The 72,089-nt window shown below is 42.7% G+C and overlaps 1 long non-coding RNA gene across 3 annotated transcripts; it reads left to right on the forward strand.

The window, feature by feature from the left end:
• Window positions 1–12,572: 12,572 nt before the first annotated feature.
• LOC309856514 lies at window positions 12,573–38,294 on the forward strand. 3 transcript variants are annotated; one of them, XR_014307244.1, is made up of 6 exons: window positions 12,573–12,677; window positions 24,882–24,901; window positions 31,783–31,841; window positions 32,608–32,849; window positions 33,320–33,591; window positions 36,142–38,294. It is a non-coding gene; the product is annotated as an uncharacterized lncRNA (long non-coding RNA). The 3 variants fall into 3 exon arrangements; XR_014307245.1 differs by lacking the exon at window positions 31,783–31,841; XR_014307246.1 differs by lacking the exons at window positions 31,783–31,841; window positions 33,320–33,591.
• The last annotated feature ends 33,795 nt before the right edge of the window (window positions 38,295–72,089 follow it).

Genomic DNA, 72,089 nt, shown 5'->3' on the forward strand with positions numbered 1-72,089 from the left:
TCTTCACTGAGCACTTACTCTGGACCAGGAATTGCAAAAAACCTACTTAATCCTTCTCAATAAACATGAAGTCATTTCTATTGTTATCTCCACTTTAAAGATGAAAGAGAATTTGAGGAGTTTAAGTGATTGTGTCACAAATTAACACCGCTAAATGGTAGTGGCAGGATTCTCAAATCCCAGAGCCTGAAGGTTTAACCATCATATAACAAATGCGGTCCAGTTGACCCTGGAAAAGATTCCCCCTGAGTTTTCAATGGAAAAAAAAATAACTGAAGAAGAAAGAAAACCATTGCCTAATGAGTTTGCTCACACAAACAATGAACTAACATTCCACAGGTTAAAGCATTTTAAAAGTTTGATCTAATACAGAAAACTGATTTCACTTGCCACAGAAATGGCACTGGTAATGAAGGGATTCTTAAAATGTTATCTTTATTTCTTAACTGCTTTTACGAAAGTAGCATTTAAGTAACATAAAATTCACTATTTTTTAGTGTACAATTCAACAGTTTTTGGTAAATTCAAGAAGCTAGGCAGCCATCACCACTATCTAATTCCAAAATATTCCATTATCCCAAAAGAAACCCCAGACCAATTAGCAGTCACTCCCAATTCCCCATCCCATCCCAACCCTAGCCCCTGGCAACAACTAATCTGCTTTTTGTCTCTATATGGGTTTGCTTATTCTGGATGCTTCACATAAAGAGAATCATACAATATGTGATCTCCTATATCTCGCTTCTTTTGTTTAGCATACAGTTTTTGAAATTGTCAAGAGGGAGCATGTGTTGGTACTTCATCCCTTTTTATTGTCCCATAGTATTCTATTGAATGGATATACCACAGTTGGTATATAAATTCACCAGATGGTGGACATTTGGATTGTTTATCTGATGGCTAATCATTTTGAGCAGTTTTTCATATGCTCATTGTCTACTTGTATCACTTCTTTGGAAAAATGCCTACTCATATCCATTGCTTGTTTTTAAATGGCAGGGTTTTTTAAAGGTTTTATTTATTTATTTTAGAGAGAGAGAGAGAGAGAATGAATGAGCAGTGGGGAGGGGCAGAGGGAGGGAAAGAGAGAGAGAAGCAGACTTCCTGCTGAACAGGAAGCCTGATGCAGAGCTCGATCTCAAAACCCTGAAATCATGACCCAAGCTGAAGGTGGCTGCTTAACCGACTGAGCCACCCAGGTGTCCCTAGATAGGGTTTTTTAAATTACATTGCATTTTGTATTATTGAGTTGCAAGAGTACTTAATACATTCTAGATAAAATTTCTGTATTAGATCTATGATTTGAAAATATTTTCCCAGTCTACCCCTTGTCTTTTCATTTTCTTAATCATGTCTTTTTTAAAGATTTTGTTTATTTATTTATTTGAGAGAGAGAGAGAGAGAGAGAGAGAAATAGAGGGTGTGCACATGCGCAAGCAAGAGAAGGGGAAGAACAGGGAGGGAGAATCTCAAGCAGACCCTGCACTGAGCCTGGAGCTGGCACAGGGCTCAATCCCATGCCCTTGAGATCATGACCTGAGCTGAAACCAAGTGTCAGATGCTTAACCGACTGAGCCACCCAGGCACCTCAGTGATGTCTTTTGCAGTATAAAATTTTTTTATTTTTAAGAAGTCTAATCCTAAGGTCATAAAGATTTACTCCTGTTTTCCTTTAAGACTTTTATACTTTGGGGCACCTGGGTGGCTCAGTGGGTTAAAGCCTCTGCCTTCGGCTCAGGTCATGGTCCCGGAATCCTGGGATCGAGCCCCACATCGGGCTCTCTGTTCAGTGGGGAGCCTGCTTACCCTTCTCTCTCTCCCTGTCTCTCTGCCTACTTGTGATCTCTGTCAAATAAATGTCAAATAAATGAATAAAATCTTTTTAAAAAAGAGTTTTATAGCTTTTCCTCTAACATTTAGGTTCATGATCTATTTTGAGTTCACTTTTGTGTATGGTGCGAGGTAAGGGTCTAAATTCATTCTTTCGCATGTGGCTATCCAATTGTCCCTATACCATTCCCTTGAGCCATAGGTCTGTTCTTGTGCCAGGACCACCCTCTCTTGATTAGCTTTGCACTAAGTTTTGACATCATGAAGTATGAATTCTCCAACTTTGGTCTTTCTCAAGACAATTTTGGTTATTCTGAGTCCCTTGCATTTCCATATAAATTTTAGGATCAACTTATCAGTTTCTCAAAAAAAAAAAAAAAAACAACCAACAAGCTGGAATTTGGGGAGGGATTGCCTTGAATTTATAGGTCAGTTTGAGAAGAATTGCCATGTTAATAGTATTGAGTCTTCTAATCCACAAACATGCAATATCTCTTCATTTATTAAGATACTTTTTCATTTCTATCAGCAATGTTTTGCAGTTTTCTGTGTAGAATTCCTGTTCTTTCATTAAATTTGTTACTAAGTATTTTCTTCTGTGTTTTTAAGCTACTGTAAATGGGATTGTTTTCTTAATTTTGTTTTTTGGAACATTCATTGCTTATAACTAGAAATACAGTTAATTTTTATGTATTGATAATGTGTCCTATGATTTTGCTAAAGCTGTTAGTTATAGCTATAACTTTTGTACATATCTCATCATTTTCTATACATCAAATCATGCCATCTGCTCATTAGGACAGTTTTACTTCTGTCTTTTCAACCTCGATGCCTTTTATTTCTTTTTCTTGCCTTATTGCATTAAGACTTCAAGTACATGTTGAATAGGAATAGTAAAAGAAGAAATACTTGCCTGGTTCTCAGTCTTTAGGGGAAAGCGTTCAGTCTTGCACCATTAAGTATGATATTAGCTTTAGGGTGTTCATTTGCCCTCTTTAATCTGGCTAAGGAAGTTTCTTTCTATTTCCAAGTTGTTGAGAATTTTTAATATCAAGTGGTGTTGGATTTTGTCAAATGCTTTTTCTGCATCTACGGAGATAATCATGTGGTTAGAAACTTATGTCTTTTTCCTTTTGAGTGGAAATAGGCTGTTGTGCATGAACACCTACCACAATATTTGTAAGGGGAATTTATGCTATTAAATTTGCAAATAAGGTTCACTGTGTACAAGATATAGGAACTTATCAAAAATTGTTAATTTATTCATATCAACCTCCTTATTGAAAAGCTATTTGACAGATAAGTGAAAATATGATACTCAGCAAATCTCTTCAACAAATACATATAATCCAGCCATCTAAACTAATTTAATAGATTAAGTCTTTTTCTTATCAAAATGTTCTACAGGGGTGATAGAGAGACTGATTTGGCTGTTTAATCAAGGAAGTACAAGTTTTCACATTCAAACTGAGTGAACAAATTGACATTAAGACTGCATTTATTTTGTATGGATGTCATTGAGTTCAGTGTAGTTTGGCAGACTAAAAATTGTAGACATATTAGGTAGAAATAAAAATGCAATTTCAGAAGAGATTCATACACTTTTATGCACTGAATTATACTTTAAATTTCTACAGTTTTCTTTGAAAGACAAACCTAACAATGTATCTGAATTATTAAGCATCTGTTCCATAAGAGTAGCTTAATTTCAAGAAGCATTTATACTGAACACGAACTATACCCCCTAAGAAGACACACAGTCCCCAGAATTTGAAGGTGTATATGATTTCCAGGATTAAACTAAAATTTCTGACCATGTGACCATACTTTTGCTCCCCATAATTTTTAAAAATGAACTATATTTCATAAAAGTATAACAACAAAGATGAGGCTTACCACTCATGCATTCATTCAACAAAAATTTACTGCTCACCTACTATGAACCAAGCACTGTAATAAGCACTAAAAATTCAATGGTAGACAAAACAGAAACAACCTTTGTCTTAAGAAGCTTACATATTAATTAAGGAGGCAGATAATTGCATAAGTCATTATAGTTACAATCATAGATGGTAAATGCCATGAAGGAAACATACAGAGTATTGTGAGAGAGAATAATTAGAGGGACCTAACCTAGTGTGGAAAGGTGACAGACATACTCATTTCAGCTGAAATCAAAAGTATAAGTTGGGATTTGTCTGGCATGTTCTTCCCCTTCCTTCCATTTGCCTTAGCTCTTCCATTCTCTTCTCCTGGCTAAGGCATATATAAGGGCAAAGGTTGTGAAAGAGTTATCTCAAAGAACTGAGAGAAGGCCAGTATGGCTGAAACTTTTAAGGCTGAGTTTTGAGGACCTCCAAGATATAAAGATGAGAAAGAAAAGAAGAAAAGGAAAAGTGACCAAGAAAGAGCAGCCAAAGAGAATCTTGTGTTCCCTTGTGTTCCAAGGGAATAGACTATTTCAAGAAGGAAGATGATAGATTATACTGCATGCTACTGAAGAGTCCATTAAAATAGGACTGAAAATGGGGCACCTGGGTGGCTCAGTGGGTTAAGCCTCTGCCTTTGGCTCAGGTCATGATCCCAGGGTCCTGGGATCGAGCCCCGCATCGGGCTTTCTGCTCAGCGGGAAGCCTGCTTCCTCCTCTCTCTCTCTCTCTGCCTGCCTCTCTGCCTACTGCCTACTTGTGATCTCTCTCTCTGTCAAATAAATAAATAAAATCTTTTAAAAAAATAAGACTGAAAAGAATTTACTGGGTTCAGCAATATGGAAGACACTGGCAATCTGAGCAAACACAGTTTTGGTAGATGGTCATCAAGCAAAATGCCAAAGGGGAACGGATTAAAGAGTGAATTATTTACTATAAGGTAAATATTGCTGTTGTAAAAATAAACTCCAAAATTTCACTGTTTAAACACATAAGACCTTATTTCTTGCTTGTGGAATATGTACTGTGCAGATCAGCAGGGATCCCTGTTATATCACTTGATTTACATAAAGTGACAGAGGTTCCATCATCCTAAAGCTGGACCATCTATAATATGCACCTGTCTCAGTAGTTGTTGCAGAGGAAGAAAGCATGGAGACTCATGTACTCACTCTTAAATTTTGAAAGTCCATTGGCTGGACTACTTACATGGTCTCATACTGCAAAGAAGCCAGAAAATGAAACTTTCTATGTGCCAAGAACAAAGAGAACCAGATACTAGTGATCCCTAGTAATATCTACAACAACAAATAAGAAATAATGAAACAGAGACAGTAAGTGTAGGTCACCATTTTAGGAAGCTTAGTTTAAAAAAAAAGAAAAGAAAGAAAAGAAAAGAAATAGAATGAGAGCCAGACAGGGAAAGGATGCGTGGGGGTGGGGCTGGGTATGTCTTTATGTGTGTCTGTCTGTGCCTAGAGAAGCACGGCCTAATTCAAGTTCCATGTTTAGGAAGAATCCAGTAGTGAAAATGATAGACTAAAGACAAGAGAGAGTAAAGAAAAATAATGAAATGAGGTTCCCCCAGAAAGCAGGAATGATGGAATCCAGAGGACAGTGGAGTGTTTGACCTTTGATACAAGGGGGAGGGGCACTGTGCACCTTGTGGAAGGAAGAAAAATGAGCCATGAGTTAAGATGCAAGTAGATTTTGAAATTCAATGGCCATAGGTTAAGGGAGTTCCCTTCCAATGATGTTCATATGTTCTACATGAAGTGTGAAGTAGTTTTCTACTAAGAATGGGAAAAGAGTGGGGGTGAAAGAGAAGGTCAGAAGTTGAGGAAGATAGAAAAGGTAGCAAATGGTGATTTCTGATGGTGGAAGATGAGTCTTGCTCGGCAGTGTGGAAGGCTGGTTGGGACTGGTGATCATAAATTTATCATGATTATTTAAGTAGTTGTAGATGTCCTCCAGCAATGGTGGATTTCTCAACTGACCCTTATAGAAGTGATGAACGATGGGGTTCATCCAGGAAATAGTTTTGCCAGGTCATACTGGATCCAAAAAGGGGGAAATAGTGGTTAAGAATATTTACAAGGGAATTATTTTAATGATGAGATTCACCTAAATCAGTACTGGATAAAGAGAGAAGTGAGATCTGGAGGAAGATGGTCTATGGGGCAAGTGAGGGACTTTAGGAATGTTAAAGTGTGTATATTTGAGCAATAAGTTGGAAAGGGAAGGAGTTGTGAACAGAGTGAGACAGATGTTCAAGAGTACACATAGAGATGGTGTGGTTTTCACTGATGATGGTGTCCACTCTGACTGTGGAATCAAGCAGCTGATAGAGGGTGAGAGAGAAAGCCATTGAACATGAAGAGGCCTAAGAACTGAGCAGCCAGGGGGTTGGGAAGGGTGCTCCATGGGACATTTAATTCAGTTCCAGAATAATAAGGATGAAAACTGTGACATAGGGACAAAGATTTTTTTAATAAATGAGGAAGAAGTTACACAGGAGGTTAACAGATGATTCCAAGGGAAAAAAAGAAGAGGATAACACAACCTCAAAAGAGATGGGGAAGGAGCAATGATCTCAATGTGACAAATGAATCTAAGAGTACTTTAATTAAGCTCTTCTGAGGAAGTGTAGACCCCATTCAATCTGTAAAATGTCAAGATTCACATCAACTTTCTCAGAAATTGATTAATGACCAGCACTTGACCTAGAAATATATAAATTTGTATGAATAAAGTTGATTAAACTACTTTTGGACTGCTTTGGTATTTATATCAAAATCCACATTTTTCTATAGCTAAGAATCCAGGCTTCACTGTTGTTACTTAATTTTAAAAATGAGCATGGCCGTACTCATACAGAGTTCTGATCATGCGAGCATGGCATTCATTCCTCGCCTGAACTTGCTGCTCCCCCCCGTCCTGTCTCTCACTCAGGAAGGGTATCAGAATACAAGGAATGCCCTTAAGCTTTTAAAATTTATAAGGAAATAATTCTCAAAACACACTTGAAATATAAGTAACCTGTTACTTGCTTCTAACCTAACAATTAAATATAGGGCCCCAGTGTGTAGAGACTCTTAGCACAATTTATCTACAACCCTTGGGTTATTCTTATAAAATCTTCCCTCCCCTCTCTGTTGTTTCTCTTGCCCAGTATGAAGATGGAGTCGGAGGAGGGTAAAAGATAGTACATAATTTAAGTTTCCACATGGTTCTCTTGGTTCTCCAGAGCTGGTCTAAGCATGCCTGTAGTTAATTATTTATAATTATCATTTCCTTTACCTACAATAGCTCCTACATCAATAAGCTCTCCATTAAACGCTCTTCCAGTTAAAACCTCCTGGGAGTGCCACTTGTCCCCTGCTGCGACCCGGATTCTGCCCTTACTAAAGCATTCCAATTTTGTTCAGTGATCTCCAGACTACTGGCCCAGACAGTTGAGGAATTTGAGAACTAGTAATGACAGGTCAAAATGTTCTCCATAGAGCACTAGTTCGGGGGCACACTCTAGCTGAGCCTGCTGTGCTGAGAGCGACATAAACCTGGTAAGGACCTAAGCAGGTGCATGCACAGACTGGTCTTCCTTACATGGTTGTGATGCCATCACACATGCGCAATGCCTGCTCATCACTATACACACAGTGCACAAAGGAGCAAGATGGCGTCAGTGGTGTTGAATTATAGCCAGATGACAGATGACAGTGACATGGTTGGCTAAAGACAATTTTTGCCACCATACATATGAGGTGGTGTTTTAGAGTGATCTATCTTGGGAGCATGAGGGTCTTAGTTCTATATAAGCTGACCAAATCTCTGTCCAAAAAGAAATAAATAATCCATTACCATGAGCCACATCAAATCTCCTACAGGAAACCAGGGAAACTCAAAACAGCTGCTCACTGACCATCCCTCCCCAGCCCAGTTCCCCTAGTAGGCTCTGCTAGGGATGTATCCTTTGTGCTTATCACAGGAAACCATGGCCTTTACAAGATTCATGAGTCAGAGGGCTCATTTTCAGAGCCTTCACACCAGTCCTTTGCAAAATGTTGCAAGCTCTTTGGGAAGTTTGTTAAAGGTTATTAGGGAAAAATAGGCAGTAGGGTCAAGCCTATCTGGAAAGCACCATGTTAAACAAAATGAACCCGTTTTCTACAGAAACACTCAGAAGGTTTGCTCTGCTGCTATGAATTAGGAATGAGGTGTGCAGGGTTTATCCTCCTGCATAGGATAGGGAAGATTTTTGTCAAAAACACACCCAGGGCAGCACTCTTCTTTGGTTGGAAACATTGTGGGTGTTGGGGTGGGGTAGGGGGGTTTGCTACTGAAAAGGGCAAGACAAGTAAGCAGGTTTTCGAAAGAAGGGGTTCAGTCACTCTCAATCCCCTGGATCTCACTGAACCAGAAACAGGAGTCACTATAGAGACGACTGAATTGTCCCACTGATTGAATTTACTCAGAACACTTCATTTGTAATTTGGCAACATCCCTGATTGTCAGAGGTTTTTAATCGGATACAAAAGGTTACAGAGGAATACTGCTGCCCAAATCTGGCAGCCCATGGAAGGCTTTTTAATTAACTTTAAAAGGTCTGTGTGAGTCCTACACATGGCAGGATATATAAAACACCCACACTCATCGCTGGAGTAAGAGAAGCAACTGGAACTACTCCAAACTCATTTCACTCGCATTTTTAGAAAGAGCGAATTTCTTGTTTTGAAATTCAAGTTTGCAAATGATTCCATGTAAAAAATAAAATAAAATCAAGTCTTCCCAACAACATGAGTTACAGGGTCAGTGAGGCCTCTCTATTCCAGCTCTTGGTACCTATTGACTTAATTCCTTTTGTCCCTGAAGAGGAGGAGGAGGGGCCCTCCATATACGGGCGACAGAGCTAGAGGAGACCCTCATGGGAGAGCTTGTCAATGATGACACTGGAACGGAGTGACCTTGAGACTTAAATAAATCCACACAGTGAAAAGAAGACAGCAGGAAGTCCTGAGCAAAGCTCGGGATCTCTTTCTAGCCATGCAGTGGGAGCCGGCATGATGACGCCAGACAGAAAATCTCGCACAGTGACGGCAGATGGGTCGTGCTCTCTCCCTACCACCACAGATGGAAAAAAGTCCACTTTCAAAGATCTTTTTCCTACCTGATCCCTCCACCTCCAGAATGCCAGTGTAGACATTCACCAACTGTGTCATTGAAGGTATACCTGGAGGGCTGTGAGGTGCAAAAGAATTCCCTCTGGAAAGACATCTAATCCAAAATTCCCAAAGCTGGGCAATGGGCACCGTGTGTTGGGGGCAGGGGAGGGGGTGGGGAGTCAGGTGCAAACCATGAATTCATCTGAGGACTGGTTAAGAAAAAAACACTTCTCTCACGCATATATGGACAATTGCCTTTTTTTCCAAATCTTTTATAGATGCCATTGTGATGAGTAAAATTCACAGCCTAAATAAGTAAACTAAGTAATGTTTTTTAACACTCAAAAACATTTGTTGTATATTTTCTCAGTCAATGGGTCATAGGAGAATAAACAGAGCAGTAGTTTCCCTAAATATTTAGATTTTTTAAAATTTTTTATTTATTTATTTTAGAGAGCAAGAGCACAAGCTGGGGGAGGAGCAGAGGGAGAGGGACAAGCAGACATCTGGCTGAGCAAGGAGCCTCACGCCAGCCTCGATCCCATGTCTCTGTGATCTTGACCTAAGCCAGACGCTTGACCGACTGAGCTGCCCAGGAACCCTAAATATTTAGATTTTAAAAAAAGACTTCTCATATCCAAGAAGGCCGAGAATGGCTGGGTGAATCCTCCCTTTGTGTTTAGCCAGACCTGCTCTGAAACCTCCCCACATAGGGTTTTCTTGAACCTCCGGCCAGTCCAAGGCACTGTCTGGAATTGTGGGATAAGCCTGCCCGGGACATCAAGCCCCGAGACTGCCTTCCAAAGACTTCCCGGACTGGTGAGGAAAGTGGCCCCTCTGTTGAATGCAGTAAATAAATCATCGTCTTTGGCAAATTGGTTATGAAAGTGTGTGCTGAGGACTGCTACTTCTAAGCAAAGGTGGTTTTTGTTTAAACTACATCAAGGCATTTAGTGCTGACACGGGAAAGTCTAACGCTGCATATCAGCAGACTCATTTCATAAACACTTGAAGCTCTCCTGTCCTTATTACCAGCCCAGCTCTCCAGCCCTGACTGCTATTTGCCTTGAAGGAAGGACCTTCCAGATTTATTAGTTCACCTGACATTGATCCACCCTGAAATCCTTACTAATTGTCTTACAGATCCGAAAAGAAAGCGTTGCCATGAAGACACCATGTGATAAAAAACATACAGAGACCAGTCTAGATAAACTTAGATATATATAGATATATATATACATTATCAACAAAACGGGCCCCATAATAGGCAACACAGACACAAATGCACACACACACACACACGCACACACTGGAAGTCAAGCTCCGTGAGGACAAGAGTTGTTGTCTGTTTCACTCCCTGCTATATGCTTAGCATCTGGAAGAGTGCTGGGCACATTGCGGAGGATCCAACAGTGTTGGGTGGAGAGGCGAGATGTGGGCAGCAGCAGACGGCAGAATATAAAAGATGAAAACTTGCCTTTTAGATGGTTTGAAAACTCTTTAAAATTTGGCCTCCAATTCTAGCTACCTGACTTACCTGGCTGGAGCAAATCTTGGGAATTTGATCTGTGGTCTGGTTGTTGAAATCACATGTATGAGCGAATAATCTTGAATTAGATAGTTCTGAGACTCTCGCTCACATCAGAATCCCTGGGACACCTCGCTAGAGCAGAGGGCTGCCCCCACCGACCCCAGCCGGAGATCCTGAGCCAGTAGGTGTTTGGCAGGGTCACAGAATTTTGTTTCTAGCCAGTCCCCCATGCAGGTGATGCTGAGCTGGCTGGTCTGGGGACCAGCTTTGAGATCCACCAGCCTAGATGTTTCAGGATGAACACAGAGGAGCCGCTGATGTTTTCTTGTTGGTTTTCCCCTGTGTATTCTTTCTGTTTGTTTGTTTTTCCAGGAACCAGTCTTATTTCCTCTCTTTTCAGTTCCTGAAGGTAAACACATCTTACAGTTGGGATGTTCTAGGACTTCATCGCAGTACCTTGAGCTCGACACAGAGGGAAAGGAGGCCAATAAAATGGCCGCTCAGCCAGCTCAGCAGGCAAGTAAATAAGAGACCTTTTCACTGATCTCCTTTCGACTCTTCTACCTCCTTTATTTCCCCTGCCAGTTCTGTGCTACACACAGACACACACACACACAGTCACTCAGTGTGTGGAAAACCCCCCTAATAGGAGCTCCTCTGACTTTGGTCAGAGTAAGAGGCTGGAACTTTCCCCCCATTAAGCAGACACTTTGAGTGCCCCCCGCCACAGACCCTTACTCACTTCTGATTTTGGTTCAACTATAGTAGATAATGTCCTTGCCAGCTGCCAAGCATCCCACTTCAAATATCTGTTGGGCCTCTTTGACTTTCTGTAGTAAAGTGCTCACAGAAACCCTGAGAAATGGCTCAGTGTGTGCACAGGCTAGCCAGAAGTCTGGGGGATGAGTGTCCCTAGGGAACAATCTTTTAACTGCAGGCCAACATATGTGGATGAACGCCCCAGCCTTTGCTGAGACGAACCTGAGTCAGACCCTACATGTTCCTCAGGCATCTCCAGAGGGATTGATTCCACAGGGGCCTGCAGCCGTGACCTGCTTGACGACATACCTCTTACTGGCTTGTTTTCCTTTCCTGTTTCTCCCTCTTGCTCCCTCACTCCTGATACCCACGGTCACCTCCCTAGTAAACTACGTGAACCCAAGTTCTCCTCAGACTTGCTTTCTGGGAACCCAGTCAAAGACCCTGTCTTTGGGTTCCCTGGAAGGTGACTCTGAGGAGATACAACTCCAAGGGAATGAGGAAAGCTGAAGCAGCTGGCAAGGTGGTTGCAGCTGAAACCTCAGCCAGTCCTGATGTGACTCTCAGGAGCTGGGAGGGCCCCTCAGAGCTGTCGCAGATGGAGGCTGGGGGCTCGGCCAGTCATAGATCCCAGGTCATCCCTGGGAGGTGACCTTGCCTTGGGTGAGGAAGTCCCCTGAAGCCCCCTGAAGGATTCCAGGGAGGGGCACATCTACAGTCCGTACTCCCAGCAGCTGGGGTAGGAGTGTTTGTCTTCAGGAGGGGTCTGGACCAGGCACAAGGGACCCCCCAAAACATTGCTTTGTCACTCCTTCTTGGCAGTGCTCCACAGCCCTGCAAGTTCAATCATCTCTGTCTCCCGCAGCCAGCCTTGACTTAGAGGGGGAACTTCCCTGCAGATTCAGTGTTTAGAAAAAGTTAAGTTAAATATAAGTAAATATATTACAGAAACCTAAAATCACAACTATAAAAATTGGCTACAAGGTGCTAAACTTACCTGCTCGTATATAATTAAATTCCATCAACGATGTGATGTTATATTCAAAACATCCTCTCTCAGAAGGGGTGTTTCTTCTAAGCTGTAGTGTTTTAGTTTGTGGACTTTTTTTTTTTTTTTCACACATCGAGTGAAGACAAAAGTGTCTGTCAAGGCACTTGTTATAAAAGGGCAATTAAAACATCCTGGATCCGGTATAACGAACGGATAAGAGCCCTAGTGCTCCTGAAAATACTTCACTAATTACAGTCTCATTTACTGGCAGCCCCTCCCCCACCTCAAAGCAGGTTACCTCATTTTTTAAATTTGAAAAAAGAGTGTTAGGAGCTTTAAGGACTCTCCTCAGGAGCAAGAAACCGTGGCAGCCCAGCATCTCACATTCTGACAAGGAGACCTCCGCAGTCACTGTGCTCTCTGGAAATGAAGAGCAACCCCGACTCCCTCAAACATCTGTCCTTCCAGGGATCCAGGTATGTGTTCACTCACCATCTACTGCCTTGTTTTTGAAAAGCCCTCCCTTGTTAATTGCACTTTTGATTGAGATCATTGTTAGATGCAAGTGCAAGTTTAGGAAGTAATACAGAGAGATGTGTAGCCTCTACCAGTGTCCCCCAGGGGGTAACTATAGCAAAGCTATAGCTTGATGCCACAACCAGAGCAGTGACATTGATAGAATCCAGCCATCGTCTTCTGAGTTCCCCATATTTGCCTGCGCTCACTTGTGTGTGAGTGTGTTTTGTTTTAATATCAGTTTACCCCATGCACAGGTCCTTGTGACCTCCACCGGAGTGGAGATACAGAACATTCCATCACCACAAGGATCCCTCTTGCTGCCCTTTCATGATCCCACCCACCTCCTTCTGGCCCCCTCCACCATATTCTCTCCTGCCGCACCCCAGGTCCTTAATTTCTGGCACCTGGAAGCCACTCATCTGTTCTCCTTTCTAAAAACTGTGTCATTTCAAAACGGTTAAGCACATAGAATCACAGAGTATATAACCTTCTGGAATGGGCTTTTTTCACTCAATATCATTTTCTGGAGAGTCATCCAAGTTGTATCCATAGTTCATTCCTTTTTCCTGCTGACTGCTGAGAAGTATGCCATGGTATGGATGTGTTATAAATTATTTAAGTCTTCACCAGCCAAAAGACATCTGGGTTTCTAGTATGGGAATATTATGAATTAAGTTTCTATTCATGTACAGGTTTTTGGGTGAACCTAAATTGTCATGTCTCTGGGATAATTGCCCAAGAGTACAAACCCTGGGTCATATGGTAGTTGCACATTTAGTTCTTTAAGAAACTGCCAAACTGGGGCACCTGGGTGGCTCTGTTGGTTAAACTTCTGCCTTCAGCTCAAGTCATGATCCCAGGGTCTTGGGACTGAGCCCCACTTCGGGCTCCCTGCTCAGCGGGGAGCTTGCTTCTCTCTTTCTCCCCCTGCCATTCCCTCTGCTTGTCCTCTCTTTCCCCCTGTCAAATAAATAAATAAAATCTTTTAAAAAAAATGAAAGAAACTGCCAAATGGTTTTCCCGAATCATTGTACCATGTTGCATTCCCAACGGCAGTGCATGAGACATCTAGATTCCCTACATCCTTGCCATTATTTGGTATCATCACTATTTTTTACTTTAGCCATTCTGATAAGTGTGTAGTGATATCTTAATGTGTGGGCTTATTCTGCATTTCCCTGAAGGCTAATGATATGAACAGCTTTTCGTGTGTTTATTCACCATCTGTATATCCTCTCTTTTGAAAACGTTTATTTTTCTATGGAGATTTTCCAGTTTTGTTTTGTTTTATTTACGGGCTGCTGGGTGGGGAGGGGTTTCCCTAGGCCAGGCAGGCAGGTGTCTCTAGGTGGGGGGAGGGGAGTCGTAAGCCCATGCGGACAAAGAGACTACCTGGCCTGCTGGGCCATTTGGGTTGGGATCTCTCTAGCTAGAGCTGCCTGCTTAGGCATCTCTCAGTATCTCTTAGGAGAAGAGAGGAATCTCAGGCTGGGCGAGGAAGGATAGCCTTATCCTTGCCACTTACTGCTCCCCAATGAACTCCTTTACCAGTCGTTCTGGGCTTGCCTGGTGTTGTCAGAAGGACTTCCATCTGACCTAGGAGAGAAACAAGCCCAGCTGGGTGTCTTCTGTTGCTAGGGTATGGGTTAGGAAACCCCAGGCCTGGTCATTTTCTTCTGTTGAGTGGGGGTGACTGACATTACAATGCCCTGAAGCTGTGTTGTGGTTTTAATTTGGGAGTCCCAAACCAGTTTCTTTCTCCTACCACCTTTAAGATTTCTCCTTTGGTTGCCTTCTGAATTAGAGTTGCAGGGATTGTAATCACATTTAGCAAGGAAGAGCAGGGAGAAATATGCATATACCATCTCGTCTGAACTGGAAGTCTGCAATGTTCTTTTGAGTTTGTATTTCAGCTCAGTTACAGTTTAGTTTCACCTTCTGCCATAGAGAGAGAGAGAAAAGAGAGGTAATTTTCACCCAAGCTGGCTCTTCTGTGATCTTAGATATTGTTCCCAGAACATTACTCATGGAAGTTTGGAAGAAGTCAAATTCTCTCATCAACTCCAAAAATTTTAGAGTCAAAGGAATCTGAGAGATTATGTAGGCCAATGATTTTTAAACATTCTGAATCATGAAACACTTCCCTCTTCAAATAAACTCCAATGGGGAAGGTCAACATTTCGACATTTAGTCAGGCTATGTGGGCCGTGTAAGGGGGAGACTCAACCCTTCACTGTTTACTCCCCTCCCCACCCAACCAACAGATTCAGAATGTAGAGGCTTTAAGGAGAACAGCTCACAGGGATCCATATAGTCCAACCCCTTCTTTTTATAAATGAGTCCTCTGAAGCACAGAGAAGATATATAATTTGCTTAAAGCAACAACAAATTAGTGGCACAGCTGGTATTAAAATCTAAGTCTTCTGAGCTAGTAAGTCTAATTCTAGCTACTTACCCAAAAGAAATAAAAATATATGTTCATCCAATGACTCGTACAAGAATGCTCATTGGTGGCCTTACTCAAAATAGCCAGAAGCCAGAGGCAATCCACAGGCACATGAACAGGTGAATGGATGTGCTACTGGGTCTATACAGCAGAATACTACCCAGCAATGAAGAGAAACATGCCATCAATGCACACTACAATGTGGGTGAATCTCAGAAGCTTCATTTGTAGTTAGAGAAGCCAGATGCAAAAACAACCCATATGGTATGACTCCATTTATATAACCATCTCAAATTGACCTTAACAATCACATTTTTCCTCTTCAGGACTTGGCCATGACACTTCTATCCTAAAATATGTAGGTTATAATACTCCTGGTCTCCATGTCCATAAAGTGGAGTAGCTGATCTATACGGCTTCTACGGCCCTGTTCTGTACTAAAACAATGAGATTGTAATGCAAGGGACAGGACAGTGGGAGTTGCTGCATAGCCAAGAACTTGACTGGAAATACATTACAGGGAGAAGATGGGAACTGGTGCCCACCCAGGACACCCAGAAGGGCTGTGAGAATGCATAGGTCCTTCAGACACCTATAGAGAACAGCAGCCCAACCATGATTCTCCACCCCAACTTACCATCATCTTAGCAGTGTGCTCTGTGTCTGTGTCCCTGTTCTGTCCACAGCAAATTGGATCAGGGTCTGAGAAGAGCTGAGGGCAAAAATCTATGGGCTGTGCAAGAAATGCAGGGCACTCTCAGTGGGGGGACCCTCCTGGACAAACAACCCACTCAAATCCTCTGTCTATCCAGTTCCTACTCTGGAACTTCAACGAGAATGATGTGTGTTTCTCTGTTCATGGCCATGAACCAAGCCAGTGAGGACTATTCTCGTTGACCAAGGAAGTCCACAGATCCTACCTCAGTCCAGAGAACTCAGCCCTCACAGAACTAGGTTGCTGTATGGGCAAATTCTTCTTCCACCACAAATTCCTCTGTACCCTCAGTCACAGATTCCTTTTGGTCATGGGTATTTATTATAGCCTTTCCCTGGGAGGCTTAAAAATTTGACCATCTAGCCTGGGAAGCCTAGAATCAGAGGAGAAATTTGCCTCCCAGCAGGCAGGGGCAAATAGAAGAGTTGACACCACTCTCTAGAAACCCCCTGCTGACTTCAAAAGACAAGCAGTGCCTCCATCTTTCTTCCATACTTCATTCCTTTTGGAAGGATATATCCAAATTAAGGCCTTTATTTCATTCTACACACAAGGGTGAGTACTGATCTGCTTGGGTGAATTGCAAGACTCTCAGTGGATCATCATTTCTAGCTGATGGAATCATTGTGTATTAAGGTTTTCAGGTACCCCACTCAGAAGATGGGACACATCAAGACCACCTGTGCTGGGAGGGTGGCAGGAGAGAGAGAGAGCAGGCCACCAAGTTCTCTCTCCAACCTACAGCAGGGCATTGAAATAAGTGGGCTCTCACCTTTGTCTCATTTTCTATGACTTCTCTGCCCTTTCTCTAGGCTGAACACACCCCAACACTCACCCGGGCTGTACAAGGCTCTCATAGTGGGTTATGGGAGAGGAGGGAAGGGGGCAAAAGAGGAAGCAAGTGATTTTTTTAAAATACATTGCCTCGTGTCCGGCCCATGCTAACCTCTAAAGGTCAACATTGCTGGCTTCCTAATCTACTTTGATTACTAATAATTGAGGATTTTACCGTTTGGTCTCTTTAGTTGCGAGTCACAGCAATCAAACCTAACTTCAACCAGAATTAAAGGAAAAGCTGAACAAGCAGGACTTGGAAAGGACAGGAGATTCATGGGCTCTAGGAATCTCAGAAACTTACAGAAAACCTCTTCACACAAATGCTCAGAACAATGGCCCTGAATGTTCTCCATCCTTGATCACTCTATTTAACATTCAAATCCTCAAGACATGCACTCTGATTGGCCTACCTTGTGTGACGTCCCTGCCCAACGCCCACTGGGACCATACAGAATGAGGCAAGAGTCTGGGTCTGGGTCTGGTTATCAAAAGGCGGGGAATAACTCTCATATTTACCATAGTCTCAAAGGCCCTACTCCATATCATTTGATATGCCACTTGCCCCATATCTGCTGTTAAGACCCAGTGCCTGCAACTCATCAAACCCTTTCTTGATGCCAGACCTTCACACTTACTACTCTCTTGGCTTGGGACACACCCTGACCTTCACCTGCCTGGCTCCTGCTCACCTCCAAGATCTCAGAGTGGCCATCCCATCCTATCCTTGTTCTTCAGAGCACATGTTATAAATGATTCTCATCATTGCATGCTATGCTGTTTAATGTCTGTCTCTCCACTAGGCTATAAACTGCACGGCAATAGGCATGGAGTTTGGTCTTCGACATTTTCTGCACTGCCCAGCAGGTCAATAGCACTGAGCATATATTTGTAAAGGAACATGAAGGAAAGAGAATTTTCCTTCCTTCTTCTGGAACTTCAGGAAGGAGTCAGAATGCCCTTCACTCCTTGAGGAGTAAGACTATAGTTTGGGGGAAGGCACTTTTAGGCTCCTAGCTAGCTCCTCAAAGCCTGGTAGAAATCACTGGAGTTCAGAGTGAAGGTTTGGAGACAAAGCCACAGCTCATGAGAAAATACTGCTTTGCCATTTCTTGGCTTTTTCCCAGGAGGATGATTTCTCCAGGCATCTCAGGAGTACGAGCAAGAGATTGTGGTAGGATCGAAGTATCAAATTCCTAATGCCATCTCAAACCATTCCACATCACCATAATTTCAATCAACTGCCACTGAAAATTTTTATATTAAACATAAAAATAAATAAGCCCTGAGGATGAAAGAGCCAGCGCAGGGAATATAGCCAATGGTATTGTACTAGCATCGTGTGGTGACAGATGGTAGCGACACTTGGCGGGGAGCACGGCATAATGTATGGACTTGATGAATCGCTATGTTGTACACCTGAAACCAATGTAATATTGTGGGTCAACTATATTCAAATTTAAAAAATTAAAACAAATGATAAGTTCTCAACATTCAGGAAAAGTACCCATAAAAATGAAATAAGGGGGAAAACTCCAAGCCGCTTGTGGTACTAGTTCTAAACAGGGGACAAATAATGTGCATATAGTTTCTCAACAGTGACTACTGGGAAGTGAGGTCTTACCTAAGGATGGCATCATCAAAAGAGAGAGTTATCATTTTAAAGGTGGAGCTAGGGCCATGGTTGAGTTGTTGGCCTCTGTACCCTATAGCCCTGGATTCAAGTTCTAATTCAACTATCCAGTTGTGTGACCTGAACACTTTACTTAGCTCTCTGTACCCCAGCTTTTTCACTATGAAATGAGATGCTGGGGTTGTTGCAATGCCCACATTGTAGAGTACACATATGGGACTTAACATGTGGGCCTGGCCAGTGCAGAACAGGAATACGTGTTAGTCGGCCATTATCGTGTGCCTAAGGCAGTGTGTAGCAGGTGCCTTAACAAGTTTAAAGACCCGTTTTGTTAATCTGGAAAGTAGTCTGGGATAGGTAAGAGGAACTGAACTCTTCTGCTTTAGAAATTAGAAGAAATGTGGGTGTTCCAAGGCTGGATACCACAGAAGAGAGATGAGATCATCCAAGGTAAGCAGCAGTCACTGGGAATTTCCCACTGCCTAAGAGTACTAAGAATGTGGATTTATAAGAGTTCATTTCAAGTCATTTACTGGAGTAGCTGACACTATTAAAATGTTGCTATATAGAATTTCCTTGGGTGGATGATGCTTCTGGGAAATTGGGGAAAGAGAGACCTTTTCCTTTGGGGATCCTCATTGAAGGGTCAGAAAGGGCAATAGCAAGAGAACTCAGAATGATAGTCAGGAACCCAGGGCTGCCAAGAAATGGGAGCAGTGTCTTAGACTCAGGAAAAGGTAAGCTTCTCCCTGACAAGTGGGCTGTTGGGCTTCTGGCCATGTGCAGGGTGATCAGTATACTTTGATCAAGCATAATTTATGAAATAATGAAAGTTCAACTTTACTGTTAGATTGTCCTCACACTTCCCTCTTAATGGTAATTCAGTGGGAGTGACTTTCCCTGCCCCTGAATGAAAATGGTCTGCAGGCCCATGAATTTTCTGCTCCCTTTTAGGTAAAAGACAGTCCTATACTTATTTTGCACCACAAAAGAATCTCAATTGCAAAATTAGAATGTCCAGTCCAAGACAGGAGGCAAAACCATGCACTTGATTTAGCCTTGTAACTTTTTGCTTTCCCAGCTAGGGCTTCAGATTGGAATCTTACAAAGGGAAGGTATGCAAGGTGACTTCTGGTCTACTTCCTCAACTTGCACATTACCTCTCTTTCCCCGCACCTACCCTTCTGACCTGGATTCACCTGGGCCGTTCTGATTTTGCTGAGGCTGGTACATTCAAAATAGAACTTTAGCTGGGATGGTGGCAATAGCAGGGACATCTCACTCCATGTGACCTCTCCACATGGTGAGCTTGGGCTTTCTCAAAACACCCTGGCTTTCAGATACGCAGACTTCTTACCTGGCTTCTGAGTTTTAAAATTAAGTCCAATCCACTAGTCCTCTTAAAGGCTAAGAGTCAATTCTGCCAAATTCTATTGGTCAAAGCAAGTCACAATCCCAGCCCAGATTCAAAGGAAGAAAAGACAGACTCTACCTCTCAGTGAGCAGAGCCAGAAGTGTGTACAGAGATGGGAGGAATGATTGGCAGCCATATTTGAACACTATACACCACAGTGATGGTGGTGGTAGGTAGAGGTAGGAAAATCTGACTTAAACAACTTACTCTCTACCCTTTGGTCCTGGCAGATGTTTGAAAATGACTCTTTCTTACACATCAATTACCAGGCAACCTTCCCTACAGTTCTTTTCTTTAAAAAAAAAAAAAAACTATTTATTTTAGAGAAAGAGTGTGAGAGGGAGAAGGAGAGAGAGAATCCTAAGCAGGCTCCATGCTCAGTGCAGAGCCCAATGCAGGGCTCAATCTCACCATCCTGAGATCATGACCTGAGCTGAAATCAAGAATCAGATAATTAACTGACTGAGTACCCAGGTGTCCCCCCTCCATGCCCCTCACAGTTCTTTTCTTTCAGGTAGCTCTATCTCTGAACTCTGGGGCCACTTGTGATTACTTCCTTAGTCACTAAGAAATGCAAGTAAAAGAAAACTTCCTTCAAACCTAATCTGGGACAGAATTTTTTTTAATAGAATATAATTCACAATCCCTTTTCTGAAGAATGTTTAAACAATTTTCCAAAAAAAAAAAAAAACCTCAATGGGATTAAGTCTTGGCTCTAAGAAATGAATTACCTACCAAGGTGACTGATAGCTGACTATAAGTCAAGAGTCTAGTGATCTTAAACCAGTCTGTCATATTTTGTACCAAAAATTATTATTTAGCCATTCTATTTCCCTATAAAATGTCCCTCTCAAGGGTAGATCTTTGAATTGGCCCATATGGTTCTTCCTTCACACGCATGTTTGTAAGAAAAGTTTAAAATGAATGCTTCTATCTAGAGTGAAATTTCCTTTAAAATAAGCATATACATCCTGTCCCATCCCTTGCCCCACCAAACCCTTGATAGGATAGCATAGCTACCCTGATCTTGACACCGCAAACAGCTCCAGGTTTCTCGGATGAAGATCAAGCCCCAGGTACTATATCCCCAACTGAATGAAACACATGTCAGACACTCTGAGTCATCCCACAGAAGAGCCATTCATTAGGATTGACTAAGGGAGAAAGCCCCCATTTCAGTACTCTCCCATTCACTACCAAGGAGGGTGGACCTTCTAAGAATCCATTCTTACCCAAACTTAACAGTATCATTTTCAAATTGCATTTTGGTCTTATATTTTAGTTTGGAAACTTGATATCCATACATGTATGGCTCGTTCAAAGTTAAATTTTATCATGCTGTTACTTGTTTCATAAAAGCTTGGACTTTTTTTTCTCTATTAAAGGGAAGAACAGTCCCATACAGCCAAAAGTATTGACAAGAACCAAGGCAGCCATACCTGGCTTAGGTATATAAGTTCATTAAACTTCAACCAGCTTACCCAAATTATGGAGTTCATACCTAAATATGTCTAATGAAGATGTTACTCTTCCCCTTCTCCCAGCCTGAAAATAATTATAGATCATAATTTTCCATCAATATACACTGAGATCTGCCAAGTTGGTAGCTACTTCATGCTTCCTTCCAACCTTGAAAACAGGCTCCAAATTTTATATTACTATCATTTTCTTGGAAATTCAAAGTATGGGTGATATTATTTCATTACTTAGAACTGAGAAATATTTATTTTCTCCCTTTCATGTCCCAGGGTCACAGACTCCTGTAAAGAACTGTAGAAGCCAAAGAAATCTCTTTAGAGTTTATAGTTTCCATCTGACTATTTCAACCACAGTCATAGATTTTTTTTCTTCTAACATGCCATTATGGGCACAGGGAGCCTCTGACTTATGACTTACAAAGACCTTGCTTACAGATTTCTGTTTAAGCATTTTCTTCCCTCTGTATTCTGAAGGGTCTGTAGCAATGAGAATGGAAGGGAAGAAAGAATGCAGAGATATTCTAAAAGCACATATTATTATGTGCTTTTATGTATATTACACATATTATTTCTTGGTGAGCAAAACTTGGTCCTTCATTTGGAACATAGATGAATAGTTCACCAGACTGTTGTGTAACCAAACATTCATCATTATTATCATTCAAGAATGTTTTGTGTTTCTCTTAAAAAATTTAAATTCGTAGGAGTCTTCCATATAAAAGTGGAGGTGAAGAGTGGGGAAGGGCTCAAATCCTGCCACTGGATTCTCAAAAGAAAGAAAGAAACTAGAAATGTAAGCAAGATAAAGTACCGTCCATTGTATTATCCCAAATCACCATGTTTATGACAATTAAGCCATCCTAATATCTTGACCATTACCTTTATTTTGAGCTCCTCATTAAAAATTTAACAGTAAAAGAACCCAAGATGGAAAATAAAGATACTCTACAAACAGAAAACTCATCTCTGAGTAAATTTTAGTGATCATATTTGACTAAAAATCCCAGCATCCAGTTTCCCTTCCCCTTCACCCACTAGTGAAGTCATAATACTTGAAGGGACTTGACAGGTCCCCATGATGGGTGGCTCTGATCAGTGGTCATCCAGGCTCTCTAGGACTATCTTCAGGGACAGCTAGCTCACTACCTTGCAAAATAACCCATTCCATTGTTGGCACCTACTTATTGTCAGCTCTTATATCCAGCTAAGAACATGCTTCCATGTGACCTCCTCCCTGGAGCAGGTTCTAGTTCTGCTCTTTAGAGCAACATAAAAAAAGTCTAGTCCTGCTTCCCAATGGGAGCACTTCAAAGGTAAACAGTAAAAATTCCATGTTCCCACATTTGTTACATGTCAATTATCTATGACTGTATACCCCAAAATTTGGTGGCTAAAAATAACCACCATTTTTATTACTCTTTATTCTGTGGGTTAGAAATTTGGACAGGTCAACAGGACAGCTCTTCACTGTTCCATGTGACTCCACTGGGCCTGGAGGATAGAAGATGGGCCCACTCAACCATCTATTTTTGAAGTCCCACTCCATAATAAATGACTGGTGCTGTCTCTTGGGTGGGCACTTGGATTCTCTTCCATGTGGATTCTCTCTCTCCACTTGGTCACTCATTCAGTCACCCAACCTGAGTTTCATTTTGTGGCAACTCTCTCATAAAAGGGCAAAATCAGAAGCTGTTAAACCTTTGAAGTCTTAGGCCGGGAAGTCACATCGTCACTTTGGCCATGTTCTACTGTCAAGTTGCAAGGCCAGCCAAAATTTAAAGGAGGAAAAATCAACTCTACCTCTTGGTAAAAGGAGAGGCAAAATCATGTTACAAAAGGGCACATGGCCTGGGTGGAATCATTGCAGTCATTTTTGGTAACAACTTACCACTGAAGGTTGCAACCTATAACAAAAAGGGTCTTCGCCATTTGGCTCAGCATCTTGTAGAAGCACTCTAGTTGAGGTGGCACATTTTGTAAAGGGTTATTGACAAGCAGGAAAATCACAGAAGGAGAATTACAAATGGGCAATAAACATAGGGGAAAATGTTCAATGCCCATAATAATGAAAGCTCCGAGAGGACACTTCTTATCTGCCAAAGTTGCTGTCTTTAAAAGTTATCCACCTTTGAATGTAAAGGATCTGTAGCATAAACATTTGCAATTTCAACTATTTGAAAGCAATGTCAGAGGCTACATTTGACCTGTAGTAATTTGAAAGTAAGCTAAGGCCCAAATTTGAATGCCACACTCTAGGAGTACAGACAGAGTCGCTGGAACTAGAAATGGAGCTCTGAAGAGCCTCTAAAAAATAAATCTCAATTCAACTTTGCTGTTTTCTGCTACTTCTGCATGTCAGTCTACTTGTAACCTGGAAGGAAATATGCCAAAATGTCAAGAATACCTGAATAGTGGGTGATTTATACTGTCTTTAGTTTTTTTTGTATTTTTCACGTTGCTTTGTTTCCAAATATTTTACTTTTATACTCAGCTAAAAAGAGTAAAGATTAGGCCCCGGATTGAATGCAATTTTCCAATTAGGGTTTCTTTCATTTTCTTGAATAAGACAAGCACCCTCCATCCAGATCTTTGTGCTCATGGTTCTTTCCCCTGAGGTGCTCCCCTCCCCCACATCTTATTCTTTAATGCCCTCAAATCTTTATCCAAATGTCAATGAAGCTAGCTCCTGTCACCTTATTTGAAATTGCAAATAACCCCTTGTAATTACAACATTGCCTTTCTGCCTTCCCTGCTGATTTTTTCCTAAGCTCTTATATCTATCTAATAGCTAGTATAACTTATTTATTTGTGTATTGTCTCTTCAGCCCTACTCCTCATAGAATTTAAATTGCAAGGAGGCAAAGAGGTTGTATCCCCACAGCCTAGAACAGAGCCTGGCACACAGTAGGTCTTCTGTATATGTTGTGGTATGATGAGCTTTTAAAAATCAGATTCAGGGGGCGCCTGGGTTGCTCAGTGGGTTGGGCCGCTGCCTTCGGCTCGGGTCATGATCTCAGGTCCCTGGGATCGAGCCCCGCTTCGGGCTCTCTGCTCAGCGGGGAGCCTGCTTCCTCTTCTCTCTCTGCCTGCCTCTCTGCCTACTTGTGATCTCTCTCTGTCGAATGAATAAATAAAATCTTTAAAAAAAAAATCAGATTCAGTCCTGAGACCGACATTCCACATTTCTCTTCATTCAACTTCCAACAACATCAGGTTTCTTAGCAGTCACACTACACAGCTGCCCCTTATTAAATCTGTCAGTGAAACTTCAGACCTTGTGTAGAGGAACTACTCTCATATCCTGTCCTGGTATAAATCATGACTCTATATTTTTTATTAAATTTTAAGTTCAACTCCCTGCATTTATCTTGCAAGTGTCAGCCATCTTTCCAACCTGTCAAAATCCTTTTTGGAATTTTGATTCTAACATTTCTTGCATTGGCTGCAGTTCCCCGTTTTGTGTCTGCAGATTTGATAAATGTTTTAAACATCTTCATTGGTTTGGGTGGGGCAGGGCCTGATGAACGAGTGGAAAGTGTGGAACAAATGCTGACTTGTACCAGATAATTTGTGCATATGTACATTCTCTTGCTTAATCCTCTTAATGACACCATGAAATGAATGTTATTTCCAGTTTACAGGTGCAGCAACTGAGGTTCAGGTTAGTACGGCACTTCCTCAAGACTTCACCAATAGTAAGTGATGGAACCAGGATTCCTACTTGGATCACCAAAACCCATACATAGCTGTTATCTAAAAACTGTCTCAGGGCTTTATGGCCACTAAGAACCCTTAAATTCCAGAAGTAGTTTGCTGGCTACAATCCTAATTGAAGTTACAAGCACTGCACTTTAAACAATACTTCTGGGCCAATGGTTAACTCTCACAATGCTTTAGGATCACTTGGGAAATTAAAAAAAAAAAATACTGCCCAGGTTCCAACTCCCAGAATTTCTGATTTAACTGGTCTGTCATAACGCACCCTATTTTATGCAACTTGCCCACATGACCCCAAGGTGCAACTAAGGTTGAGAATCACTGCATATAGACAGAAAGGAGGAAATGCAAAACTGCCAATGTTTATTGATTTCTAAATGAGAAATGCTACATTTGCAGAACCCTCAGATGCTCTCAAAAACCCAGGCATACATTACAGATGTATATACAACCAACACGAACACCCCACCATTTGTTCTTCCTTTTCTGGACTCCACCCAGGTTTCCACTATCCCCTTTCTGGAGTGTTCTATATGCCTGTCATACTACACACACGTGTGCATGCACATACACATGTGCACACACACACACACACAATGAGACCTTCTTGGTATCCTGTGCAGGTAGGTCCTAGGACAACTCCTTTCATGCCCTTGAAGTCCTTCCTTGGGGAGATCCCTAATGCCATTTGGTTTTATTTAAGATGGAATAAATCATATTATGCTTTTTTTATTCAAATTACACCAAGAAGCAAACATTTACACCAGTGGGTGTTACATGAACAGATCTATTTCTTCACTATCCTTGTTCTTTTGTTTTGCTTTTCTGCACCAATCTGTCTTATTCCTCACAGATTTAAATTTACTTATTTCTAAAATATCATTTGAATTTGAACATATTCATATATTTTACGATCATGCTTACTTTTGATTGTTTTGCTCCTTTATTTTGTTTCCCTAGGCCACACTGCCTCTCCCTCCATTTTATATACTCCCACAGCCAAAAATCTAAAAGAAATGTAGGGAAACTTCAGTTTTGGCAAACACGGATCTGACCCAGGTGTGAAATAATAACACAAAGAACAATTTTCAATCCCACATTGGTGGGACTGTATCTCTCAGAGGTTTTTTGTTTGTTTGTTTTGCTGTTTTTTGTTGTTCCCCTCCCCTCACCCCACTCTCATGAAGCATCAAATCCCCAGTCAAGTGACTTTTAGATGGTCAATCGGAAACTACAGTGAACGTGTGTTTTTAATGTTAATGGGCCCTAACTTTCTCGGGTAAGTAAATAAAAGCCTTCAGAGAATGTAAAGAAACCACAGTGAACATCAGTCAAAAATCCTTTAAATAGTAACATACCTTTATTATAACATCCCTCCTGAGGATATCAAACTCTAGCACTCTAATGTTGAGACCTCAGTCGTGTGCGTACTGTGTCATGGGGATTGCAGAATGTAGCTTGTGTCTCACCGTACTTCTCTGATAGGCACAAACATATCAGCCCAAGTACTGTCTGATGCTGAGGAGGAGCCACATGTACCAATGCCTCTTTCTTAGACTTCCTTGCCTCTCCATTGGGGGTCAGGCACCATCATTAATGGCTTTTCTGTCCAAATGTGTTTCCTCGGAGACTACTGTCTTTTCCACATCTTCTTCCTCATCACAGTCCCTCCAGCAGACAAACACACACCACCCCCCAGTTCTCAAGCCAGTCCCTTGCTTAGCTTATTTCACCTAACAAATCTTTCATTCAATCCATTCATTCCAGTAGCTGTCATGGCTCGCCCACCAGGTGCAGAGTCTTGAGCTAGATACAGAATAACAGAAAAATAGCTCCCTGACTCTTTTTGTAACCAGTAGGGTTGTAAGGATTCTGGATAATATAAGTATGGTCCCTCCATTTTATGCATGAGGACACGGAGGTTTAAACAGGGGCACCTGAGTGGTGCAGTTGGTTAAGCATCCGATGACTCTTGGTTTCAGCTCAGGTCATGATCTCAGGGTCATGAGATCCAGCCCCTCATCAGGTTCCATGCTCAGTGTGGAGTCCGTTTGTCCCTCTCCCTCTGCTCCTCTCCCCGGTTGCTCTCTCTTTCTCTCTCTCTCTAATAAAGAAATAAAATATTTTTAAAAAGAGAGAGAGATTAGCTCACTTGCCCAAATCCACACAGTTAGTAAGTGGTAGAATAGGAATGGGAGCTTGTGTCAGTCTGACTCAAAAGATCTCCTTATAACTTCCCTAAATAAACTCTTTTCCTGCAGTGATAGAGGGGCAAAGACAGGCAGACAATTTTTCTGGAAAGTTCATTAAGGTTCTGAGTTCAAAGATTAACATTTTCATTTCATTGAGAAAATCAGCATGGTTTTGGGAAGTAGGTCTTTGTAGGCTTTTGGGTGGAAAATTGTTTTTAAATGATATTTTACAGACCCTAATCTAGCAAAATTAACCAGAGGGGAAGAAATGAGTCTTAACAGAGACCAGGTAGCAGGCGGCTGATACAGAAGTAAACACGTGGCCTTAGGGGTTTATTACATCTAGGTTTCAATCCCAGGTCACCAAATACAGACTGTGTAATCCCTGTGGATGTCACTTAACCCCTCTGATCCGCAGTTTCTCCCCTCATCCTGTAAAGGGGGGAGGTGTTACATACCTTGCAAGACTGTGTACTTACTATACTGCTAATGGTGCCTAGCACACAGTAAGGACTTCCCTATGGCCAGATGGGATGGCATATTGAAAGAAAGGAGTGGGGAAGGGGCGCCTGGGTGGCTCAGTGGGTTAAGCCGCTGCCTTCGGCTCAGGTCATGATCTCAGGGTCCTGGGATCGAGCCCCGCATCGGGCTCTCTGCTCAGCAGGGAGCCTGCTTCCTCCTCTCTCTGCCTGCCTCTCTGCCTATTTGTGATCTCTCTCTGTCAAATAAATAAATAAAATCTTAAAAAAAAAAAAAAAGAAAGTAGTGGGGAAGAGAAGGGTTTGGAAAGAACCCAACCTGGACCCACTGTGTAGGCAAAATGGAATATATTCAGTAAATGATTGATGAGAAGGTTGATGGAGAAGGATGGAGCAGAGCCCTTGGCTTTGGGGCTCAGTGAGCCTCATCCCAAAAGAACATGCTAGTAACCAGTAAACAATGCTGCTCAGAACAGGACTGGTCAACTGTACAGCACTTTTGACTTGACAAGAGCCCTTTCAAATCCCTTCTTCTGTTTCATGGTAACATTGTGACCCATACGGGCTTAAGGAGACAATCTGTTCTGTTCAAGGAGAATCCCAATAAATATCCCAATAAATATTTGCATGCTAATAAGAGCAATGAAGTGGTCTTCCACATTCTCTTCAGTAGTCACTGCTTTTGGTCACAGTATAAACATTGTGATGGTCACAGCTGGTCCTTTGGGGAACTTCAAGCCCCCAGTGCATCTTGTAATGATTGGCAGCGCAATGCTGAGTCCACACACAGCCCTCGTTACAGGGCTGTTCACTATCGTGTGGTTTGTGATGGAAGAAAAAAGGAAAATAACCTAAGTAACCAAAGGGAAGGGACAGATTAACTATATTATGATATATTAATACCTGGAATACTAAATGTAGAGAGATGAACAGATAGAGAATAAAGTCCACGATCATTCTTAAGAGGAAAAAACCAAAGCACAGAACAATACAATACAATCCTGTTAGCTTTTTTCCAAAGAAGATGTAGAGATTAGTACACCTAGATTCACCAACAATTCTTAGGAAGATTCCAGAAATGACTAACAGGGTTATTTCTGAAGGGTAGGAGGTGGATTAGGGGGAAAAAATAGTCTAGTCAGCAGTTTTGGTTTTATAAAGTCCTATTCTGTTTGAAATATTTACTTTGTGAATGTATTCGTTTTATGCTAAAAAAGAAAAGTACTTAAAAAAAAAAAAACTCTAGGGGAGCTTGCGTGGCTCAGTCATTAAGCGTCTGCCTTTGGTTCAGGTCATGATCCCAGGGTCCTGGGATCAAGCCCCGCATTGGGCTCCCTGCTCAACTCGGAGCCTGCTTCTCCCTCTCCCACTCCCCCTGCTTGTGTTCCCTCTCTCACTCTCTCTCTGTCTCTGTCAATTAAATAAATAAACAAAATCTTTAAAAAAAATAAAAATAAATTTAAAAAATCTCTAAATACGCCATCAAATCCAGCCGCTTAAATTAAAGAGACAGATGTGCCTCTTGCCCAAGTCAATGATCGTGTTTATATTCTGTATGCTATTAGCTGATTGTTTTGCTCCAGAGGAATTTTATTTGATTTTAAATTAGAGATAAGTGAGTTATACTCATAGGGCTATTGTATTGATACTGAGTGCTGGAATTGAATGCCTATTGGCAAAGACATCCTCATTGATAGGTATTATGAGCAAATATCTTTTCAGATATTTGAACAGTAGTACTACTGAACAGTAGTACCTCCAACACAACAGTATTATGAGTAATGTCAGCAGATCTTTGGATGTGCCCAGTGTGTGCCCAGCTGGGTCCTAAGGGTCTCACCTGCATTATCTCATTTAATCTTCACAACACCCTTGCAAGGTAGGTATTCTTTTTTTTTTTAAGACTTTATTTATTTATTTGACAGACAGAGATTACAAGTAGGCAGAGAGGCAGGCAGAGAGGGGAGGAAGCAGGCTCCCTGCTGAGAGAGCCCAATGCCCGGCTCGATCCCAGGACTCTGGGATCATGACCTGAGCCGAAGGCAGAGGCAAGGTGGGTATTCATAATCCCATTTTCAGGATGAAGCCAACTCTTCCTCTCCTAGCTAGAGAATTCTTCCAAATCATTTCTTGAAATGTTTGAAACCACATGCAAAAAGCATGCTTAGTTGTCATCACAGCATTGAGGACTTGGGACTTTCTTAAGGGCCCCAGATCCAGGGCGCCTGGGTGGCTCTGTTGGTTAAGCATCTGCCTTCAGCTCGGGTCATGATCTCAGAGTCCTGGGATCAAGATCCCCGTGTGGGGCTTCCTACTCAGTGAGGAGTCTGCTTCTCTTTTTCCTTCTCCCTCTGTCCTTCCCCCTGCCTCGTGCTTGCTCTCTCACTCTCTCTTTCTCAAATAAATAAAAAAATCTTTAGGAAAAAAAAAAGGTCCCCAATCCTCTGACATATCAAAATGCTCCAAAAATCCACCTGTAGGAACCCTGAAATTCAAATATGACCTTTGGGGTAGATTCTTGAACCTCTTGACCTCTGTTTTTCATCTCCAAAATGGGAATGGGAATAATCTCCTGATGTCCTCCAGAAATTATTAAAAGGACCAAAGAAGGTAATTATGTGAACACTGCCAGTGTGGTGGTGGAACAAAAGAGATATGTGACTTATCCTCACAGGCAAGAAGACTTAGAGTTGACAGTGATGAATAAATCCAATGTGTTTGTTTCATAGACTCAAAGATTTTTAGCACTGCAAAGATCTCAGAAACCGTAGCTCCCTGATTTTCAAGATAAGAGCCCTTAGGGGGAAAGAGCTAAAATTACCTATCCAGCAACGCACAACAGAATCAGCCCTCAAACCTCAGAGTTTCTAATCCACATCTCAGACACTTTCCACTTCCTTGGCTGTCTCCTCCAGATCCCCATCACTGTGTCATACCCTCTAAATCCTTTACTTGCCAAGTGTTCTTCTAGCAGGGAGATCCACCCCTGCCGAAAGTCAGAGATGTTTCTCTGGCCCTTGGTTTCTTCCTCTGTGAGATGAGTAGCAAGCAAGAGAGGGCCTCCTACTTTTGTGTGTCCCATGTCTAAGAGAGTTGGAACTCCACTGTCTCCAACACTCACCACTCCCAGCAAAGCTAGTTATACTCAGAAGCTCAATAGGCAAGGAATAATTTGTGGAGTGATTGGAATTGTGCCCCAAGGAAGTATCTCAGCCCCAAAAAAGTCTGAAATCCCACTAGTAGAAAGCCATCCCTTTGGGTTAAACTTTGGGTCTCACAATTCTCCATTACTGTGTAAATATCCCGGAAAGGGAAGGTGCAATGGTCACTTCTGGCCATTAACACTGGAGCTTAGGAAACTGGGAAGTAGATACTGGCCTTGGAATTGGAGCTGAGCTCAAATCAAGTCTCTGCCATTCTGTAGCTATGGGAATTTGGAAAAGATGTTGAGCCACGCCAGACCTCGGTTTTCACACCTGTAAAATGGGTATAATCACCCTCCTTTCACCAGTGTGGGGTGAGGAAGGTGTGTGTGTCATCCAGCTAATCCTCCCTCAGTAAATGGTGTTGCCATTAGTATGTTATTAATGATGCTGCCTTTTAAGGCTTGTTTTTTTAAATATGACAGCGTATAGGAAAAACCCACAGAGAATAGGTTGGGTGGGGGTGCTTAGAGACGACTGAGAACATCAGAATATACCAAAACACCAGGCACAAAATCAGGCTCAAGAATCCTAAAGGTTAATTTTTTTAAAGAAGGTATAATTGTGACTCTCTTACACCCAAGAACTGAACTCCTGTCAGAGGTTTAACTCATTAGTTAATAAGGGAATCAGTGAATTCTTACAACCTATTCCAAAAAGAATCCAAAGCATCACACATATATAAGCAGAAAAGGAATCCTGAGACAAAATTACAGAGATGTGCAAAATGAGCCAATAACCAATTGCATTCCTCCAGACACAATGAATTTGTGTTCCTGTGGGGGAAAAATAGTTCGCATTCTTATCAGTTGTCAACAACTTACAGAATTGTAAAAAAAAAAAAAAAAAAAAAAAGAAAGAAAAGAAAAGCTCAATGACAGTGAACAGTGGGGATAACCATGAAAGGTACACTAGACAAAACACTTAGTAATTTTCTTTTCTATTTCAAAGACTTGCACAATTTTTCCTGATGAGTCGTCCAAAGTGGTCCATCACAGCAGCTTCTTGAGGTGAGGGCCACGGGAAAGGTGAACAGGGAGTAGAGGGGGACTTGGAGAGACTATGAAGGGAGACAAAGAGAAAGAACAGGCTTTCTCTTCCTCTGAACCATAAGGGCAACCTGTAATAGAAGACCAGCCCTCCTGGAAGTCTGTTTGCTTTGCCCTTAATAAAAGACAAGCAGTGTGTTACAGAGACTTAATTTATCTCTTGATATCCATTCGGCTTTTCTTTCTTAGCAATAGAATCCACCATTTTTTTTAAGCTGGGCACAGAGCTATCCAGAATAAAGACAACACTTCTCAGGCTCACTGATGTGTTCACATGACTAAGTCTTCGGGACAGTGGGGTGTGAGCAGAAGAGTTCTGGGAAACTTCCAGGATTGGTCCCCATAGGGAAAGAACATGCCCTTCCTTGACCCTTCTGCTTTTCTGGCAGCTAAAAGACAAACGGGATGACTGGAGCTTCTGCAGGCATCTTGGTGAACACCACCTGTTGAGCCTAGCTAAGCATCAAGCTGACAGGAACCCCTCACTGGGATAACTTCATAAAACTACTATCTGCATAAGAGAGAAATGGACCTTTAACTTTTATTTTATTTTATTTTACTCACATTTGTTTCTGCTCTTTTAGTTTGGGTTTTCTGTCACATGCAGCTGAACCTAATCCCAACAGGTGGAGGGAGGAACCCTGGGGAAAGTTTGAGTTGTTTTCCTGGGGAATTTCCATTTAAATTTACTGTGGTTTCTCTGAAAAAAATGCATTTCTATTTATAGTTAAACGTCAACTCTGTGCGGCTGTCCATTACTACCTTCTGCTCACTCACCTGTACACAGCTTCCTAGGGGACAGAGCAATACTTGCCTGTGACCCATAAGGGGCATTTGGAGACCTCACCTAAAATTGACAGCAGAGATTTACAAATAACTACAGTGGGAGAAGCCCAGTGCGGTTCCTGGCATTTGCCGCACACCTGCACTGAAAAGCCGGTGCTCCAGCTCTCAGCGCAGGATGCTCAGGTAGGTTTTTGAGCAGGAAGGGAGCCCACTGAAAGCAGGGCTATGGGAAGGGGACCACAAGGAAGTCCCGCGTGCTGGGAGGGAAGAGTTCACTCCCCTTCTGATTATCTGCATTTTTAGAGCCTGAATAATCCAAAACCACATCCAAAATAAAACCCAGTGGCGTCTGGCTTTTGGACACATTGCAGTGGCTGCAGATTTACCTTGGTGATTATATTTTCCTCTAGCTAATATTATAGTGTGTCGGCATTCCCCAAGCACATGCTAGCTAATTGCAGGCAAAGCTAGCCGAAAGAAACCATATTGGGATTAAAATTTTGTTGCAGATAATCAACAAACCAAATAATCCACCCACTGATAATCAAATTGACCAAACTATGTAATTTTCAGACTCTGCTCATCCTCCGTATATTTCCTGTGATCTAGCAGCTTACCAGCCCCCAGATTCTTTTACACTTTTCTTTTTACAGCACTCCACATTCCATCCACCTCTTTAAATGTCTTCTGAAAACTCCATGGTCTCCGTGAAAATTATGGCTTGTCTTTCAAGCTCCATTAAAAAATCCATATTTTGAGGAATTGTTTGAAGATCTTTTCCCAAGCAGAAAGATAATATTTTACACGAAGAAGCCTAACCTTTCTGCTGACATGAAAACCCTGACAATCACACTTCCATCTGACTGATGCTTGGAAGCCACATGTTGCAGACTTCCATAGAGATCTGACCAAAACATCGAAAAATGTAACTATATATTGTTTCCCTCTTTGACCTCTCATAAATACAAATAAAGTCTTAAAAAAAAAAAAAACACGCACAGGTAAGAGGGACACCTCATCCCACATCGGCAGCATAAGAGGGCATCCAGGCCTGTGGTTTTAGTGTCAAACTCAGTGCCTAATCTCCCTGCAGCCAATTGGAAGGTTAGGGGGAGAGTCCCCAAGAGGCTGCCCACCTTTCCAGAAGCAGCTGACCGCTTGTTCATAGCCCACCTTCACTAGTAAGGTGCAAAGTCTACTTTCTCTGCAAGCTACTGGCATCAGACTCATAAAAATAACAAACGAAAATATCCACATTATTGAAGACAGTCATTTTCACCTCTTAACCTTGCCATCCATTGTCTTTGACAATTGTTGTCTTTCAACTTGACTTAAAGGGGCTTATTTCTTCATTTATTTGTATCTGCTTAGGGCTGCTGAGGTTGTAACCGAGTTCCCACTGTATTAATACAAAGAAAGCCTTACCTCGGTTGTTCTCAAGGGCGATCCTCAGACCTGTAGCATCAGCATCATCTTGTTATAAATGCAAATTCTGGGGCCCCACCACCCTGGATCTGTAGAATCAGAGTCTGGGAATGAAGTGGAGAATGGGGAGAGCCAAGCCCTCTAGGTGATTCTGATGCACACTCAAGTTTGCAAACACTGCCCTAAAGTAATGGTTACTACTCGTATCACTTGGGCACCTTTCCCATGCCAGCTCCCCATGTCCAGAGAATGGGATTTACTAGGTCTGTGATGGGCCCAGAACATTTTAAAAAGTTTTAAAAAGCTCCCTTGTGATTCTTAGACTCAGTCCTAAATAAGAATTACCATGTGGTCCCCCATGAGAGCTTTAAAGTATGCATCTGGCCAACTACCTTGTTTCCACAGTATTTTATTTCAAAGAAAGAATGTGGGAGGGCTGGGTGACGGATGGACAGACCCAGAGAAGAAAATAGACAGGAGATCAGCTTTGCTTCTAGTTATAATAGCCAATACATTTTAGAAGCCTAATTGGAAACCTTCTCAGAACCAAGAGATAACTCCATAAATAACCAAAGATCAAGGTCGTTTAAGACCAAAACTCTCTCATCTTTTCCTTTTGACATACATCCTGCCCTTAATGCATTTCCATCCTTAAGTGTTCTTATTTGGGGTAGCAGGAAAATGAAGAAAGGAAACTGACATTTATGAGCGAGATGCTTTTACTGGGTGACCCATTTAATCAGCTCAACATCCTCCTCAAGGAGCTAGTCGCTCACACACAGGGAAAAACTGAGCCTTGTACATTAAGAAACATGCTCAGTTCCCAACAACTACTAATTGGCCAAGATGAGATTTGAATTTAAGTATCTGGCACCAAAGCCCACACTGGTACCATCTCTTCTCCATACTACCCACTTACATTTTGCAGCTATTGAATTTCCAAGTAGCAATGTGTTTTCCATGCAAAAATTGCCTCCATTGACAGCAAACTCAATTGCTTTGAAACGATAAGGTTTGAAAAACGTTTAAAACCCAGACCAAGTGGAAGAAAATGAAGGCATCTGAACATATTCAGCCCAGAAGAGAGGTTTAAGATCGAGAGCACTTTAATGAGAGTTTTTGCGGTTCTAAAAGATCATTCCACTTCGTAAAATGCAAAGTAGAACTGGAAAGGTGATTCTCCACCCTCACCAGGAACTAATAAAGTACCAGCCCCCATGCTGTCTTGTGTGGGTTTTAGTTTCCGAAATAGGCGTATTTGGTACATGCCCTGTGAAGTCCTGTCTGAGCCACCTATTTGGGGAAGAAAGTGGGGCTCAAACACTTCCAAGAAAAGATTGTGGGTTTTTTTTAAATCTCTCTTTCAGATAGCAGCTTCTAACACAATGCCTAAGACATGGTTGGTTAGTGCTTTCAATATTTGCATGTTGAATAAATGCAGTTGAATTTATTAGCGATTGTTAAACAGAAGAAAGGGTCATCTAGGATATCCTTTGAGAAGCTGAGAAGTTAGAGGTTAATTGATAACTAGATATTCCTCCAACTGAGCCGGCTCTGCTAGACTTTCTGCAATGGTAGGGGCTGAGAAGCTCCACCTCCTGCTCCAAGTCAGTACTAACAAGGGGCTAGCTTTACCCCTTGATAGTTAGCTAATAGTTGTCCCTCCAGAAGTTTACAAAGAACCAAATAAAGGTAAATCACCCAGTCACCAGGGTGGATGGCAAGCACTGCAAAGATACTGACCTCTATTTTCAACAAAGAATTCATTCTTTTCATTCCCATAAACCAACATGCTTGATCCTCACCCCTTGGGGAAAAAAACTCTAAGGTTCAGAACTCTTGAATTCCAGAACACCCTTCTAATCCTGCCCCCAGGAGCTGCTTTCTCATGCAGATGAGGTGCTGGTCTTTCAAAGGTTTCATGAGCTCTTCCATTTACCTCCCCTCCCCATACACACACCTTAATAAACTATTCAGGAAGTTGTAGGCAGAAGGAAATTGTAGATGTCTCAGAATGCATATGCTAATTTCAATTGCATGTCCTTGGTAGGTCATTTGCCAATTGAAGCAGAGAATTACTAACAGCCGACCTTGCTTGTGGAGCTGGGGAATCTTACCCAGAAAAGGCAGAAAATAAACACAAAGCATATGCATGGCAGACGCTCACATATAATGATCCTGCAACAGGCAGAATGCAGATGTTCGGAAGACTTGAAAGAGGGGGCAGCCCTGAACATTGACCCAACAAGGATGAAGACCATCACTCTGTAGGGGACACGGCTTCAGTCATAGTGGGGTACTGCGTGCAGTCTTTCTGATGATGAGGTTATGGCCCACCTGAACAGTCATCATCTGGAGAGATGGTTATAAATACCGTCATCCCCAAACTTCCTGAATCAGAACGCTTGGGGGGGGGCGGTGTCCCAGGAGTGAGTGTTTCAGACAAACACCCAGACAGATAAGTCTTTCTGTGGCACACCAAGTCTGAGCATGACTACCGGCAGAACTTGAAGAACTTCCATTCCAGATGACCAGCCGGGCTCCATTGCCATGGCAACGTGCTTGACAGCCATTTAGAAGCAACTTGCTCTAATGTCACCGCTGAATGGAAACACACTACTGCTCAGAAGTGTCCCAGGAGTCACAATTGAAATAATTAAGAAGAAGTCCTGTCACCGTGTGGGGAGATTCAATCAGCCCCACAGACTGGTTTGCCAAGAAAACACGGAGCTAAGTGCTTTTAGGAGACCAGAACTATATAGAAAACGGGCTTTTTGTCATCCAAGACTTTAAATCAGACAGTCGGTTTGAATCTATGTTGTGTGTTTTTTTTTTTTTAATAAGAAATTCAGAATATTAGCTCCACTAATATCCTGAGATCTGTAAGGGCATATAAGTAAGAAAAGAAGGGCTAAAATTAAAACTATTTTCAAAAAAGCTAAGCTGTTGCTTTTTTCCCTCCTATGCTTGCAAGCTCTGCCAGAGCCCAGCCTATTTTTAAAGACTCCGGACCCACTTAAAGTGGTTTTCAGAGGATGTGGTCACAAATGGTGCCCATGCTACATCAGATCCTGAATAATAGACGTGTGGATCTGGGCAACCATAAGAGGAAAATTTTCTTCATGAAAGAGCAAATGAAGCTGGTGTGTGTGAGGTAACAGTTTTAGTATCCACATTAGTCCCAGATGTTTTTCCAAAGAGACTGAGTTTTATTTGAAAGCTGAGACAGGCTATGGTTTCTTTGCTCTCTTGCCATGCCCTTAGAATAGGAAATAGAGGCTGATTAAGTAATAACACATGGAGACTAATTAATATTTCAAGGTTATCAGATATAGGTCAACTCCCTTTTTCAATAATTTGGAGGCTTGATCATCTTCAATAAGCTTCAAAAATCTCAACGCAAACCAACAGCTTTAAAACAAGAATGAACCTTCGGGTTCTTAATCTTACCAAGCTGATTAGTTCAGGTAGACAAAAGAAGGAAGAGACTCAGAAATCATAGCATCAGTGTTCCCACTTAGCCTGTGTTCAAGGCTTTCCAGAACAAAGGCTACAGCTCCCTTTCCAACCTTCCTTTTGCTACTCCCCTAATACCAGACAAACTGACTTCCCCTATGTATCCCCCAAGTTCATGCCCTCCATTGGCACCTGAGACCTTTGATCATGCAATTTCCACCTTGTCTCTTTCTACATGTCTGCCATCTTCTCTTTCCTCTTCTCCTTGTCCCATCCTTTGAGAATGCCTGAGGTCCTCGTCTTCTGTCCTCCAGCTTCTGGGCTTTCTACCCTCCCTCCTGCACTGACCACCTCACCCCAGGCAGTTACTGTCACAACCCATAATGGGATGAATTGTGTCCCCTCCAAAATTCATATGTGGAAGTCCTAATCTCTAGTATCTCAGGATTTGACCTTAATTGGAAACAGGGTAGCTATAGAGGTAATTCGTTCAGGTGATGTCATTCCAGTGGGTCGTAATGCAATATGGTGGTGATTTATGAAAAGAATACCATGTGAAGAAAAACAGATTTGCATAGAAGGAAAATGATGTGAAGGCACGGGAAGAAGATGGCCATCTTGCAAGCCAAAGAGAGAGGCCAGGAATAGTTGTTTCCCTCACAAACTTCAGAAGGAACCATTCCTGGCTGACATTTTGATCTTAGATGTCTGGCTTCAGAACTGTGAAACAATACATTTCTGTAGTTGAAGCTGCCCAGTGTGTGGTTCTTTGTTATGGTGGCCCCAGCAGACAAATATATTTTACGTGTGTGTGTGTGTGTGTGTGTGTGTGTATTTTGATGCCCCTTTTTGCATACAAAAACATTAAAAATTATGTTTTATGACTTAATGGTTTTTAAGATGAATATTAGAGTATTAGCTATCCAAACACATTCCTCGACCTAGAAGTTTTTCTTCTGATTTTAAAAGAAATTAAAACATTTTCATGGGCCCCAGGCACTGTGCCTGTTGTGCCTAATGGACAAGTCAGCCCTACTTGCAGCCTCTGAGCTGTCACTCTGATGACAACATTTTGTGTTACCAAGTAGACCATAAGCTTCAGGAGGGTAGAGACCATGTATGACCTCCTCTGCACCTTCCACCTTCAACAGATGTTCAAGAAAAATCTGTCTATTAATTGTTCTGGTCTAACTTCCTGTTTCTAGGAGAGGCTATGACGTCTAAACTTCCCAGCACATTTCACTGTGAGGTCTTCCTTTTTACATCTCCAGGGAAGGCAACATCATTCCAATGTTTATCAGAGCTTACATCTGGAATCATCTTCCCATAGATAGCCCACATGCTTTTCAAGACAATCCAAGAACATTCCTCATTATAAATGTCCCCAACTCCATATAACCTGTCATCTCACTGTATGACCTCAGGCAGCACACTAAAACTTTGGGCCTCAGTTTCTACATATGTAAAATGGGAAGGTAGCTCCACATGACCATGTGAAGGCCCTTTCAATTAGGTAATGGAGCAGGAACTAAAACCTGGATCTAAATCCGGTGCTGTTAAATTCAAAAATTTTCAAAGACAGAACCTCTTTCAAAGATGGTGATAGGAAAGGAAGGCCCACATAACCTCACACACCCAATACCTCTGCCAAAACATGAGATGCTCAGCCTGGTTGTAGGTTTCCTAATCTCTACCCTGCCCACTTTGTCTTCCTTAGATTCCCAAAGTAATTATGGTCAACATTTCACTTCCCATCAGAACCTGAATTTGAGACCCACAGACCCCTAATGAATGAAGGATTCTTCCCATGGAAGCTTAAGTTAAGAAGTGTAAGAAGCATGAGTTATGCAGACACCACAATCATGTTCTGAAAATGATCCTATTATCCACATAACCATTCCCGATCCTCAAGCACATGTTGTGCTAAAGTTTATTGTCATAACATTTCAGAAGGATTTCTTAAGCATTTGGGGGAGCGGGCAGTACCAGCATTGTAATAGACATGATGCAAACTGAATCTTAACAGAAGCTTGTTGTTAGTGAGGGAGGGAAGGAAGAGCCAGGAAAATAGAAATAAATTTCCATCAATAGAGAAATTGTCAATAAAATAAGATGTATTCATACTCCATACTGTGAAATGCTAAAAATAATGAGATAAATCTGCATGAACTGCATGAATCTGCATGAACTGCATGAACGTGAGATCTCCAACACCTATTTGATATATATGTTATATAGAATATATAATATGTATTCTGGTGTGCAAACCCTGAGATAAGGATACAAGTACAAATAAGTTTTTTCAGGAGATGATCCCAGGAGACATCAACAGAAGAGCAAAGATGTGAGACAGGGAAGGGAAGAAAGCCAATAGAAAATGTGTTATCAAGCAGACTAACACCATGAGCAACTGGAGCTTAATTACTCTGGGGACCACAGGGGACCTAGAAGAACACACTTGAGAGTTATTCCAACTGGGAGGTGAGGAAGTGGGGGGATTAAATATCAACGCTCATCAGTTATCAGTTGAGGTGCTGCTCCTGGGTCATGTTGAGTCTCCAGTGCTGCCAGCTTGTCTAACATGCAGATAGAAGACACTCCCATAGTTGGAGAAAAATCCTTAAATGCAGGTCCATACTCGCTGATAGAAGTTCAGCCAGCATGTACAGTATTTGTAAGTGCCAAGGGCATTTGTTATGGTATACAAGGCATTTGCTTGTTTTCAAGCACAGAGAAAGGGTTGAAAGATGCCCATTAACTATCTACAGAAGTTATTGACCTGAGTGGTACTTCAGAACAGCTCACGGCCATCTTCCTCCATGTTATCTTCCTCTACTGCAGATAACTGAATGACTCTTCAAAGTTCTGGTTGGGAAGATGAATCCCACTGTTGTCTCCTTGAAGGCAACTATACCTCATACTCTTCTCTGTATGCAGGAGCACACTGCACAATGATGGGTATCTATCATGGTAGCAGCTCAGTAACCATGATAGATCACATGTTCAATGAAACAGACACTTTCTTAGCCCCATCTTGGAATCTATACCCAACACAACTAACACATTTTTTAATCCATAACCATTTATGTCAGTTAAACATGTTTTAAAATACTGCGATATTCTATTCCACTCTACTCCAACTCTCCACTTGTCTACCATTCCCTATGCTGAGCCTCAGTGAATTGGCCACTCTACTCCTTGACCACTTATGTAGCACTAAACCAACACTCACATGACAAGGGATCTTTGGCTATTTAAAGTCCTTCTGCCCTCTACTCAGGGTTCCAGGGAAGTCAGTAAAACTTCTGTAAGGGGCTCTGTAAGGGGCTCCTTGCCAGGTTCCAGTTGGATAGCCAAGTAAAGACCAACACATATGTGGTAGCTTAGCCTGACTTTAGCCTAACAAGTCCAAAGAAAAAGCAACTGAACATAACGTAATTCTCTAGATATTCTTTAAAGTCTAACCAAACAAAAAAAAAGGATGGAAAGATAAGGCCTCTAACCAGAGGGGAGTCTTGGGTATCCAAAGAGGTCTTAGATGTCTTGGCTTTGTTTGAGTACTGATTGATGCACTCATTCATTCATTCACTCAAATATTTATGGAGGGATTGTGATGTGCCAGGCACTATACTGGCACTTCGTCAGCTCATGGGGAACAAAAAGGCATAGGCCAGACTAAGTGACAATTTAAAGGGGGCACTTTCTAGACTAAGTTCTCTAATGATCTTATCTATTTCATTATACCAAAGCTTGGCTAATCTCTCTCTAACCTGTTTTTGTATTCATCAGGCAGTGTACAGTTCTTGCTTATGGCTGTATCCTAAAACCCAAGGACCAGAGGGCAGGGGAAGTCCCATGGCTGGAGGGCCTGCCCCTGTACCCGCAACGGGCACAGGATCCCATCTGGGCTAGCAGTCAGCCTGTTCCAACCTCCCTGCTTCTGTCATTGGTGTGGTTAAGTTTCATCTTGAAGTCTCTGCAGCCTCTTATCTGATCCTTCCTTATCTTCTAATGTACAGCTCAAAAATTCGCTCAAACACAACAGAGGAGCTCCACATGACCCCTTATGGAAAAACAGGGTCTGGGAAAGGAAACAGGAAGCAAGCACAGATTGAAATCCAGGACCTTGAGCTAAAGCATCAGGCCCCCCAAAGTGTGATCTATTATAGAACATAGACCAGAGATGCTTAGCTGAGCCACCAAAGACTTTATCTCCTCTGACTTTGTAACAATATGATTCAAATAACATCCCTGGTTGTGAAAAGATCCATTAATCCATACAATCTCCCTCTCTATCCGATCTTGCAGTCAAACATGTATTTGGGGCTTAGGATAATATGGAGCCTAAAATGCTTTATTCTAAAAGGATGGTCCCTCTGAATAAAATTGCTTCCTAAACAGGAGAGGAGGACCAAAGAACGAAAATTGATATAATTTCCCACTCTTTGTGAAGAAACATTTAATTTGACATCTTTTATCCAGGGGAATTCTGGATACTAATCGCTGCTCGTTATAGTTCCTTGCTTTGATGCACCCCTCCCACTGCTACGCTTTGAATTCCACCTCCCCTCCCCCCTTAAAGTGGGAGGTTGCAGGTAGATAATGAAAAAAATAATTGCCTTGGTTAACAGGGAACATTAAACAGGAGACAGAATTTAAGTGACTGTAGCTCTGAGTTAAGCAAGCAGAAACATACAACACTCTCAAAGACCCTTCCTTCTCTCTTCTTGAGATGTTCCAAGCACTGCTCACCAGAACGATGGAGAAAACACTCTCAAGGATCTTTTTCTCTCCTGTACCATATAACCATTCAAAACCTGGTGTTCAATAAAGTTCCCACATACAAGTAGATTTACAACAGAGGAAATTGGACTCCACAAATCCAGGTGTGCAAATGAAAGTACATATTCTTCAGAAATAAAATCACATTGAACACTGAGCTCCTGTTCCCACAGCACCAAAGATAACCTCTCTCAGTCATGAGGGAGTTCTCCCATTTGACTCCTGAAAGTTGTTGAAATGTGTCCAGGGACTTGATGCAGAAGTCCAAGGTCAGGAAAGGCCCGCTGGTCTTCAATCCAATCTCATGACTGCCAACATCGATGCCGCCAAAGTTCCTGGACTGCAGATCTGCCATGTCTGTGCTCCCACTTGAGCACCTAAATGCCTGGGGATCTCCTTCCTTTGCTCACCAACTCACTACCCATGCCTCTCTTGGGTTTTTCCACCCCTCAGGCCCTGTAAAAGCCCAGGCCTCCACTACCCACAATTATCACCCCTTTCTTTCCGGTCTTAGAGAGGTCTCCCTCTTTTCTTTCTGCTCTTGTAGCATCTGCTTCGAAACCACATAGCTCTCTGAATAGATAGAAGGATGAATAAATGTGATAAAGCAAGCATTGTAGAATGTTTATGGTAAAATCGAAATAGTGGGTAATGGGTATTCACTGTAAAATTCTTTCAATTTGGCCATATGTTTGAAATTTTTCATAATCAGCAGTGGAAGAAAATGCAACTCTCTCCCCAATCCCTAACTCCCCATGCTGTGGCTTTTGAAAACAAAAGCCAGGAAGGGAGGCAGAAAACAAAAGCCAGGAAGGGGGGCAGAGCATAGTGGGGTACTTAGCCCTGTGACATAAATCTCTCCAAGACAGGGGAAATGATCTGGCTAGCAAGTCTTCTTGGAATCCAAGAGGCAAAAATATAGAGAGGACAAAGCACGCTTTACTATCTCAATGGATTTTCCAACCACGCTTTCTAAAGGAAAGAGAACCAGATGTGATTGTCCCCTTCCACACTTCATGACCACCCCAATCTGAAATCTAGTTGTCCATACACCATAACCACCTTTTCACTCAAAGATGCTTCAGAATGAAACAATATCTGACCCTCTTCACTTCTGCATCCCACAGCCAGGATGTAAAGGATGGATTCGTGGCTGCAGGACACACCAACTGAAGACAGCCCAAACTTCAGTAGAAATGTCAAGTAGCTCTTGACTTCTGGAAATATCCTGACAACTGATTCTTAGGGTTCTACTGAAAAGATCTTAGTGTTGGGGAGCGTATGGGTGGCTCAGCCAGTTGAGTGTCTGCCTTCGGCTCAGGTCATGATCCTGGGGTCCTGGGATTGAGTCCCACATCGGGCTCCCTGCTCAGAGGGGAGCTGCTTCTCCCTCTGCCAGCCCCTCCCCTTGCTTGTGCTCTCTCTCTCACTTGCTCGCTCGCTCTCCCTCAAATAACTAAATAAAATCTTTAAAAAAGGAAAAGATCTTGCTCTGAATGCTGAGAAACACTGAGCTGGCTCCCGAGGTACCCATCACTCCTATAGTTTCAGCTGTAAGCAGCTGTTGGAAAGCCCTAAACACAAAGCACAGAGTAAAAATCCAACGTTTCCCATCCAAATAAGTAGAGTCACATTTCTGACTGTCGCCACATCACATGGAAGTGATGGGATGAATTTCCATCAGATTTGGAAGATCTGTTTTGGATGGCGTGATAAAATTTCTACTGAGTAGTAAGGGGGAAATACATATTGAGTTGCCCATCAAAGCTCCTTCTCCATGAGAGAAGCAGTCAGTCTCTAGAGAAGGCAAAACCGAGGTGCAACAAGATACCTAAGGGCCTTTCGATGAGAAGAGAGATGCACAAAAAAGACAGATTTCAACTCAGAGTCCTTAATTGGGTTCTGTGATCTACAAGCATTGATTTGCAATTGGGAGGTTCCTACCTCGGACAACTCCAAGAAATTGCTCCATGATGAGCTGCAGCAGGGATTAATCTATTTATTTCAAGATGGCTAGTGATTCTCCTGAGAAATGCTGGGAGGTGGGCTTGTTCATATGACCCAGGAAGACTGTAGACAAACAGTAAAAGATGGCATTGCAAATGACCAAGAAAAGGAAAAAAAAAAAAAGGCAGCTAACCTATATCAAAGTATTTTCTTTAATTTACTCTGGTTCTCAGCCATGTACCATTCTAATATTTATCATTACAGATCATCTAACTACTTTATCAATATTAGAATAAAAGCTCTCACTTCTTTCTGACCTCATCTTACACACACACACACACACACACGTACACACACATACACACACAGTTGTCTGGCAGATATTATAGTAGCTTCTCTCAGCTCTTCGTCAGGCATGGGTTGTTTGAGATATATCTGTGGACTTCTCCTCATAATTCCGTGAGTTTGAATAATAGTAATAATAATAATAGTATCCCAATATTATTATAACACCACTCCAATAACACCAATTCAAATCTAGCCCCTCATTCTGACTAGCCCCTCCCCCAGAGATAGAGTAGGCATTTCCACTTGTACCCTAAACCCCTCTTTCCGCCTCTCTTACCCCACCTCAGCCTTCCCTAACCACCGCCCACAAAGGCTAATTTTACTTCCAGCTTTGGTGCTTGAATAAGCCAAACTTTCCAAATCAAAGAGGGGGAAGTATGAGAGAGGGGAACAAATAATGGGCAAACTCTAGCAGTTTTCCACTGCTGAGCTGCCAGGAAAAGAGTTTTATTACGATGACATGAATATTAGAAAGAAATGCGTTGTTTAAATTGTTCCCCTCTAGGCAGGTAGAAGCCCAATCAAATCACTAGCCTACTATTAAGACAAGTGAGTATGAAATTAGGTAGGTTCCAAATGCAAAGAGGCATGTTCTATACAGAGTGTCTTCCTTTCCCCTTCTGAAGCTTACACCCACTCAGAGTCATGGGATGCCTAGTGCCATCTCCTTCCTGTTTACAATCCACTTGTACTCATTCCCATTGGTAGAGAGCTCTGGAAGCCTGCACGGAGTAGGAGCTAGAAGACGCAAACTCCTAAAATGAGGTCAGTGAGCATGTTAGACCGAATAATTTGGATTATAAATCAGCTTTGTCATTGTAAGCGTAGTGTTTCAACGAACAGATCAAACTCCGGATCTTAACAAGTGACAAAGAACAAAAAGGAACAAGAACCACCTTGATAGCAGCTATAAGATTTCACCTTCCCAGAGATAAAGACTCTCCAGGTACTCAAGGAAACAATGGGGAGCTTGCAGGCTTGAAAAGGAGCACCACCCGGCAACAGGACTGACCTGTCTGCCCCTGAACCAGCTATCACTAGCGAAGTCTCTAGAACACTAATGAAGTTGCTAGAAGCACAGCCTCCACATCCCTCCAATTCGGATCAGGGTGTTGCTAGAAAAATTAGCCAGAACTCTTCCCATGACAAGCTCCGGTTCCAAGGTCTACAATAATGGGCACTCAAGGAACATCGAATGAATGAATATGTGAGTGAATGTGCGTTCACGTGCATCCAAAGCACCCACGTGGGCTACAAAATAAAACACACTCACCACCTGTCTTATCAAACTAGAGTTCTGAGCGAATAAAATGGCTCCTTGAAAAGAAGCACAGTGCAGACCATGGCAGGAAATTACCCAGAAGCCAAAACCCCAACCCAGAGACCCAGTGCAGTGTGACTCCCTGGGGACAGAGTCTGGTTCCCTGGCACTGACGGCCACACCAGCTGGAACCTGGCGCCATTCTTCTGCCTTCTAAACGGAAGCCAGCCAGACTGAGTGGCAGAGCTGGACCTCTCACTCTCCCTTCACATCTGTGGCTCCTTCTGCCCCCATGACCCGGCTGATCAGGAACGCTTCCCAGCTGGCACCCTGTTGTGGCTCTGCCGTGCCCTGTACCCTCCCCAGGGCAAGCACATCCACCGGGCAGGGTTGGACAAAGGCGGCATGGCCGGGCTTCAGGGAAAAAAAAAGTCTGTGTAAACGTCTAATCTGCCCCGTCTGGCCATAAAGCTGAACAGCACCCGCCTGAACTTACCACCATGATTTTACATAAATGACTTTCAGGCTAGCTACAAAACCCCATGTGAGTCTCAACAGTAAAGGGCCTCTGGATAATTCACCAGCTGGCTAGCTGATTTTAGCACAGTTAGTAAAACACTGCATTAACATTTAGCTTTTGTGTGTAGAGCAAGCTGTGCAGTAAATTTTTCTAAATGTTACCGAAATATATTACCTGCAAACTACAGGCTAAGCTGAGGCCGAAACAGGAAAAGTCTCTGTTCTCAGAAAGCCCACATTCTAGAAGACGCATTTGGAGGGTACATGTGCCTGGCACACGGGCGATAGTTCTTGGTGATGGGTGGGAGGCCTGCCTGAGGTGAGGGTCCAACCCTGCCACAGGGCGCTGGCTCATGTGATCCATCCCCCTAGTAGGGACTGCGCGCTTGCTGCTTGCCCTAGATCGAATGTTTGTGTCCCCAGAAAATTCATCTGTTGAAAAGCTAATACCTGAGGAGATGGTCTGAGGAGGTCAGGCCTCCGGAAGGTGATTAGGTCATGAGGGTGGAGGCTCTCTGGATGGGATTAGTGCCCCCATGAAGAGATGCCACAGGGCTCCCTGGCCCCGCCCACCATGTGAGGACCCAGCAAGAAGGTGCCATCTCTGAGGAAGCGTGCTCTCACCAGACACCAAATCTGCCAGAGCCTTGATCTTGGACTTGCAGCCTCCAGCACTGTGGGAAATAAACCCTGGCTGTTTATAAGACACCAAGCCTAGGGTATTTCTGGTACAGTCACCCAAACAGACTAAGACACTGCGCACAAAGCCCTTTATGGGAGCTGGGTCACTGGAGGACCATGAAGACCAAGCTTAAAATGTGAAGGAGGACATTTTTTTGTCTGAAACAGCCCTCAGGACACTGAAGTTGTATGAGCTTCTGTCGGTCCCACCCATGGCTTCTCCACAAGTCGCTGACTGCCATCCATGCCAAGAACTCTTGCTGCAAACATCTGCGACTCTGCCTGGGGCTTTTTCTGGCTCAGAGAACATGTTTCCCCTGAGCGCTGGTAGGCTGGAAATGCTGGGCAGTTAGCATCCCCCGAGGCAACCCTCAACTAATAGCAGATTGGAATTGAGGGCGGGGCAAACAGCTACACTGCCTTTGCACCTCAAGTAGGATCAAACTAAGGCATATGCCCCCCCACACACACACACATGTGGCACCGTCTCTCAGAGTTCCAGGTACCCATGTAGGAAGTGGCTTGAAGGAGCACATGTTATGTCTGTCTTCCCCTCCCAGTTCCGTCTTCCACTCCCCCATGGTGCTCCCTGGGCTTCCGACCTCAACAGCCTCCCAGAGTTGCCTTCCTGAGGACCTCATCCTAAGACAGACCCTTTCTTCTCTCTTGGGAATCTCTCTTACCCTCTTGACACAAATCGTTTCAGAACCCCACCCACGCGCAAAATCTTTTGATAGTGTCTTCAGACTCCCCACTTAAAATGAATTGTTGGGATACTTAACTTGTTAATTTCCTTTTGAGAAAGAGCCCCCAACTTAGTCAAGGCATGGTGTCGCTGAGTCAGGGGAACTGCCCTGACTGGACCAGAATGCCGGCCTCAGCATCGGGGACGCCTTCTGATGCCAGGGAATTCCCACCAGAGAGAAACTTGTAACCACAGGCAGGAATGCGCAATTACCCTTGGGTGGATTATCTCGCTGGTGGACCAGCAGTAGTAAAATGTACACCCAAGCCAGGTTTTCCTCCCACCTCCACCCTCTACCTGGTGACTTCTCCAAACGTGGGCTGATAGATATTCGGGAAATGCAAAGTTAGTTTAAGATAAATGTGATGAGGAGATAAAGAAATTCATGTGCATGCTAAAGCCCCAGAGAAAGGATTTCTGATTATTTGGAGTCTTTTAAATTATTCAGGCTCATAGGTCTCCTCCATTTGCATGGTGGTTCAGGAAGTAATTCTAGATGAAAACAGCTCTGCCAAGAGACATGCACCTGTGGGAAGGGCTGACCACTTTGCAGAGGCTTTCCCACCCAAGCCTGACTGCAAATATGCAGCTAGATAAATTTAGAAACCACAGCATACACAAAAGAAATAGCATATATTCTGTGCCGTCCCACTAGCATGCTGGCTTGGTGGTTTGACCATTCGACAAATACTTCTCAAGTGTCTACTGTGTGCTAGATGTGGGACGTGCCAGATAAAAGGAGATTACCTAACCTCAACGGAACTTTGTTTTAATAAATTTTGCCCTTCATCTTTAAGACTCCATTCTGTTTTCTGCTTCTGATTTTTAAAGCCAATCTTTCATATATACTATATATATAATATATTTATATATTTTATATATATATTCTTATAGGTCTCATATATAGTATATACTTTAAATTTCACATATTATATATTATATTATACATATAATATGTCATATAATATATATTATATAATATATGATTATATAGTATATAGTATACAATACACATGATACATATGTGTGCTGTGATACATATGATATATAATACATGTTATATATAATATATGTTTTATAATTACATATTATAGAATATGTTATAAATATAATTAGAATACATATTCTGATTATATTATATATTTATATATTCATAAGATGTAACATTATTTTGGAACTTCAACTTAGAAATGAGAAAGACCTTCGATCAAGACCTGGCTTTGTCATTTACTTAGCATGTGACTACAGCTAGTCTTACTAGCCATAATTATTCTTAGCCTCAGTTTTACCATCTTTAAAGTGCACAGTTATAACAAGAACTAATCAGAGTGATGTTTGGAAGTAAAATAGTAAATATAGGGGCACCTGGGTGGCTCAGTCATTAAGCGTCTGCTTTTAGCTCAGGTCATGATCCCAGGGTCCTGGGATGGAGTCCCACATAGGGCTCCCTGCTGGACAGGAAGCCTGCTTCTCCCTCTCCCACTTCCTGCTTGTGTTCCCTCTCTCACTGTGTCTCTCTATATCAAATAAATAAATAAAATCTTTCAAAAAAATAAAATAATAAATATAAAGGCTTAATCAGGTGTCATAAATTGTAAGTGTTGCATTATTTTCCTATTCCTTCTAGACTCTACTTGCCTTCTTTGGCTTGTGGCCCCATGATGCCAAGCTCTGTCTCTGGCATACCTCCTTCTGTGACTCTTGTCCTTCTACCCCCTCTTATATGGTCTCTTATGTGATTACATTGGGCTCATCTGGATAATTCAGGGTGATCTCCCATCTCATAAAATCCTTAATTGAATCATACATACAATCTCATCTCCCAGGAAAGGTAACATTCACAGGTTATGGGGATGAGGATGTGGACATCTTTGGGGAGCCATTATTCTATATTCCACAGTGCTACTTAGTTTGTTTTTTGAAATACTAGCCTTGATGCCTAGAGACTTGTTAACAGCTTTGTACATTTTCTAACCTAAGGCTTAACAACCTATGACAAGTGTGGCAAAGATGGCATGACAATTGTTGGTGGCTGCATGCCTCCCCATCCACCTGCTGCCAAGCCCCAGATGATGACCAGGGGTCACCTTGCATTCAGGGTGTTTCCTACCCTGTGCACAGCACACCCACCACAAGGAGTCAGAAGGCCCTTCTAGCATCACACATTAACATGTGCTTTCAAATGTCTTGGATTGTGATGATCATCTCATTACTCTTACTGATGATGTTGAAACAAAAACACACCTAACCAACTGGTAGAGAAGGAAAAGCCAGAAATAGATGAGCTACTGTCTCTGGGTGTTGCACAAAAAGTTAACTTAAACTTTACATAGGTCTGATACCCTAATAAGAAATGTCATGAACATAATACAGGAGGTGATAAGAACATGGCTTCTTAAAAAACTGAAGCACCATAGGTTTGCAGACACCACCAAGGCCCTCTCAGCACCAGAGAAGTATGTTCAAGACAGTCAGCCTAAAAGATGAGTTATGGGCCAGTTTTCCTCTTAAGCCAGAAGGTGATATTTTTCTGAAGTGCACTAGCTCCTGGTTACATTGGTATTTCCCATTCCCCTGCCTACTGTGGTCCTTCACCTGGATATCCAATAAGCTTCTTAAGCTGGCCATGACCCCAAAATGCATTCCAGAGTCCAACACCCACTTAAAACCTCTTTCTTCCTAGTCTACTTCCCACTCACCCACAACCCTGTTCTTCCAAAGGTCGAGGTCAAGATCTAGGTGTTGTCTTTGATTCAACTCACTCACATACACACCCCACATTTAATTGAATCTGCAAAATCCTACTGGTTCTCTTTTTTAAAAAATGGAGATTCAGCTACTTCTCCATACTTCCACTGCTACCACTCTGGTCCAAGCCACCATCACCTCTCTCCAGAAATACTCAAATAGCCTCCTAGGCCACCTCCCCTCCTCCATTCATACCTCCACTCAGTGCATTCCCCAAGCAGACTGTATGACATTTTACAAACACAAATCAGCTCATATTCACCCTCTTTTCAAAGTCCTCCAACTCTAAGAGCTGCCCACCTCACTCAGAGGAAAAGCCCAAGTCCCCCCCTTTCAAGATCTTACATGAGCGGCTCCCAATATCCTCCCCAACTACTCCCTCCTCTGCTTACTCTGCCTCAGCCACATTGACTGGCCTCCTCGCTATTCCTCACACGTACCAGGCATTGTCCCAGCCTTTGAAAATGCTATTCCCCTTGCACAGAAAGCTCTTCTTCAGATAGCCACATAGCTCAGTCACTCAACTCCCTTCCATGGCTCTGCCCCAAATCACCTAATCATTAGGCCTTCCCTGACCACTCTATAGCAGCCCTTCTCCATGCCCCATAACCAGTTTTATTTTTCTCTGTAGTACTCATCACCTTCCAACATAGTATGTGTTTGTGTTGACAATTATCTGTCCCCCAACTTGAATGTAAGCTGCATAAGGGCAGACGTTTTTTTCTTCTCTGTCCATTTCTTTTTTTTTTTTTTTTGACTTAAGAGAGAGAGAGAGAGAGCTAGAGAGAGAGGGGAAGAGTTGGAGAGAGGCAGAGGCAGAGGGAGAAACAGACTCTCTGTTGAGCAGGGATCCCAGTTCCCTGGGATCATGACCCAAGCCGAAGGCAGATGTTCAACCAACTGAGCCACCCAGGCGCCCCTTCTCTGTTCATTTCTGAGCAGAGCAGCAGCTAAAGGAGTATCTGGCATGAGTTATGTTCCCAATAAGTCAAGAATTGTGTTAACTGATTCAAAGAATGAACAGATGAGTCTGGGATGATGACATTTAATACAGCAAAAAAAAAAAAAAATGTGCATGTTTTAGGGATGAGGAGCATGTCTCAGAATTTACTTGATCTTGAAATACAATTTAAAGTATAATATGCAAACTGGGTCATCATTTGGGGTTAATTTATTTGCTTGCCTGAGAATTTCAATCATGAACTTTTAAGAAGCAAAATATAATGGCTTTAGGCAAGATCATGCTCACAGAGGACAAGTTTAAATATAGGTCCCAACCCTGTCTTAGGCTGCTCTGTTCTAGAGAAGGAGAAGATGATAGGAAGTACTCTTAAAGGTTTCCTCTCTCCTTTGGCCTATCCAAATGCCCACATTCATTCTCTCATTGCCTGGATAAAACAAGGAACCCTTCTTAATAAACTAAGCATTCTCCTGAGAGACAGTGAGGTCTACAAAAAAAATATATAGTGTGTCAGATGGTGACCAAAGTTAAGGATGGTAAAAAAAAAAAAAAAATGGTGACCAGTGTGAAAGAGATAGAATGTAGGGAAGCCGGCCATGAGGGGGAAGGCATTTCTAGACAGAGGGGACCAGAAGTTCAAAAGCGGGCTGTTGGGATCGTGCTTAGCAAGTGAGTGAGGGGGTTAATTAGGAGGAGGATGACATCAGAAGGGTCTCAGAGGACTGGGACATGGAGGGCCTAGTAAGGATGAGGTGTTTATGCTGTGCGACATAGGAAGTTTAGAAGAATTTTGTCCCATAGAGTGACATGCTCCAATTCACATCTTAGCAATGTTACCAATGCCCACACTTGGTCATTCTGTTAGGATTTTCTTCAAAAGGTGCATTTGTTCAGAGTTTAAGTTCCTTGGGAGCAGAGAATGCATCTCTTTTCTTCCTGCACCCTGAAGTCTCAGCCTCTTCCACACCCACTTGGTTCTCAACAGATGTTTATTGGTTCCCTCACTGCAATCACTTGGGTGGAGTCACACAGTATTAACTAATCAACTAAGATGAACAGGTCCAATCAGGCATACCGTTGGCATAGCTCCAGTGTTCATGCCTTGGCTCCAATGGGAAATTCTCCTTGGGCATAATGTCATCCAAGCCCCCTTTTCATAATATGACAACTTTTTCAGCCCACCAAACATAGGAATTCTTGACACCAATAACGTCATACTTAAGGGATGTTAGATCTGTGACCCACCATCCATCCCAAACACAGTCTGTATGGGTCTATCGTTAAAATAGGGAAAGTAGAAGAGGCTGACAGCAGAGGAATTATTCAATGTTACCAAGTAAATCGCTAAAAGGAATTTGCTGTCTCTCTGCCTCATTGAATCATTTTGATTCCAGATCTTCCATAACCTTAACATCAAAGAAACTAGAACATTAACTTGACATTCAATCCAATACAGCATTACATCTCATAAGACAATCCATTACCTATGTCCCTTTTATCTGTACTGGAACTTGCATATGAAGCCCCTTTGCAACTCAAATTGCTTTCTGATGAAGAAAGAAACTCCTTGAAGCTAAGGAGAAGGTGAGCTGTTGATGGAACAAAAGCTCACCAACATTAGAGCTATTAAAAATCTCTTAGGTCACTGTGCCCACGGTTGGCATTTTTCCTCCACCACCCACTTTCCCCATCCGGAGCTGGAGGAGATCAGGGCAATCTTAGCAAATAAACACGAACAACAATTACACTGTGTTCTGGGCTGGAGTGTTCTACCTGATTTTTATGTGACCATGTCAGTCTCAATTGGGAGGAAAGAAAAGGACAAAGTGGAAGCAGTGAGCTCACATCCTTCTAAAGCAGTGAGTGTTTCTCAAACTCTAGTGGGGGGGGGGCGGGGAGGGGGAAGGCCTGGTCATCTGCACTTCTCTTCTCGTAAGTTCCTGGGGATGCTGCTGCAGTTGGACCGCGCTTGAAGAACCCCTGGCGTAAAGATAGAAACTCTAAAATACCTAGCTGTGCTTTAAAATACCCAGCCATTTGGACATGAGAGCTAACTGGATGAGAAACAGAGCCATAAATGCAGAGAACAAACTGGCAGCATCCAGGGTGGGGGGTGTCAGGTAAAATGAGTGGAGAGGAGTGGGAGGTCCAGGCTTCCAGTTATGGAATGAATTGGTCATGCAGTTGAAAGGCACAGCACAGGGAATGCAGTCAATGATCTCGTAATGGGGTTGTATGGCGAAAAAAAAAAAAAAATCTGGTTGGACAAGAATCTGTATAAGCCCTAATATATGTGTGCATATTTTAATATATATCCTGAAGGATCCACCCCAGAATAACCTAGAATTGTCACATCTCTCTTCTTCAACCTCCTTTATGTGTTCACATCTCCTTAACGTGTCTGTCTTGTTCTATACTGTTTTCTCATCATCCAATACACACAAGAGTTTGCCCCATTGTGGGTACCCTTGGCCAGAGTGGCCTGGGCCAGAAAAAGGAGGCAAAGCCCTCTGAAGACTGACATTTCCTGATCACCATTTTGTTAGGACTTGCCCGGCTGGAGGCAAGAAAAGACTTTTGTTTCCAACTATTTTATTAAATCAATGTCTGAGCACTTGTTGATACAACGTTATGATCAAAGGCTGAAACCCGCTCCCCCATCTTCTAAATTCCCCAAACACCCTTAAGAAAACATCTTAAAAACATGTATCTGTTGAAATGGATTCAGCATCATCCCTGGCCTCCTCCCAAACCCTCAAGAGAACATTCCAGAATGCACAAAGAGGGCAATTGTCCAGACTTTGGGTATTTTCCTCCACACACACACCTGGGAAATACCCCTGGTATCCATTCCTTTTCAGGCTCTGTGGCTGTTTCCTTTTATCCCAAGGTACCTGCGGGCCTGGCACACACACTCTGCTTTTATTCCCTGCTCCAGTGTGAGTGAGCAGATTTATATGCCAGCCGCATCATCGCCACAGTGTCAGGGCTGCACAGGAAAGAGAAGGCATGAATCCGATGTGTGTTCCCAGAGAGAGACCTTCAGCTCGTTAAAATTAACAGATTATTTGCGAGACTTCAATGTGGTCAGCTGCCAAAAACAAGTTAACAGGAAAAATGCAATACTGATTTGAAGTAGAGAAAAAAAATCCCCCTACTCCGAGGTATAGCTGCTCTTTGTATGGCCTTTGTTAGGCTTTATGTTGTCTTAAGGGAAAGTTCAGGTTGCAAATGAATTCTTCCAGGCTGGGAAAAACTGGTGGGGGAGCAGCACTGAACAGCAGGTGTAAACAAACAGTACAGAGGCCAGGATTTTGCATCTTTGTCTAAAACCGAGATGCTTAGAGACTGGGGGGCTATTGGGAGATCTCACTCACTTTGCCAATTGAGGTTCTGAAAAAAAAAAAGGGGGGGCTGAGCAGGAGGGTTTCCAAATGTCACAGGAAGGCCTCATTTTACTTGCTTTGAAACTGGAGAAGGAAAAGCTGCAAAATCAAGACAAACATCTGATGGGGGAAGACGAGCATTCAGTATGTGATGTCCCAAAGGGACCGCGGAGAATTAGAAATGCTATCTCCTCTGCAATCAGATGGGCCAGGGAGGGGTTGGATGAACATGATCATCCCCGTTCACAATGAACTCTTAAGGGACTACAACCCTTTTCAGAGGCCAGCACTGAGAAGGGGCTCCCAGGAGAGGCTTGGGAAAAGCTAATTCCAAGAGTGAGTTCAAACCATTGAGATCAGAATGCTTGTCTAACCCTGTTTTTAAAGAGACCACACATGCCGGGTCTAAGGGAGAGGGTTGATTTGCCCATAGCCACAGATCTTAGCAGTAGCTAAGACCCCAGACCTAACCTAGAGCAGGGTAGTGGGCAGTCTGCACGCCCAGGGGCCAAATGGAAGGACAAAACATCCAATCCACCCTGGGAATCCTGCTTTGAAGGAGAAACCAGCTCTGAAACAGATAAGCTCTTGTCATCCAGGAGATCTGTTCTGCAGCCCTGTCTGCCCCCAAATGAACCAAGGGCAGTGGCCTGGGCCTAAAGCGTTGGTGACCTCCAGTCTCTAGATGGCTTGAAACTGTGTCAGGCTTCCAGTATCTGCTAGAAAGACACAAGATGAAGAGCAATGCGGCAGATGGAAGGGAAATTCGATTTTGATATGGGAGTGCTGGGTGCTAGTTCTGGACCTGCCTGAACATATGTGACCCTGGATAGGTTATTTCAGCCTCTTCCAAAATGAAGGTGACTAATGACCATTAAGGTTGCTTTCATCCCTAACGTATTATTGTTTTGGAAAGGGAAAATGTGAAAACATAACCTTCTTTAGAAGGGATTGGATGAACTGGAGATACGGAGCACATCGATGAGGTTTTGGGGTTTTGAGGAGCAGGTTTTAATTGTTTGCTTTTGTTTGTTTGTTTTTGCATATCAACGAGTTTTAAAAACAAATACCTGCTTCAGCCTACCCTGAGTTTTAGGATCCTGAGTTTTAGGGTACAGAAGAGCCATTCCTTCGTTTTACACACAGTGTTAGTTTCTACAATCAGCATAAGGCAAAAATGCCATATTGTGAAAATAACCCTTGAAAAGCACTTTAGGAGTGCCCAGGTCGGTTAAGTGTCTGCCTTCAGCTCCTATCAGGACGCTGGGGTCCTGGGATTGATCTCTGAGTCAGGCTACCTGCTCAGTGGGGAATCTGCTTCTCCCTCTGCCTCTGCCTCTCCCCCGGCTCTCTTATGCTCTCTCTCTCTTTCAAAGGAATAAATAAAAAATCTTTTTTTGAAAAAAAAAAAAAGCACTTTAAACTGTCCACAAGGAACAGTATAGGTTACTTTTTATTATACACTGCAACCCCACATAGTAACATAAATTTCTCTATGTATATATACACAGTGGTGGAGGATAGTTAATAAGGAATAGATGTACAATCAAATTTTAAGTATTTTAAATTCTGTAAGATAAACAGACTGCCTAACATGGAAGAATGCAGCAATGCATTCAGTTGAACTCACACAAGTTAAATGCCTGTGGATCTGGTTTATTAAACAGGCTGAACCTGACTGAGTATAAACAGGAACAGGAAACGGCTGGATTTTTCTTCATTACTGCCTTCAGCCTTGTTACATCAAACCAGTTTCCCTGCCTCTTGAAAACATCTTAGATAAATCTCCTGCCTTGTAGACTATTTAAGAAAAAGACCTATTTTGGTATTTAAAATCCCAATCTAGGCCAAAAATTCATCTCATATCCAATCCAGAGCTTCTCTCCCTTTAATCTGGCTCAGGCCTGACCAACCAGGCTCAGAGAACCAAATACTGGGTAAGAAGTCACAACAGTTCTTTCCAGTCTTTTTTGCCCAGCCACTTGGCTAAGCTGGAACTACATTTCCCAGAATTCCCTTTCACATAGGGGTCTGGTTAAGGGTGGAGCGCAAGAGAAATTTGCAAAACAGGAAGATGAAAGGGCCGCCATTCTTTTCCTCCGAAGGTGGGAGTAGGGGACCAGATACTACAGCAACTCACATGTATTGCGAGCTCACCTTGTTGGTGTGGACAGCACTCAGGTCAGAAGCTCCTCCAGTCTGCACTGTATCTCCTTCTTCTGCTTCCCAAGGGCCAGGGTCAGGCATGGCAGTTCTGAGGACAACCGTGCAGCTTCTCCCACAGGCCATCCCTGCCACTGAGTTCCCGTTTGTCCTTGTGTGCTCCATTTCATCCTCTCTCTTTCTCACTTTACACCCAGTTTCCCTTCCTGACTAGCTGGCCTGGCTGATCTCTGGAGTCATTGGCTCCAATCCAGACATAAAGCCAACATCTTGCATAGATTTCTCCATCGGCTTCCATAGAAACCAAGTTCTAATCCCTACAATAAATCTATATGCTATTATTTGTAGTAATTCTACTTCTCTCATTGAACCCAGCTGGTATGCTCCCACTTCTTGCACACTTCTGCTTGCTTCTCTGGGATAGAGAGGAGATTATAGGAAAGAGGAAATGTCTCACGTCCATGGTGCTATTTTAGCTTGCCTCTGTCATGGTAGCCGCCAAAATGCAAGCCATCTATGGGCTGCAGATGCTTGGGGAGTGGGACCTTTGGACCTCTTGATAGTCACCAGGGGCCTCCGGATGACAGTCTTCTGGCTCTGGTGACACACGCTCTGGCTGATCAGTTCAGACCCCCGCAGCTTTTCCACCTAAAAGAAATCCTGAAATCTCTTACTTCTGGAATCCCTTTGCCCCAACAAGTCACCCTCTTGGGCAGGGTTGCTGAAAGACAACTCCAGCTACCTTGACTACCATCCTATTGGCCCCCAGGAACTGCATCTTGGCCTGCTAAATGGTGGACATACAGCCTTCCCGCTCCCCCTACACTTGGACTGCTCTTGTGGCAGCTCCTGCCAGCCTGTCCCTTCAGACTTCTCCAGGTGAGAAGCAGGCATCAGTCTCTTTGATTCTGAGCACCCCTAAATTCCAAGGGAGGCACGTAAATTTCTCCCAAGAGCTGCATCACAGTACTCTGCTCGATCCTAAGGAAACCCTAGGAGGGCTGGAGAAAAGCCAAGCACTTGCTGTTCTCTTAAATCCCCTTCTTGAATTTCTAGTCTCATCTTAAGTATGCTGCTTGGGGTTATAGTCTCTGGATGGCTTTCATTAAACTTTAATGACTTTTGTGTATGTTCTTTGGAACATGGGAGTTTTTATCACCTATTATACTAGGCTTTGGATCTCTGGTTCTACTGAATCCTTTATACCATCCCTTCAAACCTCGGCTTTGAGCGAAACCATCCTTAAAATTAATAAGAATAGTTTATCTATGGTACAAATTTAGGACTCCTAAGAAGGTCTGTCTGCCCAAATATTCTCCCACCTTTCCTTCTATGATACCTTGGACTCCGTCATTAGAGATCCATTCTACCTGATTTGACAGATTAGAATACAGTACAAGCTAAAAAAAAATGCTTATTTAATTAACAATTATTTAAGAACACAATAATCCTATTTTTGAGAATACAATACTTGGATGCCTTTTGAAACCTAACATTTATCATTTATCCTTCTTCACCTCAATATTTACTCCCCAAAATTATTTAATTACCTGGTGATATTTGAACTAAGGCACTAAATTTTTTTTTTTTTTTAAAAACAGGTTTACTGGGTTCATGGGAAATTCATTTCTTGAGGGAGCTCTGTTTCTCTTAGCTACAGAAACCAGAGAAAGTTCAAGGTGTTGAATTAGATTTAGGCAGATAGTATCATTCTTTCACTAATTATTTCTGCTACTGATATGGAGGGACGGAGAATTATATAAAGATAACATGGCCCAGAGTAGTGGTTCTCAAACTTGAGTGAGCATCAGAATCACCTGGAAGATTGTTGAAAACATAGATCCTGGGGCCCCACACCCAAAGATTTCAGTTCAATAGATCAGGAGACTTTGAGAAACTGAGCTGGGGCTTACAAAGATAGGCCTGTATGTCTGTCCCCACCTGACCGCCCCCCCCCCACACACAGGTTCATGCATGTGCACACTCATATGCATGTGCACACACACACACACACACACACACACACACACTATTCAGGCATTTGTTGAGCTTCCTGTCTAACACCTCTGGGTCCTTTTTGAGTGTATATGAACTCCCAAAAATTCAGTCCTGACAAGTTTCTTGACTTAACCCCCATTTGTCTGACCCAAACCATTCAATGGCACCCTCCAGGAAGAGTCTGTGGATTTGGCTGTCCAGGACAGACTCCCATTAACCACATTTGCCAGCAAGACTAATAGCAAAATAGGAATGCCTGGTTACTGATTTACAAAGAAGCATCTGTCCACAGGTGGGGCTGGATGCTTGCACTATTGTACCCTTTCCATAGAAGAAATCTGCATGGGAATCAGACTATAATCAACAGGTTGCTGAGTAGAAATAAATTCAGATGAGGGCATTAGGTGGAGGAATCACTAGTGGGTGCCATGAGGTTAAGAGTGTCTGGGGCATCTATCTACACAATTAGGATCTCCTTGCCCCCAGGACCCAATGGGAAAAGGCAGCCATTGCCTTAGAGAAAAACAATTGTCAGCCCAAGTGACATGACCTTGCCTCTGGTCCATGAGGGAACTAATTTGTACTCTGGTGGATACAGTCCCTCTTTTGGAGTTGCAAAACAAATATCTGCTGAATCATTAATAACCTTATAATAACTGAAGTCCTTCACTCTGGATATATTATGTCATAGCTTACAGACCTGAGCTCATCTTGTCTCTTCAAGGGGATTTTCCCTCTGAGATTTAAAGTGTAACATCATCATCAAATAAAGGATCAGAGGAAAGAAATGTGATCTGTCTTCCATTCATTGTTAGGGAGCAAATTAAAGTTCTGGCACAAGACAGTTGCGAGGTCCCCGCACCCAAGACAGAGAAGGAAGAGAAAATTCTTGGCAGAGGGCGAGGAAGTGGGGCAAAAGTAACCACCACTCTTTATGTGGACCCTGCGGCTGTCTGGCTGGATACAACACCAGGACCCCTGGAGGACCATCCTAGAGCCCTTCGGAAGGCCATCAGAGTCATTAGAGATTGAAAAAATATAAGGCAAGTTACTGGTTTGATTTTGCATTTGGCTTTGGTACTTTTGAAGTTCATCCAAAATGGCATTCTATCACTTCAAAATTATGTTCAGTTACCATTTTCTTCTCAAAATGATACATTATGCCAGATATTTTATAAATTCTCCCTTGCAAATTCTTTACAAAATATCTGTCCTTCTAGCAGTCCTTTGGCCTATAAATATATACCTTACCTATTGCATTTACTAGTGAATCTTCTCTCCTTGCATATGTAACTGGCATAATCTATTACCTAGAAAATACAGAACAAAATAACTACCTGCAGGACCACCCAAGAAACATCTTGTTTTCTGGCTTATAGCGGGAACTAGGACCACTATCCAACTACTGTCAGCAGGATCTTTAATCAAAAGAGTTTTTAAGGCTGTGGCTGTAGACACCATAATCTCCCTCACCCCCTAACCCTCCCAATAGCCAATGCCTAAAGCTTGTCACTCTGTACCAGAAGCTACCATGCAAGAACCAAGCCCTCATTAAGGTACTCACTCAAAAACCAATAATAACATTGGCATCTACTGAGGCATAGTGCAGGGCACAACTCTCTAAACAGCTCTCTTTTCTGAAGGTTGATAATAACCAATTTCTTTTAAAGATTTTATTTATTTACTTATTTGAGAGAGAGATAGTGAGAGAGAGCATGAGCAAGAAGAAGGTCAGAGGGAGAAGCAGACTCCCCGTTGAGCTGGGAGCCCGATGCGGGACTCGATGCCGGGACTCCAGGATCATGAACTGAGCCCAAGGCAGTCGTCCAACCAACTAAGCCACCCAGGCGTCCCAATAATAACCAATTTTATTCTATTTGATAAATCAAACCACCTTTGATTCTAGGACTAAAATGATGAGTTAAAGTTCAAGGTCTCCATATACTTGAGTCATATTCTGCTTTGCTTTTTCAATAACGAAGGCACGTCTGTAACTGAAACATGCAGGGACACAGTTACAGAGGTTTTCTATTCAGCATAGGGATAGAACCTAAGTTCTCATTTATACTCTGCCGTCATCAACTTTCTGTGCAATGCAGACAATTTCCCCTCTCTGGGCCTCTGATTTCACACCTGAAAATACAGGGATTAGCCTGGGTGATCTTTAAGCCTCTTTCCAGCCTAAAAGTCTGCGTTTCTAGAAAATAAAGGCTAACACAGATGACTCGTAGTACTAGCGGTGGCGTAGTGCTCTGCACTTAATAAAAACATGTAATCCCTTCAACATGAGCTACACCATCTCATTTAATCCTCTCACCAGCCGTCTGAGGAATGCATTGTTTACCCGATTATTCTGGCAACCCCTGAGGCATAAGACATTTTTTAATATTAACAAATAACATTAGAAGTATTCTCAATATAAAATGATAATAAGTAATATCAAAGATGTTCATGTTTGCAGTGCCTGGGTGTCTCAGTTGGCTAAGTGTCTGCCTTCGGTTCAGGTCATGATCCCGCAGTCCGGGGATTGAGTCCTACATCAGGCTCCCACTTCTCCCTCTGACCTTCCCTCTCATGTTCTCTCTCACTCTCTCTCTCTCTCTCTCAAATAAATAAATAAAATCTTTTAAAAAAAAGATGTTCATGTTTAAAACCAAAATGATCATATCAGTGTTGCTCAGGGTCAGGAATTCAGGGGGGCTCTCTTGGGCTGTCCGGTGCAAGTACTTTCATGCAGCCGCGGTCAGACAGTGATTGAAGCTGGAACTGTATGTAGGAGGCTGCAGCAGCTGGGGGGCTGACTGAGCATCCGCTCTGTTCATGTACAGTCGATTCTCATTATTGGAGGTAGTTATATCTTATAAAGTCACTGTGAACACTAAATTAGCAAGAGTTGAACCATTGCTCCTGAGGGAAATGCAGGGTTAGGTTCCTCTAAGCCTCTTGGTCACAATGTTTTCAACAACTAATCAATATGGAACCTTGTTTTAGGTGTGTTTCTACTTAAAGACACCTTATTTGATATATATTGTTGGTTCATTAACATTGAACTCGCTGCCAACAGCTCTGTAACTCATGCCTGATGGAAGCTTATCTCACACATGTATTTTTCTCCACAAGGCACAACACAACCTTCTTGCACTTAGGAATGCAAGACAGCCCCTGAGCATTATACTTGAAGGCCATTTGAAACAGCAAATCATTAAACAAAAGCAAAAATCCCAAGCAAACAATCAAACAAAAAACCCATGGCACTAAATAGACCACAGAAAGGACAGTTGTTCACAGTACAGAGCTGAAACAGGAAAGCAGATCGTCACCTTGCTGGATCCCAGCTGGGAACATGTGCATTGTGGGACTCAAATTATTTGCCACTATGTGCATGTCCCCAAATGGCTACAAGAGTGCTGCAAGTATTGATGATTTATGTACACATAAACATTGGCAAGTGAGGAGATTCACCGGTACGAATTTCACAAATAGTGAGACTCAATGGTACTTCCGGAGCTTCTCAATATGGTTTCTCAATGAGCTCACGTCTGCTTCCACACAGCCTGATGGGTTCCAGGTGGCCAGAGAGTTAAGGGGGATGCTCATGGCTCCAGTGTGAGTTCTAGCAAGTCAGGCAAACCCTACATCACTTTCTCCAACCTACCCTCTGAAGTCACATGGCATTATTTCCACTGCATGAGCTTGGTTAACAGTGAGTCACACAGCTCTCCAGATTCAAAGGCAAGGGACCTAGAGCCCACCTGCCGAGAAAAGAATGTGGGGTGGGAGAAATTGCTGTGGCCATCTTTAGAAAGTATAATCTGTGATACCCACTCTACAGATGAGGCAACGGAGGCAGGCAAAGTTAAATAACTTCATCAGTGTCACCCAGTTACTATGTAGCAGAGCCAGAATTTGAACCCAAGCTTCTCTGATACCACTCCACATCCTGCTCACGGAGTATCACTTCGGTTTATAACCTATGGTTTCAACACAGTGCAAACAAAAACTCGAGATCAGCAGTGCAGCTGAGCAAAGATCTTGATGAAACAGATGGAATTTTAGAAGGAACCTGTAGAAGGAAAAGGAAGTTGCTTGGCAACTGCTGTTGGGGAGATTGATCAAAGCATGAACTTAAATATGAAGAAGTCAAGGAAAACAGAATAAAGGTCAAGCAAAGCAGGGATTTAGCTAAGACATAGTATGAATAAGAGATAAAAGAGAAATGATGAGTTCTGAGACCTAGGAAAGCACACAGATACAGAGCCACAGAGACAGAAATGTGGTAGGACTTGGACACCGGAGGCCATGCCCACACCCACAGGTGAGATGGTCAGCACAGAATGACCTTCAGCATGTTCTGAAAATTCTATCACAGGACAAGCTCCTATTTTTACCCATCGTTTGAGAGAGGAAGTCTAGCTCTGTGGCCCCCCAGAATAAACTAGGAAACTAAAAATGGAGATGTAGAATTTGGGGTCCACCAGAAACACACTACCCATGGAGCCTTTGTCTATAAAATGGGGGAAGGGAGGTACCTAATTCTCGGGGAAACAGAAGTTAAACAAGTAAGCACTGTGTTCTCCAAGGACGGCTTACCCCCAGCCTGTTGATGATCACTGGTTTTATTTTAACAGTTAACAGTGATAATCCCTGGTAGAATTCCTCCCAAGAAGATGATTACTTGAACATTCCAATGATATCATCATTTGGGACACTCAGATGTGGGTTTGTCTCAACCAAGTGTCTCAGCATGACAGAACATCACCCACTTTCCATGGAAACCTGGAAACACAGAACCTCTGATGGCTCCATAAAGACCATCTCCTGATGAAGGGGATGCTTCCTGTATCTCAGAGCTCCCACTGTTCTCATCGACTAACCAATATTCATTGTCTTCTTGTTGATTGTTGGAGGTTTGGGGGGGCACTTAAAAAAACAAGTTTGACTTTGTTCATAATTTTGTGGGTCAGTAATTCAGAACTGTCTGAGCAGTTCTTGTTTGGAGTCTCTTATGTAGTTGCAATGAGATGCCAGCTGAGGCTTCAGTTATCTGAAGGCTCGAATGGGCTGGATGTCCAAGATGGCATATGCATATGGCAGGCATTGATGCCAGCTATTGGCTGGGAGCTCAGCTCAGCTCAGCTCTGAGGACGGGAGCTCTCACATGCAGCCTCTCCAGGATGGCAATCTAAAGATGGGCTGACTCCTACCATGGTGACTGGCTTCTTCTAGAATGTCCCAAGAGGGCCAATGGGGGGCTGCAAGGCCTTCTATGACCTAGTTTGGAAGTCACTTCTACCATACTTTATTAATCGACACGATGATGAGCAATCAGATTCAAGGAAAGGAGCATAGACCTCACCTCTTGACAGGTAGAGTGTTGAAGAATTTGGAGGCCATATTTTAAAACTGCCTGTTACCAGTAAATTGTGTTCCCCAGAAGGTGTGAAGATCCTAACTACCAGTACCTGTGAATGTGACTTGATGTGGAAGTAAGGTCTTTGAAGATGATCAACTTAAAATGAGATCATTAGAGTGGGCCCAATCCACCTAATCCAATATGACTGGTCTCCTTATGAAAAGGGGACATAGACACACACCCAGGGAAGACATCACGTGAAGATGCAGACAGAGGTCTGGGGGATGCTAAAGAACAAGGCAAGAAATCCAAAGATTGTCAAGAAACTACTAGAAGCTACAAAAGAAACATAGAGTGGATTCCTCTCACGACTCTCAAAGGAATCCACCCTGTCAACACCTTGATCTTGGACTTCTGGCCTCCAGAACTCTGAGACATAAAATTTCTGTGGTTTAAGCCACCCAGTTTGTGGTGTTCTGTTATGGCAGGAAACTAATAAGCTCTCATACAGACTAGAAGTCCGATTTGGTTTAAGAGGACAAGAAACCCAGGTGAAAACATATACCTTCCCAGACTCCCTTGCTGCTTAGAGATAGCCATATAACACTGATCTGCCAGGCGTTTCTGGGAAAGCCTTGCTTACCTATAAAATGTTGTCCTTTTGTCTTTATCCATGTCTCCTTCTTACTGCCTATAGTGGGGAGGTGAGGTGTAGGAATGAATCAGCCATCTTGCACCTATAAGGACACAAGCAGATCTGAAAACTAGAAAGAACTGAGGGCAGTCTTTTCAGTCTCACAAACAGGCCACCACAGGAAGAGCATCTCTTGTGCCCCAGGCACCATGCTACATGTTAGGGACAGTCTTCTCTACATACCTCTAACAATTTGTCTTTAATCTCAATGGCAGATCATTTCAACTTAATGAAATAAAAACAGGCATAAGGTGTGGATGTGATGTTATGGACTTGCAGAGGGATGCTTCCTATCCATTCTGCCAGGAGAGCTTCCTGGAGCTCCCCTCTGGGGGAGACCCAAGGGATATATGGCCTTAAAAGTCTCTATCAGCCCCTTTGTTGCTGAGAGCCAGGGGATTGTTCTCCTCTCCCTTGACGAGAAACACAACTTCCTGGGGTATCAGGTGGTAGGACCAGGGCTCTCTGAAGCAGTTCTCAAGGCAGCCACTACCTCAGGACTCCTAGCAACTGGGGCCTCCCAGGCTGTCCTGGGAGACACCTCAGGCTGCTGCAGAGTAGCCAAGCTTCACTGTTCTCAAGAGGGCTAATCAACGGAAACCTGAAAGAATCCACACCATGGGTAAAAGCTAGTGGGCCCACGACCCACTAACTTCCATTAAGTTATGACATCCTCCAATCAATCTATTTCTCATTATTACCAAAACCCTGAGTCAGAAGTCACAGCTGCAACAGCAACATGGCTTCCAGGTTTTTCCACAGAAAGCTAGGGCACTATGTTTTTTGCTGAACCAGTCTGGCTTTCCTCATGCCACAGGTAACCCAGTCAGATCATCAGTATGGCCGTAAGGACTCTGACAGAAGTCACTTGAGAAAGCTCTCAGCCCTTCCTAAACTTCCACCAGTCCAAAGATATCTTTGCCCTCCATGACCCAGGCAAATGTGTATGACTCCTTTCAAAGGCAACAGCTTACCAGAGCCCATGGAAGAGCTCTGTTCTTTACTTCACTTCCATAACCTCACTTCCCTCTGAGAATAATTATAAATGAGGCCCTCAAAACAGCAGAAGAGGGATGAATGTGGGTCTCCATGGTCCCTTGGACAATGAATGCAAAGATACTGAAGGCCAAGTAGGGCCAAATATCAGCCATACAGACTCATCTTTAAATCTTTAGCTTTATGGCCTTGCACTAGTTGCCAAACTTTCTGAGCCACGGTTTTCCCATTTATAAAATGAAGGGCTGATATTTACCACAATGGTTATTGAGGGTATAAGACAAGAAAATGTAGGTACAAGTGGCCAGCTCCCTACCTGGTATGTGACAGGAGGTCCTCAACAACCAGTGGACTCCTTCCCTCCTTCCTTTGTCACGTTGTGGTTTGCAAAGTCTTCTGAGAGAAAAAGCAATGAGGGATTGCATGTACCCTTCTGTGCCCCTTGAAGAGTGAGGTTCATGTCGTCTCTTTACCATGCTCCCATGGCACCTTCCATGGTGCCCCCCACAATAGTACATACCCAGCAACACCATAAAAAAGGAGGTAAGAAGAGTGAGGGGAGAAGTGAAGGGAAGGACAAGAAAGAGATGGTCTCATCAAAATGACATTTGCTGTTAAATGAATATTTTCGAAGCTGGGATAAAACCAGGGGTTCAGTGAACTGGCAATAAAATCCAGCACTCCTTGGCATTCTGAACAAGCCCAACATTTCCCCCACAGGTAGAGCTGGTGTGGAAGGGTTTGGCATCCCCATACTTGGAAAGGAGACTGAGCAGACGGCAGCCTCAGGCGTACTGGCAAGAGAACCTTGCCCTCACCCACTCCCACCCCATCCAAGCCCTCACGGGGCCCCACTGGGTCTTCCTCTGCTAGCCTTCTCCACTCTTTCTCATTTAAAAAAAACTTTGGGGTGACACCTGGGTGGCTCAGGTGGTTAAGAATCCAACTGTTGATCTCAGTAGAGGTCCTGATTTCAGTGTTGTGAGTTTAAGTCCCATGTTGGGCTCCACACTGGGTATGAAGCATACTTAAAAAAATTTTTTTTCTTCCAACATACATTCCATTTATTTTTTAAAATTTGATACATAAATAGCATACATTCCTTAAGCTAGGTTGTATAAATTTTTCCACTTTTATTGAGATATCATTGACATATATTATTGTTACTAGTTTAAGGTACACACCATCATTATATGGTATACGTATATATTGCTAAATGGTTACCACAATTACTTTAGCTAACATCCATCACCTCACATGGTTCTAAGCATTTCTCTTGTGATGAGAGCTTTTCAGGCCTATATTCTTAACAACTTTCAAGTATACAACGTAGTATTGTTAACTATAGTGATCATGTTGTATATTATATCCCCAGGACTCATCTGTCTTATAACTGGACATTTGTACCTCTTGACTACCTTCACCCACCACTCTTTCTTATCTTGACACCCTCACCTCTCACTGTCACCACCAGCATGTCAATTCTCCCCATCTTGCTTTCTCACCTGTGCTAGAACTCTGTCCAAGCTACTCTGCCAATCTCCCACCCATGTTTACTCGGATTCATTATCTTAATGGCAGGCATTGACCTTCCAAAAGATACAAATCATGTAAACCAGTCACATTTTGTAAGATTTTTACAAATAACACACCTAATGTATAGTCATCATAGAAAAATTTGATAACCCAAACATAAACACCCCCCAATTTTTTTTCCTAGGACCACTCCCCTCAGAGATAAAGAAACCCAGGCATGGGAAGGCTCAATGACATTTGCAGGAATGCTCAGCCCCTCTACAAAGAGATAGATCCAAGATTCAGTCTGAAGTGGCCTCCTCTAGAGCTGTGTCCCTGACTATTACACTATCCCACCTCTGAGATGGAAACAAGATTTACAAAAGAATTTGGGGTCAAATCATGGATCATGGATCAAATGCCATCATCATAAATTGTTGTCTTGTTAAGTTTGCATAAAAACTCATTTTAGATTCAGAGGGAAGGTGTGGTAAAGCCTTACAGGAGATGGTGACTCAACTCTTTGGAGGATAATGTAGTACTATAAATTCAAAGGCTGAGAAAGGGATTTTTGGTTCATTGATCTCATATTATTTATATTCAGAAAATAATTGGAGAAATTTATAAGGACATATGTGTATGATTGCACATGGCCACAAAATTTCAAATAGTGAGGGAATAAAGCTCCTCACCTAAATTAACCTAAATATTCACAGTCCTCTGCACATTCTAGACACTTCCATACCTTCACATTAACACCTTGCTGGTGCCTCAGCCGGCAATGTCTTTGTCCCACTTCCCCCTGTAGGTCCAGATTTCTTTGCCCATGCAGCCGGGACCTCTCATTCTTCCTTCTTATGAGTTTTATCACTGCCTGGCTCTCGTCCTAGGCAGTTTCTGCCCTAACATGGGCCTCTGTGTCTAACTTGTCCCATCCTGTGGTGCCTGGCACACAGGGCGCACTCACTGATATTAAATTGAATTGCCCACGCAATTCAATTTTACAGAACGTTACGATTTGGAAAGCACATTCACAGATATTTACCTTCGATTTTTAAGACATTAAAAAGCAGCAGAATAATAAAAGAGCCATTAAAATTATTTTTTTCAGGCAGCAGAAGCTTATATTTTTTTCCCATTTTAGAGATAAGGAAGTTGAGGCTCAAAATGGAGTTTTTCAAAGACTACACAACCAATGGGGCATAGGTGCATGTCTAAACTAGGTCTTCTGACTTGAACCCAATGATGCCTCCACAACACCAAGAAAAGGAGAATGGGGCTGAGGCCACCCCATAGCATCTGCCTGGCCACACTCACTGTGGGGATACTTGATGTCACCCAAGGGAATGGGAAGGGATCTCCTAAGGAGCCAGACCTCTTGAGATTAAGTATTTCATCCTAACTATCCTTTCTCCTCATATAACTTTTCAGGTTTGGTTCCAAACACAGATTTATCCCCATTTCATATACCTAACCTCTTTGAAACTGGCTTGAAGTGGCCTGACTCATTGCTCAGATTCTTTTTTTTTTTTTTTAAGATTTTATCTATTTGACAGAGATCACAAGTAGGCAGAGAGGCAGGCAGAGAGAGAGGGAGGTAGGGAAGCAGGCTCCCCACTGAGCAGAGAGCCTGATGCGGGGCTCAATCCCAGGACCTTAAGATCATGACCCGAGCCGAAGGCAGAGGCTTTAACCCACTGAGCCACCCAGGTGCCCCCATTGCTCAGATTCTTAAAACCACCCCCCATCTGCTACATTGGGCCACCCCTTAGCACCAATATTAGTTTGCTTTTTCCAGCCCTCCCACCTGACTCTAGCCCAAGCCTAAGCCTGAGCTGTGATTCTTCAGTAGAGAGTCACCAAGAAAGTAGAATCTCTTTCTTCCAGGCTGAGGAACAGATCTCTCTTTGCGTGAATTCAGGACCTCTCAGAGCAGGTCCCCAAAGCATCCCTATACTGATATGCCTTAGACGGCTGCTTCAATTACTTTCTAAATAAACCCTGGCATCTTGTCCAAGGGCCTGCCCAATCACTCTGCTTCACAGAGTGCAAACTAAAATAGGAGAAGAAGACTTTCCCTCCTGCATGCGAAAGTGTTTCAAGGGACTCAATTTTCATACTAGAATCTGCCCAAGGACATACCTAAGGAAATGCATCTTTCCTACCTTCCTTTTCACAAGTGCCCTCCTACACTCCGCTATAAAAAGGCCAACCTCTCATCCTTCCAGAACCTTCCACAGGTGCACTGCCCCCAGGCAGTAAAAATGTCTTAGGCATCAAACAAAGGGTCAATTTCAAATTTCGGTCTATTGTTGTCAAAGTAAATAACTCTAATCATTCAGGAACAAATCTTGTTGCAAGTCAGGTGGTGTCTAATTGTCTGCTTTCACCAAAGCTGCAGGAAGACCTACTAGAGTTGTCAGCTGATAATCAGAAGTGATTTTTGAGACTAGTTTACTACCACAGGATCCTTGGCAGAGGATGCAGAAGTTTAGAGAACCAACCAACATTACTATAAATAAAATTTTTTCTGCTCTGCTGTGCATGTATCTGTAAACAAGATTTCTAGGCATTTCAATGGGAACACAGTTGATTGTGAACTCTGGCTTTTCCTGATGATAAGTAATTTTCATTCACAGATATATCTTGTAAATAGATACATTTCCAGGGTGCCTGGGTGGCTCAGTCCATTGAGCGACTGACTCTTGATTTCAGTTCAGGTCGTGATCTCAGGGTTGTGGGATTGTGTTGGGTTCTATGCTGACTGTGGAACCTGCTTAGGATTCTCTCCCCCTCCCCTACTCACTCATGCTCATGTACATGAAAGTGCTCTCTCTTTCAAAAAAAAAAGAGAGAGAGAGAGAGGGATGCATTCCCCCCAAATTTTACTTTAATGCTTAGTAATTTGCATTTTACTTATCAAAATTTGATACCTATTTATGCTGTTTTGACCAATTTGGTGCCAATTATACTATAATGCTAACTTCATTGAGAAGAGATGTTAACACTTAGAGTCTTACTGACCATAATTTATTCTCTGTAACATGAACATCTCCCCCTGAATCTAGGCATGTTTATTCAGTTGCCTCTTTGATACTTTTACTGGACGTGTAATAGGTATCTCAAACTTAACACGTCCAAAATCATACTTCTGATATTACTTCTCAAACCAGCACTTCCCAAAGTTTTCCACAGCTCAGTTAAAGTGCTCTTACATTTTTTTCTGCTCAGGTCAAAACCTTAGGGCTGTCCTTGACCTCTGAGGCAGCCATGAGAATGTGCCTCACAGACCTCCTCTACAGGGAATGTAACTGAGAGCCCCACATGCTGTTCTTGAATCCATGACTGCATTGGCATTGAGGATACCCCTTCCACAGACTGCTTCCCACCAATAATAGAATACTGAGTCAGACGCATTCCTGGGAGACACAAGACTCCTTTGTTGGCCAATTACAGCTCAAAAACTCTCCAACGACTTTGCCAAACCTTCCTTAGACTGCATGGTAGCCTTAGACCACCATCCAACCTTCTCTCCCTCTCCCCACCATCCAGGGTCAGGCTTCCATCATGGTCTGATGGCTGGCCCAGCTTTCCCTGGCTCCTTCCCAATTTCCTTTCACACCAGAAGCAATTCGAATACAACTCTTCCATGTTTAATTCCATCTGGGGATACACTTCTCAGAAGACACAGATTAACACAACTCTTCTCTTTTCTCTCACAACTCACATCCAATCAGCAAACTGTGTCAGCTCTCTTTAAACTATAAGCAGGGTCCAGCCTCTTTTACCCTGGTTCAAGTTATCATTGTCTCTCTCTCAAATTATGGCAGCAGCCTCCAGTCTCAGTTGGCATGGTGCATTAAAGATGGCCATAAATTCACTGTGCTCCTTTCTACCACCTCGAATCTGGCATTGGTCTCTGACTGTTTTGGCCAATTGCACATAGAAGAAATGATGCTGTGCCAGTTCTGGACCTAGGCTTTAAGAGGACTGGCAGCTTCCGCTTCCTGCCCCTTGGAACCCAGCCTCCATGCTGTGTGGAAGCCCTAACAGCCCACTTGGAGGAGAATCAAATCCCCTGGCCGACAGTCCCAGCTGAGTCCCGAGACAACAGCTAGCATCAAGTTGCCAGCCATATGAGTGAGCCATCTTGAAAAGGAATCCTCCAGCTCCAGCTACCCTAGCTGATGTCACATGGGGTGAAAATGAGTTATGCCTGCCAAGTTTTGCCTAAATTACAAAATCATGAGCAAATAAATGATTATGGTTGTTTTAAGCCATTACATTTTATGGTGGTTTTTGACACAACGATAAATAAGGGAATGAGCCAGAGCCCCAAGAGGAAATAGATGGCATGCTGAGGGTGGCTAAAGGGAGTTTAATTAAGGGGCTGTTTGCAAAGGTGTGGCCAGGGTTAAGAGATGATGAAGCACCATGGATTCACA

Source organism: Mustela nivalis, assembly GCF_964662115.1.
Source record: "Mustela nivalis genome assembly, chromosome: X".
Lineage (NCBI taxonomy): Eukaryota > Metazoa > Chordata > Mammalia > Carnivora > Mustelidae > Mustela > Mustela nivalis.